The sequence below is a fragment of the Ailuropoda melanoleuca genome, chromosome 5, assembly GCF_002007445.2.
Source record: "Ailuropoda melanoleuca isolate Jingjing chromosome 5, ASM200744v2, whole genome shotgun sequence".
Classification (NCBI taxonomy): domain Eukaryota; kingdom Metazoa; phylum Chordata; class Mammalia; order Carnivora; family Ursidae; genus Ailuropoda; species Ailuropoda melanoleuca.
In genome coordinates, this window is record NC_048222.1 from 79140238 (window position 1) to 79212326 (window position 72089).

The 72089-nt window shown below is 42.1% G+C and overlaps 2 protein-coding genes across 3 annotated transcripts in view; one reads left to right on the forward strand and one right to left on the reverse strand.

Annotated features, from left to right (window-relative positions):
• Positions 1–6000: 6000 nt before the first annotated feature.
• NUGGC (nuclear GTPase, germinal center associated) lies at positions 6001–56711 on the reverse strand. 2 transcript variants are annotated; one of them, XM_034661339.1, is made up of 20 exons: positions 56581–56711; positions 51335–51456; positions 49179–49267; positions 46232–46336; positions 45495–45603; positions 44445–44661; positions 43684–43914; positions 40133–40342; positions 35193–35368; positions 33804–33822; positions 33424–33513; positions 25525–25630; positions 24142–24275; positions 19875–20039; positions 15922–16079; positions 14044–14182; positions 12933–13041; positions 12093–12229; positions 9986–10076; positions 6001–6905 (listed from the first exon to the last, which is right to left on the reverse strand). In XM_034661339.1, the coding sequence occupies exons 3-20, from the start codon at positions 49219–49221 to the stop codon at positions 6766–6768; spliced, it is 2379 nt and encodes a 792-aa protein (XP_034517230.1). In that variant the 5' UTR covers positions 49222–49267; positions 51335–51456; positions 56581–56711; the 3' UTR covers positions 6001–6765. The 2 variants fall into 2 exon arrangements, with proteins under 2 accessions (XP_034517230.1, XP_002914476.1); XM_002914430.4 differs by having other exon boundaries at positions 6002–6905; positions 44445–44667.
• Positions 56712–61635: 4924 nt separating this feature from the next.
• The window catches only part of ELP3 (elongator acetyltransferase complex subunit 3), a 102448-nt gene continuing 91994 nt past the window's right edge, over positions 61636–72089 (forward strand). The window contains exons 1-3 of the mRNA XM_002914410.4: positions 61636–61754; positions 64871–64970; positions 67732–67870. Coding sequence (XP_002914456.1) covers positions 61736–61754; positions 64871–64970; positions 67732–67870 — 258 coding nt within the window. The 5' untranslated portion in view covers positions 61636–61735. The remainder of the gene's footprint in view (positions 61755–64870; positions 64971–67731; positions 67871–72089) is intronic.

A 72089-nucleotide genomic window follows, 5' to 3' on the forward strand; every position in this document is an offset into this window, starting at 1 on the left:
GGACTTTCTTAACATTTCTTGTAGTACTACTCTTCTGGTAATGAACCCTGTCAGCTTTTGTATGTCTGGAAAAAATCGGTATCACCTCACTCTTGAAAAATGTTGACTTCTATAGAATTCTAGGTTAACGGTTTTGTTTTGCTTTGTTTTGTTCAATTCTTTAAAAACATTACTTCCATGTCTTCTGGGTTGCATTGTTTCTGATGAAAGGTCTGCTGTCGTTCTTATCTTTAATCCTCTGTATGTAATATTTCCCCCTCTGCCTGATTTTAAGATTTTTCTCTTCATCACCGGTTTTCAGCAATTTAATTACAATGTGTCTTGGTGTGATTTTCCTATGTTTCTTGTGCATGGAATTCATTGAGCACCTTGGATCTCTCTGTTTATAGTTTTTATCAGGTTTGAAAACTTCTCAGTCAGTATGCTTTCAAATATTTTTTCCATGTCTCCATATCTCTTTTATCCTCTGTGATTACAGTAATATATGTTTTAAGCTGCTTAATGATGTCTTATAGTTCATTGATATTCTCTTCATTTTGTTAAACTTTTTTCCTCTCTGTGTTTCATTTTGGCTATTTTCTATTGCTCTGTCTTCAGGTTCACTAATCTTTTCTTTTTTTTCAGTTTTAATAAAGTGTAATAGACAAATTAAATTGAAAGATAATTGAACTATACAATACAATGTTTTATTTTTTGTTTTTTGTTTTCATTTCAATTTTTTATTTAAATTCCAGTTAGTTGACATATATGGTAACATTGTTTTCAGGTGTAGAATTTAGTGATTCATCACTTATATACAACACCCAGTACTCATCACAACAAGTACCCTCCTTAATACCCACCACCCATCTAGCCTATTCCCCACCCACCTCCCTCCATCACCCCTCAATTTGTTCTCTATAGTTAAGAGTCTCTTATGGTTTACTTCCCCCTCACTCTCTCTCTTTTTTCCCCTTCCCCTATATTCATCTTACAACTTGATGTTTTGATATGATTTCATATATGTATGCATTGTGGAAGAATTTCCCATGAAGTTAATTAACTAATATATTTATTACCTTGAAGGTATCGATTTACCTTTTTTAAATGAATATTTTCTTTTGAAGTATCTATCCTATTGTTAATCCCATCTTAACATTGAATCTTTAATCTCTAGAAGTTCTCTTTGGGTCTTTTTAAATTTTTTCCATTTTTCTCATTATGTTAATGCTTTATTCTACCCTCCTGAGCATTTGGAGTAAATTTGTAATAGCCATTTGAATATCCTTGTCGACCAATTCTGTGTCATATCTGGGTCTCTTCTATTGATTTTTCTCTTCATTATGGGTCATGTTTCCCTGTTTCTTTGCATGCTTGGTAATTTTTGTTTTGATGTTATTTGATTTCCCATAGTTGGATCCTGGAATTTTTTATTCCTTTAACTGTTTTTGTGTTTTGTTCTAGGATGCAGTTCATTGTATAGTGTTTGATCCTCCCAAGGCTTGTTTTTAATCTCTGTTAGGTGGGTGGTCTAGGACTATCTCGGACCCACTACTAAGGCAATATTCTTCTGAAGACTCTACTTGATGCTCCAATAAGAAGGTCTTTCCACCCTAGCTACTCCTAGCTTGATGTGGGATTTGGGGATTTTTCTGCCTGCACCTTTCCAGTGGTTCTTTCTTCACAGTTTCATGCACTAATTAGTACTCAGTTAAAGATTCGAGAGGGTTTTGCTTCATATTTCTGGAGCTTTCTGTCTGTATAGCTCTCTTCTCCACAGTAATCCACCCTATGAATTCTAACCATCTTGGCCTCCCCAAATTCTGAACTCTGTCTCTTCAAGTCAAGACTGCCAGGCTCTGTTTGGATTCCCCTGCCATGTACAGTGGCCTGGAAACTCTATCTGGGCAGCAGGATGGGGCAATTGTAGGGCTTACCCCTTTTGTCTCCCTTCTTTCGGGGATCATTGTCCTGTACTATTTTTCTATACCTGAAAACTGTTGTTTCATAAATTTTGTTTGGTTTTTTAGTAGCTTAACATCAGAGGGTAAATCTGGTCCCTGTGAGTCCATCATGGCTGGAAGTAGAAGTCCTCCACATCCTTCACTTGAAAAATAGAAAGTGAACTACACAAACTGCAATCAACCTGCGTGTTTTGGAAGTTTAAAATGAAAAGGACCTGAGACCCACTGAGACTCACCTACATGGATGAATACTTTTTTATCTTACTTAGGCAAAAAACATTAAAATAAAAGTGGAAGGGTTTAAAATCCTAGAATTTCAAAGTAGCAAGAATTTTTAATCATCCAGTTAACTTCTTTCATTTGGTATATGAGGAAATGAAATCTTAGAGATGTTAAGGGACTGTCAAAGGTCATATTAGTACTGGGCAGAGTTGGGATCAAAACTCAAGTCTCCAGAAAAACAACCATTAAAACATGCCACCCCTATTCTGCCCCCAAATAATCATTTATCAAGTGCCATTAAGTACCATGTATCAATACTTTGTAAGCATGATTTCAAACTTCCTGACAACTCTAACAGTGTCAAGGCAGGTACTGCTATTATTGCCGTGTTACAGATAAATAACCTGAAGCTCAAACAGTTTAAATAATTCGCCCAGTAGTTCTCAAAGTGTGGCCCTTGAAACACTTCTGGGGGTCTTCTTGGTCAGTCTATTTTTATGATAATATTAAGATATTGTTTGTCCTTTTTTTTTTTTTTACCATGTTGACACTTGCACTAAAGATTTAAGAACAAAGGTGCACAAAACCACTTGCACCTTAGCATGAACCAAGGCGGTGGCACCAAACTATGTTGATTTTTCCCCTGTGTACTTTCAGTTTTTACAAAAAAGCAAGTTTCACTTACAAATGTTCCTAATGAAACAGTAGAAGTTATTAGTTCCATTAATTATCGATCCTTGAGTAGATGATATTTTGCTATTTTGTATGACAAAAAGGGCAGTACGCTTAAGGCACGTCTACTACCTCAGGGGAAGCACTTTCATGATTGAGTTGTCAGCTGAACTTGACTTTTTCCCCTCGGAACATTATTTATACTTGAGTTAATAACTGACAGACAAACTATGGTTAGTCATGCTTGGTTATGTGGTGGACATTTTCTCAAAAATAAACAAAATGAACCTACCACTGCAAAGAAAACAATTGGCAATATTTGTTTCCAATCATAAGATAAACTTTTAGAAAAAAATTAGAATTTTATAAAACTTGTATACTCCTCCATGAACTTGACAGCTTCTTGAAGAATAATTCAAGACTTTCCTGATTAAATTGGTAGAGATATTAACAAGTTTGATTTTTTAGCATATTATATAATGAAACATGTCAACATTTGGAAGATCTGCTTAATCCAGTGAACACATGTTTTCAAAATGATCAATGCCACACAATCATGCATTGGTAAAAGATACATTCAAATTGTGAGATAGAAATGTATTTTAATGTAACAGAATACAAAAAAGTTCACCAATATGGTTTCAGATTCTGTACTGCAACTAACATTTAAGAAACTATTTTTTGTTAAGATTATTGTATTAAAGAATATCCAGAAATTATTTTAAAAGTCTATTAAATACTCTTCCACATTCCAACTCTTTACCTGTGTAAATCTGTATTTTCTTCATATACATCAACCAAAAACATACTGTGACAGAATGCAGAAACAGATGAGAAAATCCAGCTGTCTTTTATTAAGCCAGAGTGGGGCGCCTGGGTGGCTCAACTGGTTAAGTGTCAGACTCTTGATCTCAGCTAAGGTCTTTATTAAGCCAGAGAATAAAGAGAATTGCAAAAGTGTAAATAAATGCTCAGAAATCAGTTGCATTTCTATACACGAACAATGAGACTGAAGAAAGAGAAATTAGGAAATCCATCCCGTTTACAATAGCACCAAAAATCATACGTTATCTTGGAATTAACCAGAGACGTAAAGGATCTATATTCTAGAAACTACAAATTCACTCTTGAAAGACATTGAAGAAGACACAAAAAGANGTACACAAGAAACAAATAAACAAACAAACCATAAAATGGGCAGAAGATATGAACAGACAGTTTTCCAATGAAGACATACAAATGGCTAACAGACACATGAAAAAATGTTCAAAATCATTAGCCATCAGGGAAATTCAAATCAAAACCACACTGAGATACCACCTTACGCCAGTTAGAATGGCAAAAATAGACAAGGCAAGAAACAACAATTGTTGGAGAGGATGTGGAGAAAGGGGATCCCTCCTACATTGTTGGTGGGAATGCAAGTTGGTACAGCCACTCTGGAAAACAGTGTGGAGGTCCCTTAAAAAGTTAAAAATTGAACTACCCTATGACCCAGCCATTGCACTACTGGGTGTTTACCCCAAAGATACAGACGTAGTAAAGAGAAGGGNATAGTGAAGTGAAGGACTATATGCACCCCAATGTTCATAGCAGCATTGTCCACAATACTAAATCGTGGAAGGAACCGAGATGCCCTTCAAACAGATGACTGGATTAAGAAGCTGTGGTCCATATATACAATGGAATATTACTCAGCTATCAGAAAGAACGAATTCTCAACATTTGCTGCAACATGGACGGCACTGGAGGAGATAATGCTAAGTGAAATAAGTCAAGCAGAGAAAGACAATTATCATATGATTTCTCTCATCTATGGAACATAAGAACTAGGATGATCGGTAGGGGAAGAAAGGGATAAAGAAAAGGGGGGTAATCAGAAGGGGGAATGAAACATGAGAGACTATGGACTATGAGAAACAAACTGAAGACTTCAGAGGGGAGGGGGTGGGGGAATGGGATAGACTGGTGATGGGTAGTAAGGAGGGCACGTATTGCATGGTGCACTGGGTGTTATACGCAACTAATGAAGCATCAAACTTTACATCNATGTTCATAGCAGCATTGTCCACAATACTAAATCGTGGAAGGAACCGAGATGCCCTTCAACAGATGACTGGATTAAGAAGATGTGGTCCATATATACAATGGAATATTACTCAGATATCAAAAAGAATGATTTCTCAACATTTGCTGCACTGGAGGAGATAATGCTAAGTGAAATAAGTCAAGCAGAGAAAGACAAATATCATATGGTTTCTTGCATCTATGGAACATAAGAACTAGGAAGATCGGTAGGAGAAGAAAGGGATAAAGAAAAGGGGGGTAATCAGAAGGGGGAATGAAACATGNACAAACAAACTGAGGGCTTCAGAGGGGAGGGGGTGGGGAATGAGATAGGCTGGTGATGGGTATTAAGGAGGGCATGTATTGCGTGGTGCACTGGGTGTTATACACAACTAATGAATCATCGAACTTTACATCAAAAACCAGGGATGTACTGTATGGTGACTAACATAATATAATAANACTCACATAATAAAAAATATTATTATAATAAAAAATGTAAATAATGTCACTCTTCTTGCTAAATTTTTTGAAAACAGTTTTTTCATAAAAATATGTTTTTACATTAATATATAATAGGTTTATTTTAAATGAATTAGTAAATAATTGTTTCCAATTTTTGTCCTTTTTAATTTTGAATACAGTAAATATCAACCCACATAAACAAAAGCTCTTTAGAGTTCTCAATAAATTTTCAGAGTGTAGGGTCCTGAGATCAAAATGTTTGAGAAGAAGATGTGGTCCATAGATACAATGGAATATTACTCAGCCATCAGAAAGAATGATCACCCAACATTTGCATCAACATGGATGGAACTTGAGGAGATTATGCTAAGTGAAATAAGTCAAGCAGAGAAAGACAATTATCACATGGTTTCACTTATTTGTGGAACATAAGAACTAGGAGGATCGGTAGGGGAAGAAAGGGATAAAGAAAAGGGGGGTAATCAGAAGGGGGAATGAAACATGAGAGACTATGGACTNTGGATGGAACTTGAGGAGATTATGCTAAGTGAAATAAGTCAAGCAGAGAAAGACAATTATCACATGGTTTCACTTATTTGTGGAACATAAGGAATAGCAGGGAGAACATTAGGAGAAGGAAGGTGAAAATGAAGAGGGAGAGAACAGAGGGGGAGAGGAATGGTGAGAGACTACAGACTCCAGGAAACACACTGAAGGTTTCAGAAGGGTGGGGGGATGGGCTAGCCCGGTGATGGGTAGTAAGGAGGGCACATAGTGCATGGAACACTGGGTGTTATACCAAACAAAGAATCATGGAACATGACATCAAAAACTAATGATATACTATATGGTGACTAACATAATAATAAAAAATATATAATAAGATACAGTTAGTTTTATTACAAAAAAAATGTTTGAAAAGTACTAATCTTAAGTAACACTCCTGGGAAGTGGTAAAGGCAAGTCTCTCGTCCATCTGGCTTTAGACCCACATTGCTTCCATGGCACGGTGTTACCTCCTTACCCAAAAGTCTCATTAATATTAAAATGGAAAATAGAATTGGGTCCTTAAAGCTTTATTTTGCAACTTTTTTCCATAATATTTAGTTTTCAATGTTTAGATATTTTTCTTTGCATGAGTTTCTTGTCCCTAAAACTTTAGAACTCCATTAGGGACTCAAGATGACTCTTTTTGGCTATCGAATAAAAATGAAATGATGTTGCTCAGTGGTCAGCTGATGCCAGAGGTAACAATATTTTGAATTTCATATTGTATATTAAGTCCAAACAGTTGGAAGATGTTCTTTATTAGATTTTTAAAAACAGAAGTGATTCTGGTTATTTGGCACAAGGCTTGTTTTTTCATCTACTTGGTGCTAAGCCCTAAGAATTAAATTTATGCTTTGGGGGGAACAGATTTGCTTGGGGACATTCTCAGAAGGAAATCTTGCATGCCTCTCCGCAGCACCGCATTCTCAGCAACCTCCCTCAGGCTTCTGTGTAGCTTTTCCATCTCCTTGTATTCACTTTTGACATCTACAGAAGAGCAGAAAGCATGCATCAGGAGTTAGTGTGCTTTTCAGAAATGTCCCCAGAAAACAAATCTCCTGGGGATCTCATCACTTGTCCCAGAATGTGATATCTGGAATGAAACTTAGAGATTAGATAGTCCGATCAATTTATTTTATTAAAAATCCTCATCAAACTGGGAGTTCTTGCTCTTACCTTAAGCTTTATCTCAGCATAGGGGTCACCCTCAAAGGAAACACAAACCTACCCACAAAAAGATCCAGATCACTGAGTCCTTACTAAGTCTACACAGAGCTCGGTGGAAGGAGATACAAAGCCCACCACACAATAAACCTCCCCTAAGTCCTCTCCAGGCTTCCCTCTCCTTCCCCTGACCCTTCCGCTCCCAGCAGTTCTCATTCTAAGTGAATTTGCTCTGTTTTGGCCTCTTTGGTTTTTACCTCATGAACGGCAATCAACTTATATCCTTATGATGGTAAATTTTAGGTGTCAACTTGTCTGGGCTATGGTGCCCAGATATTTTGCCAAACATTATTCTGGAAGTTTCCGTGAGCATATTTTTGGATGAGATTTACATTTAAATCAGCAGACCTTGAGTAAAGCACACTGTCCTCCATAATATGGGTGGACCTCATCAAATTAGGGGAAGGCCTGGTCAGATCAAAATTTGGTCTCCCCAGGCAAGAGGGAATTCTCCAGCAGACCACCTTTGGACTTCATCAGTGACATTAGCTCTTCCTTCTTCTACAGCAAACTGCTTTGGACTTGAACTCAACACTTTCCTGTGTCTCCAGCCTGTTGGCATCCCCCATCAGATTTTGGACTCAGCAAACCTTCACATTCATATGAGTCGATTTCTTAAAATAAATCTGTCTATCTACCTATCCACACATATTCATATTTTATTGGTTCTGTTTCTCTAGAGAACTCTGATTAACACAGTCCTCTTTGAAGGCCACACTTCAGACTGACCCTGGGGTTGATTCTGGCATTGCTCCTGAATGTCTTTCTTATCTACCTTTGCTCCACATCCTCCATATCATTATCCAGACTCACCCACCTTGAGCCTGGTCAGCAATGGGACTCATGACCGAGGGGGAATTTGAACCTTGAGTCTGTTTGTCTTGCTCGTGAGTCTGGCAGTTCTCCCTTCTCCTCACTGCTTCATAAATCCAACCTATCCTTTCAGGCTCTACTCCGGGACCCAGATTACATGAAACTTCCCCACCACCCTGGCCCTGAATAACCACTGTCTTCTGAATAATCTGGTGGCCAACTGTGTTCCCTCTGTCAGGTTCTTGTTTGTTTGTTTTTATTTGATGGAGAGAGAGACAGTGAGAGAGGGAACACAGCAGGGGGAGTGGGAGAGGGAGAAACTTCTTGCTGAGCAGGTAGCCCGATGCAGGACTCGATCCCAGCACCCTGGGATCATGACCTGAGCTGAAGGCAGATGCTTAACAAACTGAGCCACCCAGGAGTTCTTTAAAGAAGACATAACTGGATGGCTACAATCTTGAAACAGTTTCCTGTGAAGGCATAGTGGGAAGGTCACGAGAGAATTCACTAAAGCATAGTGTGAGGGAGGTGTGTCACCTTCCTGAGAGACTGGGAGGCACAGGTTAGATGTCCGTCTCACCAACCAGACATGGGGAATAAGTTCCAGAGCAAAAGAGAAGTGTCAGACTGAAGTCTAGGAGCAGCAGCTGTGGCTTTTACCCTGGAACGAGCTCTGACCACTTGCACCGTGACATACTCAATGACACGTAACAATGACCTCAGATACACTTTTTTCCAGCAGGCAACTGTGCCCATAGTTGATCACTTAAACGGCACAAAACAGGGGTGCCGGGGTGGCTCAGTTGGTTAAGCGCCCAACTTGATTTTGGCTCAGGTCATGATCTCAGGGTAGCGTGATAGAGCCTGCATCGGGCTCCGCATTCAGTGTGGAGTCTGCTTGAGATTCTCCTACTCCTACTCATGTTCTGTCTCTCTCTCTCTCTGTCTCAAATAATTAAATAAATCTTAAAAAAAATAAAAATAAAAGGCACAAAACATACAGAGTGCAAAATAAGTTTCCGCCCTCCCTGTCCTCCAGGTTCCTGGTTCCTCTCCTTAGAGACAACCAGTGTCGCCAGTTGCTTGTGTATCTCAGGAGATTTTTACGCATATACATACATGTTTCCTTTTCTTCCCTCACAGATGGCAACACATTACACACAGTTTTTTCACTTTGCCTTTTTTCCCTTCACTTTGGAGATTGTTTTGTATCATTACTCTGCATTAAAAAAGGTCCTTTATTCTTTCTAACAATTGTACGGTCTTCCACTAGTTATGTGCCTGAGTTAATTTAACCAGTGCTCTACTAATGGATATTTGAATTGTTCCAATGTTTGACATCATTAAGCAATGCTGCCCTGAATAACTTCGTCCATGTGCCATTCTGCTCATGTATGAGGCTACCATGGGATAAATTCCCAGAAGTAGGATTGCTGGGCCAAAGGATATGTGAATTTTTAGTTTTGCTAGAAGTTTCCTGATTGCTTTTTACACCAGTTGACGCGCTGCAGTTTACCAGAGGAGGCCTGGTGGAGCCCATGGCATGGAAGAAAGAGGGTTGCATACAAGGCACAGGAGCTGGTAATGCATCCCCAGGCTCCTGGTAGACAAAGAGAAACCTTTCTCCACCACCACAAGAAAATGAGGCTTTTCATGAGAAGGTATGTACTCCAAAGAATGGGTTTATGGACACTGCAGAACGGAGTTATCATTTTGACTTTGCCACTTTGTAGCCATGGATTCTTGGGTACATTATCTAATCTGAGTCTCTGTTTCTGCACGTGCAAAATGGAGCAATACCATCTCCCTCCAAGGGCTAACATGAGAATTCTATGAGATGCTGCATACAAAGCCCGAGTATGATGCGTGGTCTTGGGCAGGTGTTCCACAAAGGGCAGGGCAGTCATAATCATTTCTATTCCATGCCCTGGAAATTCTTCCTAACTTGATTTCTTTAAATCCAGCAACGAGCAACCACAGCTAGGGGTGTCTGCAAGGTCACTGCTTATGCAAAAGTTTTATGTATTTACCTGCAAGCTCCTTGTAGAGACCATCACCCTGGGATGAAGCAAGGGTCAGCATGGTGGCGATACTGCCCTTCACCTTCTCCGTGATTCCATTCTATACAACAAAGCATGGTTATTCTCTTAGGATGGCACAGCTCAAGGGAAAGGTTAGCATATGAAAGGGACCCCACCTAATCCCCCAACCAGAGAGTGTACAGACTGGGGTTGCCAAAAATCCAAGTCAATTCCAAGGGTGGGCCACCTTAGAGTATGGCAAATGGCTCAGGGGTCATCAGGGCAACATTTCTGGGGGGTCCCACTGGTCTCAGCAACTCCTTTCCTGCCTATCAAGACTCACGTGGGATTGGACCTCTGGTGCTGACCAAGTGAGTCAGGAGCTAAGGAGGCTTCATGGAGGGAGGGATGGGGGGAACAGAAATTGCAGGGATGGAAAAAGGGGGAAAGTGCTGGTCACTAACCACCATCTTATTGTTCATTTAGTCACAGGATGAATGTTTACTGAGCCCCTGATTTGTACAGAACACCGTACTTGACGTTCCTCATACTCCGTCCCGGCTGCCTGAGATAGGTCTTCTTTCTTATCTCAGTCCTGTAACCCATGAACACCCTTTTCCCTCTTCTAATCATCTCTTGACTACCTTTGAAAAACACCTGACTCTTCCCTCTAGCCTGACACAGCCTTGTTTTAAGCCTGGATCTCCTGACTCTTGTTTTTTACCCTCAACACACCAGGCCAAGAACCCCAGTCTCAGCTCTAGCTGTGGGCCTTGAGCTAGTAACATGGGCCCTCTGGGCTTCAGCCCCCTTGTCCATAAGATCAGGGAATGGGGATGCTCTGTGGCCTTGCCCAGTTTCAACTTCCTACTTTCTGTCATTTAAGATGCATTTGTATGTGGTCAATGTGCAAATCACTTTTTTTTCCAGTGGAATTGTTTTGGGGGGGGTTCTTTAAGGGCCAATGTCTATATACTCAAGGGGGACTGGGTGCTGTAGGGTTTGGCTAATTTTCTGCAAGTATTTGTAGACTGTGATAATATGTTAAATGACAGAGAGTAAACTGGTACTGGCAAATGAGCTGTCTCTTAGCCTATTCCAAGAGAAATTACAGGCTTTATATTGTGGAGAAAGGTATTCTCCAAAACTGCAGTGGGGGCACAGGGCTGAGCAGAAGCAGGTTGGAAACATTTCAAAAAGTAGGTTGGTTCAGAGGTGAATGGAAAAAACAACTAGCCATTAGTTGCTTAGGAGAGGGTCAACTAAGTCCCGACCGAGGCCGAAGAATTTGGAAATGCACATGGCCGGGAGGGGCCAACAGTAGCTTGGACTAAAACAAAGAACATTTATTGCTTGGGAGGGTGGTGGCATGCAAGGAGACCCTGAACGTAGAAAGATGGCCCAAGGGTACTTGATAGACGCTTTAGGTTCAAGGAAACTGTAAGGAACTGATTTCTGAGATAAACAGAGTCAAACCTAAATCTATGCTAGGTGTCATAACTGACTGGCCTATAATAGTTTATTGGTATTTATTGATTGATTGATATTTTATGAAGACTAGACATTTCCCTCATTTAAAAGAAAATCTGTCTAGAGATTATGCTATTATCGGAGACCCTGGAGCCAGGTTCTCTAGTCTCAAATCCTAGTGCTGCAACTTTGTAGCCATGGGGCCTGTTGCTACACCTCTCTCTTTCTCTGCCTCAGTTTTCGTATCTATAAAATGAGAACAACAACAGCCGTCGCTACCTCACAGGCTTGCTGGGGGTTAAATGAGCTCATGTAGGTCAAGAGCTTCGGACCCCCATCTGGCTATCACAGTGGTTCTACTGAAGACCTGGTAAAGAGGAAAGACGTGAGAGAGAGCTGGGGGGGGCTGCATTGCTGAAGTCACAGCCCCACAGAGACCCCGACACCAGCATGTGGGGGCAGTGAAGGGATAATGCCCAGTGCCAGCTGGCCTCCTCTCCTGGCGTCATGGGCATGGGTCGGAGCCCCTCTGCAGAAGGCATCAGCTTCACATGGACCCAAATAACTACTTCTCCCATCTTCTGTACCCGCTTCTTTGGCTCCCCCAAGGAGCCTGACTGGAATTCAGACTATGGATGTAACATACCTTCAGTTGTTGAAATTGGTGCTGCATCCTTTCCTGAGCCCTTTCAAACATGCCCTCAGCCACCTGCCGGTCCACCCCTCTTCTGATGACATCTTTCATTCTCTCACACGCCTTTTTGCCAGCTATCTGAGCTGCCTCTGGCAAAAATGATAGCCACAGTCACACCACAGCAAGGACTTGCTTAGAAGTCTTCAGCATCAGAAAGAAAGGCAAGCAAACAAAAACATGTATACACACACATAGGTATACATCCACACACACACACACACACACACACACACACACACACACACACACATATCTTCATATACGTAGCACCATTTTCCACGCAGTGGAAACAGTTTAACAATCTCATGACAGAAAAAAATTAACACTCAATATTTAGATAACTATTACTCAGAAAATCCAATGAATGAATTAGACAGAAGTTTACAAAATTCCAGTGCCCCTCCCCTGCCCAGAAAAAACAAAGGGAACGCCAAAATAAGAAGGATCTGGAAAGGGGGGTTATAAATCCTTGAAGGGAGTAAGAATGAGAACTGGATAGAGATTTTATAGTTTAATTAGCTGAACTGCAGCAAGGAGAGGAGAAGCAAGGTGAATAGATAAAGAAAGAGTGGACAGAAAGTACTGGAAACACACAGATAAAAAATGACTCACAGATCACCTCTCCCCACACCCTTGCAATTACTTGGTTTTCAATTTGTGGAGTAAGAGTCCAGAGGGACTTAGGATGCAGGAGGACAAATACTTTGAGGGGAAAGCAGAGGAAAAGGATGCCGAAGGAGCTGACAGAAAGACCCCAGAGGGAGTGGACAGGTTGCCCTCCGGAGCCCCCACCTTCATAGCATGGCTTCAGGTCGTTCTGAACAGAGGTGGTGAGAGACTCATAGATCCTTCTCTTCTTTCTGAGGATGTAGTCCTCCAGGCCTCCCAGGATGGCGCTTATCTGCAAATCCACGTTAACAAAAGGCCATTTGTGCCCATTGCTTCAATAGACCCATGTGTGGTCACCACTTCCCTCTGCCTTATATTAGGCTTAGCTGTTCACATGGTGTTTTCTCAGCTAAGCTGTGAGCTTCTCATAGGCAGGAAATTTGTCTTAAGGGGGAGGCACAAGACCGTTCTCTAGTGTTGCCATGTAATTCGGGCTGGGCCTGTGCTATGGCCTAAATATCTGTGTCCCCCCAAAATTAATACATTAAAATCCTAATCCCAAGGTGTTGGCATTAAGAGGTGGGGCCTCTGGGACGTGATTAGGTCATGGGGGGGCCCCCCATGATTGGGACTACTCCCCTTACAGAAGAGATTCTAGCAAATCCCTTTGCCCCTTCCAAACAGTGAAAAGACAGTCATGTATGAGCGGGGAAGTGGACCCTCACCAGACACCAGATCTGCCTGTACCTTGACCTTGCACCTCCAGCTGCCTATGAGGAGTGAATTTCTGTTGTTTATAAACTACCTACTTTGTGGTATTTTGTTACAACAGCCTGAACAGACTAAGACAGCCTAGAGGAAAATGGGTCACAGACAAGAATCTTGACTACTCAAAATTTAAAAATGATCTGAAAAAAATGACACATCTTTAAGCCTCACTGCTTTGGATAATACTTCATAATATTGGCAAAAATGGTAGAAGGTTAGTGAAAGTGCTACAGCGCATTCAAATGTTTGCACATTTCAGGATTCTTCGAAGATTCTTCCTAGGAACTGAGTCTCCTTTCCAACCTCAGCACTTCCTGCCAGTTGTTTCGCGGCGGCACAGAGACAGGCTGGCATCCCACACCCCATCCCATGCACTTTGTGTCCCACAGCACCTCCTATGAGACATGTCCAGACCTGGACACTCCAGGGGAACAAGGGAGAAGAGACCCATAACACCTCCAAAACCTTGCTGGGAAGAAAGCCTCTGCCCAACCTCACTGCCTTCTCCCCTTTACAAAGATCTTACCTCCTGGATCAGGAAACTCTTTTTGTAGTTATCATATTTCCAGCCATTTCTTACTCCAATTTCCATCATTTTCTCCTGTAGAGAGTGCTTAAAAGCGTCTATGTGAGGCAGCAAAGTGGAATCAGTGGGCTTTCCAGCCCTACAGAAGAAACAAAATAAAATGTTAAGAGACAACAGCAGCTACCGTGGGGCAAAAACAAAGAGAAAACTAGCTGGTCCCCTTTTATTCACTTTTAAGCCAGGTGGATGAGAACGAACAGTTTTCGAATTCCTATCATGTGCCAGGCCCTGTGCTGTGCCAGGTTGGGGACATCAGAACCAATGCAACCAGTGTAGTGATACCCATTTTACAGACGAGAAAACTGAGGTTCAGAGAGGGTTGCTGATGCGTGCCCATCCCACAGCTAGTAAGTGGCAGAGCCAAGCTTTGGACACTGATCTGCTCAACCTCAAAAGTCAGTCTTCCCACTGCCAAGGGATTTCCACTTGAAAGGATGAGACTTGAACTACATCTTAAAAGATGGGGAAGATATGGGGAAATGAAAAACAGGGGGAGCTATTCCCCATGGGGGCAAGATAGGGAACAAAATTTCAGACCATCCCAACAGTAAGAAGCAGCAGGTTCTAGAGGAGAAGACATAGGTTTGAAATCCCGACTCTCTACCCGTGAGCTGAGTGACGCTGGAGAAGCTGCCTCAAGTCTTCTGAATCCCAGCTTGTCCCCTTGTAAACAGACAGAAGCTACTTCAGAGGGCTATTGAGAGGATCTGATGAGATCATGCACGCGCAGTGCTTAGCACAGCTCCCCGCACATCTCAGTCGCTCTCCGCTACCCTCCAGGCCGGCTGGAGCAGGAGGCTGGCACTGAGCAACAGCACAGGGAGAAGGGGGAAAGGCCAGTTGGAGGTAGGTGGAATGTCTTGAATTGCATCTTTTTTTTTTAAGATTTTATTTATTTTGTTTGAGAGAGAGAGCTGGGGAGGGGCAGAGAGAGAGAGAGAGAGAGAGAGAATCCCGAGCAGATTCCCTGCTGAGCATGGAGCCCAAGATGGGGCTCAATCCCATGACCCTGAGATCCCAACCTGAGCTGAAATCAAGAGTCTAGATGCTTAACTGACTGAGCCACCCAGGTGCCCCTTGAATGCCATTCTAAGGAATTTGGAGTTTATGCTATAGACTTGTAAACAGGGGTAGGGTAGATGGAATGGCATGATCCCAAAGGAGTTTAAAAGAAGATGGGGGCAGGGAAGGGGAACACTGAGTAAGAATCCAGCAAAGGTCGAATGGTTCAAACAGCAGCCGGTGGCGAAATGCCAGAGGGGAAAGAGGGGGCCTGAGGTCAGGCTCCCGCACTGAGGGCTTAGGAGAGTCTGCTTCTGTTGATGGAAAAAAGGACCGAAGGTCAAGGCAGGAAGGAGGCACCGTGAGGCTCACACAGCTAGTAAGTGAGGGAGCACGTAGTATGTCAAAAACAAAGAGTCATCGGTCAGCCTCTTTGCCTTTTTGCATTCAAGAAAATTTATAAAGGCCATGTGTTTGCTTAACTCCACACTCTCCAACCAAAATAACCTGTCCTGGGCTCAGATCCACAAGAAAATGTATCCCTTGTTGGATGTAGGAGATATTTGAAAAATACTGGAAATCATAATATTAGTCTGAAAGCAACATCTCCATCTGCACTCCAGGTCACCGTGAGACATTAAGTAAACCAAACCAAGAAGGCTTTTGTGTTTTGCCAGAGACTAAGCTTTCCTCCTCAAGTTGCAAGCTACTCTTTACACTTCCAGATCCCAAGTACAAATTCTTCTAAAGATGACACTCGGGCCCAATGCTCTTCAGATGTTTGTTCACAAAGGAGCAAGAGAAATGATCCTTTACCTAAAAATCACTCCAAAAACGGGATCAATCTGGTCATAGATGGGCTGAGTGATGGCTTCATTCAGATCTATTCTTGCGAGGGTCCTGGAGGCATAGATGCCATTTTTCAGGCAAACAGCTTTCAGAGTCTGGTGAAAGCCCTGGTTTCCTCTACTCCTCTAGGTAATTAAACAACAAGTTAGTAGAGTTAGTACACATTAACTAGAATGTCACAGGATCAGAATCGGATTGCCTTTGGCGAATGTGACCAAGAATCACGGGGAAGAGCAGGGACAACATGATCTTTTAACATATGCTTAAGCTAAACAGAGGGCACTGCAGTCAGGCGTCAAGCGCCAGAGAGCCCTGTGCTTCCCTGATCACAATTCTCCTCATACGGTTTATAATTGGTTACTCATCAGGCTTCTCTACCCAAACAGCAGCTTGCTGGGAGCAGGCACGGTGTCTTACCCATCCCGATGTTCTCAGCATCTGGCAGCAGCGTAAGTAGCACCTGCTGAATAGTTGTTAAAGGAGCAAGTTTTCAATGAAAATGTACTATGACCCTACTGGGGTGTAGGTTTCAGATTTTCCAAGCATAGCCCAAGTTGTTTTTTTTTTTTTTTAAAGATTTTATTTATTTATTTGACAGAGATAGAGACAGCCAGCGAGAGAGGGAACACAAGCAGGGGGAGTGGGAGAGGAAGAAGCAGGCTCACAGCAGAGGAGCCTGACGTGGGGCTCGATCCCATAACGCTGGGACCACGCCCTGAGCCAAAGGCAGACGCTCAACCGCTGTGCCACCCAGGCGCCCCCCAAGTTGTTTTTTAATACTTTTTGTTACATGTCTAATGAGATGTAATTTGATTTGTATATCTTCATAATATTTTTTCCCAGAGAAATAAACTCACAAATCAGAGGCAAAAAAATATGATGAAGCAAGAGCCATAAGAGACATGGATAAATCTTACCCAGATGGTGATCCTTAGTAAAGGGAATAAAAATATATAGGCACTGACCAAAATTTCAGTAGAGGTCCTGGTGATCAATGATATATGCTTTAAGGAACTCTGTTTCAAGCGCAAGGCCGTGTCGCATGATATGACTGGCATCATACCGTATATACTTCATTTAATATTCTGTCCTTTTCACTGAACAGTATAACATGGGCATTTCCTCAATTCATTGCAAATACTTTCAAAAGTTATTTCAATATCCACAAAATATAATATCATGTGGATGTAACCTAATTCATTTTACCACTCTTTTATTATTACACATTTTTGGTTATTTTGCTATGTGACATAATGATATCATGTCAGCATAGAAATGTTTGTCCAAATTTCTGACCATAAACGAAAGTGGCCTATCAAAGACACTTCAGACATGTTTGTAGTCACCAAGAAAAACGCCGTTACAGAACTGACGAGACAGTATAGTTCATGGGATGACATCCTTGTGAAGGCCTGGGGATGGCTGAATTGCTCCTTCCTTTCACGAGCAAACTGTCTCAAAGGAATGGTCTCCACTTTGTGTCTTCACCCTCACAGACACACTTACTCACTTTTGCTGATCTGGGATTTTTTTTAACATCAACAGAAGCCGTTCTCCCCTGGAGCAACATACGTATCTATTGCTATGAAACAAATTACCCTAAACCTAATGGCTTAAAACAACAATAAACATTTATTGAGTATTGCTCACGAGTTTTGTGGGTCAGGAATTCAGATATGGCTTGGCTGCTGTTTCACGGTTCACTTGATAGCCAGGCTGTGCGGCTAAGGTTAAAAGGCAAGTAAAGACCACCCAGAGAAGAGACGAGTGCATGATTCGAGGTCACCGAGAACAGACAATTTGGACAGTAGGCTCAGGTGGTACAGAGTTTACTGACAGCAGGAGGAGAAAACGCTGCACAAGATCCAGCCCTTTGCAATGCATGGGTTCCCTACGGCCAGCGGACCCACTCCACAGCCCCTGTGGGTGACGCTTCTGCACACATCCCACATTGTGTGCAGTGCAAGGACCCAAGCCCTCCTCCACAGGATCCGAAATACAGAAAACTGGAAGCTTGCCTAAGGGCCTTGGCCCCCAATACTAAGCAGAACAAAGAAGCACACACTGAGCATAAAGCAGAGAACAATATTCCAAGCAAGGCTATAAGCCCAGTACAGGCTGGGGGCTCTTTTATCTCTTGGTAAGGAAGTGTTCCAGGCCCAAAGCCCATTCTTATGTGGCCAAGTTGGGGGGCCTGGGCTGCATGCCTGGGCTGACCTTTCCCCAAGGCTGGCCAGCACTGGCTCAGGGCTCCTCCGTGAGGCTCCATCAGGCTTTGGCTGGGATTACAGTCACCTGAACGGGACTGGAGGATCTGCTCCCAAGGAGGCTCACTATGGAGATGGCAAGGTGATGCTGGCTATTTGTGGGCCAGACTTCACTGCTTTTATGGGGATTGACAAATTTTAAACTACATAACCGGTCGGCAATTACAAGTAGCTGTGCAGAGCACAGCTGGGGAGGTGCAACAGGCATGTGGAGGGTTGGGCATCCGGGCTCTAAGACAGACAGGCCTGTGGTAGATGTGGATCCCATATGTGGCCATGGAAGGTTGTTCAGCCTCTGTAAGGCTGTAAATTACAATAATAATAAGAGTGTTTACCACCCAGAATTGTTGTGAGGACTGAATCAGGTAATGTACGGTATCTGGCAGCAGAGTAAGCATTTTGTACATGTTTGCTGAATGCATGAGTGAATGCACCTGTACATACTATATTCATGGACACTCAGCTACACCCCAGCCATGTGGAAGATACTCCACCTCTCATTCTCCTGTGTCGAAATTCTAACAGTCCTCTCCAGTGACCCCAGAATCATTCCCACTTCTGTACTCTTTTAGTTCATGGAAATGTAGAGCTCCATTACACACCACCTTCTCACTGCTAACATTCTAACTTTCCAACTCATATTACAACGGCAAGAACATACAATCTATGCACTACTCGGAGCTCTAGAGACTTCTCTATCATCCTTGTCCCATGAGCAGTGTTGTTCATCACTCCTTACTCTTAACAGGTGTCATGGAGTGACCTATATCCCTCTGACTTGACATGTTGAAGCCCTGAACCCCGGTGTGACTATATCTGGAGATAGGGCCTTTAGGAAGATAATTAGGGTTAAACGAGGGCATAAGGGTAGGTCCTAAGCCTATTGGACTGGTGTCCTTAAAAGAAGAGAGAGAGAGGCCAGGGATGCACATACAGAGAAAAGACCATGGGAGGACACAGCTAGAAGGTGGCCACATACAAGCCAAAAAGAGGGGTCCCAGGAGAAACCAATATTGCACTGCCTTGATCTTGGGCTTCTAACTTTCACAACTGTGAGAATAAATGTCTGCCCTTTAAACCACCTACTCAATGGCATTTTATGTTATAGCAGCCCTAGCAAACTGATACGAGAAGCCTCTTTTTTCACCCCTTAGCCTTAGATAAATACAGCCTGGCACTTACATCTTTATCCTTCAGCTACCTCATATAACTTATTAAAAGATAAAACAACAATTGGCATGCCTAGTGAAAAGTTACAAGATGTTTCCTTATTGTGTAATCTAATTGGCTTTTCTATCAACCCGGTAAGATAGGTAGAGTGAGTATTTAGCTTCCCATTTTACAGAGAAAAAAACCCACAAGCTTAAATTGCAGGGCTACGCAATGCATGATGGGTAGAGCTGGCACTCAAAACAAGACCCTCAACTCCTAAATTCCAACTGTTTCCACTGAAACGTATGCTCTCTCCTGGGTGCTTGCGATGCACAGCCAGACAGTTCCTTCTATGTGCTTTCCTGTACACAATTTTCATTTTCTCCTACTCTCTTTTAGCTCTTTATTTCCTTCAAAAGCCATGGAATAGTGCAAAAAGAACTTGGAGATAAAGCAGATGTCACTGAACATCACAGGTCCTCCCTGGAGAGGGTCACTCACCACCAGGCATGCCCCAAGGATCCGTCGGTAGGAAGTCCTGGCATTTCGGACTCCCTCCTGCAGAGGCTGCTCAATGTGGGCAAAGCACTGGTCAATGGCCTTCTCCAGCAGTTGTATCTTCTCTTCCACAAATCTCCGCAGGCCACTCATGTGCAAGTATTCATTCTAGGGACAAGGGCCATAGAAGCATGAGGCCACCCCCTCCCTAAGGCCACTTTCTCATCAAACTTTGCTTCCTTAATGCTTGTCCACCAACACAAGATTTGGCTTGAGCCAATCACCCTCAGCTGACCTCTTTTGTCCCAGTAAAACAACCCTCGGTGGACAGACCTTAAGCTTTGTGGGCTGGAGAGCACAATATATACGTGCCTCCTGAAACTTACTTTGGGTGTCTAATCCATTAGGCTATTTGAGGGAATAACTAGTCAAATAAAAATCCAGTTGCTGTTAAAATATATTTTTTCAATGACATCTGATTCTACAAACATTTTGTAGGTTTTTGCACAAAACAGTTTTTGAGAATCATGTTTCTCAAATTTTAACATGTGTACAGATCACTGGGAGAGTTTGTTCAAATCTGAGGACCTGAGATTCTACAATTCTAGCAAGCCCTCTGGTGATGCTGATCTTCTGGTCTGGTGGCCCTGGACCACACTTTGAAGAACAAAACTACAGGACATAATAATAAAGATATGGTCCTTTCTTCAAAGGAGAATACAGTCTAGTCGAGGAAGAAAAGATCTATTCAATTAATGGAAGGGAGAGACAGCCTTGACCTCTAGATTTCAAACTGGGAGTTCTGCAGTATTGTTCCCTGTGTGAGAATCTTGGGGACCCCACAATGCCTACAGCAGATGGAAGCCACACTACTTAGCTCAGCACTTAAGGGCCCCTCAGAGCCACAACTCAGCCAACTTCTCCAGCACCACCAGCTGTTTGCCTAAAATGTCATCCCATCCCAGGGTAGCTGCTCCCGAACTTGCTACCATTCTCCAAATGTGTCATCCCTTTTGTACCCCATGCCTTTGCACATGCTTCCCATCCTTCCAGACAAAGCACAAAAGCCACTCCCTGAGTGAAGCTTCGCCTGACCACCCTGGGTTGAATTGGGGCTCCCTTTCCTGAATTTTGTATATCCCTGCACTACAGCCCTCCTCCTGCTGTGCTATGTCTGTCTCATTCCATATCTCTTTCCCTGGACTAGAAACTTGCTGAAGGATCTGCAGACTGTGTTATTCATGTTTGTTTATTCCGAGGCATGGCACAGAGTGCACAGTTGATAAAAGTTTTGGAGTGAATGAAGGCCATGGAGAAACTGCTAGATAAAGTGGTCTTTTAAATTCTGTTCCAGGGGCGCCTGGGTGGCACAGCAGTTAAGCGTCTGCCTTCGGCTCAGGGCGTGATCCCGGCGTTATGGGATGGAGCCCCACATCAGGCTCCTCTGCTATGAGCCTGCTTCTTCCTCTCCCACTCCCCCTGCTTATGTTCCCTCTCTCGCTGGCTGTCTCTATCTCTGTCAAATAAATAAATAAAATCTTTAAAAAAAAATTCTGTTCCAAATTCAGTGACAGAAATCACTCTCAAATGGATGTGTGGCCTTATGCAAATGACTTAGCTTTTCTAGATCTTGATTGCATTGAAGTGAGTGAGGCTGAATGTTCCTGAAAACAGCTTCAAACTCCCATTCTCCTCGAGACTTAGAGTAAATGAGTTTCAGAGTTTATGGAGACTATTCCACAGATTCTCATAGTTTTTCACTAGTAAGAATTCTATAAGCCATACTTTTCTTTCAGAGTGCCCTCTGGATTCTCCTGAGTTTGTGGTGTCACTGGTGATCAAAAGGAAATAAGAAAGATGTCACCAACAGAAACTCTATGGGCAAGATTCTCACAAAGTCTCACACTCAACAAATCATTGTTAAATAAACAAAAGAATGATAAGGAAGGGCAAGTCTTACATCTTCTATTATTATGGAATAAAAGAACAATAAGAAAGGGAAAGGCTTACATCTACTATGAATAAATGCAGGGCCATTTGACATTGAGATGTCATAATCAACTTCCTACTGATTCATAAAAAGAATGACTAGATCCCTGTTCATTTAGAATCACTAACTACCTAGACTCTTTTTTTTTCTGGTTTGAGTCATAATCTTAAAAAATGATCAATCACCACATTTTTTCAGAATGCAAAAGAACTGACAAAACTCTTGCCTTCCAACTTTCCATCAATGAACTCAGACTGTGACCAGTATCTGAGGCCAAAGGATTTTGAGGAAAAATGCTGGCTAACACCCATGTGAAGGGCTACCCCAGAAGTGGTGACCAGCCCCCTCCTCTGTGTTTTCTGTTGCCTACAGCCTGGCCTTGAGGATGGCACTGAGCCTTCCAAGGGCTGCCCCTTCCCCTTAGCCCAGAAGAGCACGGGGCAGGGAGGCAGGCACTTCTTAGTTTGATTGCAAAATGACTTGTCCTTGTGTTTGTAAAACAAACCAACCACACACAGCACCACATCTGATTTGTTTTCCATCAGCACTTCCAAAAGCAATCTTTTACTGGGCAGAGAGGCAATTTTCACCCTGAAGAACACTTTCAGGAAGTTAGAAGGTCAAATGCTTCCCCAGTATTTCAGAGGACAAAGTTAAATTCAAAAATCTGAAGATTCCAGCTTGTTGCTGTTGTTTTTTATTTTTCCCTCACAGAACTAGGCCAAAACAAGGCATAAGAAATAGGATGAAAAAGACAAGGAACCTTGCTCTGTATGTCACTCTTACATGGAATTTTTAAAATGCAGACATTTCACCAAAACTGCAAAGACCATCTACTGTTGGCATTGCTTACTTTTCACATTGAAGTCAGGTCTCCATTATCTGCCTCCCCTGGCCATGCCATAGGGCCAGCCTAGGTGTACCTTCCCACATTCTCAGGACCAGCCCCGTGAACTCTCAGAAAGCCCTACTGGTTCACTTTTTTTGTCCCTTCCTTGTTCAGCATAACAAAAAGTTGGACAATTTGGTGGGGCAAATCTGATGGTTGATAGCAATCGTGGAAATAAACACCAACCAAATGAGAACATGAGAAGGCTACTTATCCAGAGCTTGCTAGAGCAAGAGAGTCGGCCACCATCACTTGTGCTTGGCAGAGATTGAAAGGCAGGCAGAGGAGTGGGAAGGCTTCAAGCACGCCCTCATCAGAGGCCACTGGCACAGAGAAGCTGTGGGTGGGCTAACTAGAAGCGAGGATCCTACGTGATTCATTAGGGTGCAGTTTGGCTTCTCTGGTTGGAAGCAGGGATAAAGATTAGGGAAACCATCAGTTAGTAACCAATCAGCCCATTTGGGTCTGATTGTTACAGACATCATTGCTTAGCTTCTTGGATTGTTACCAGAGATAGCAGTCTGACTCCCTATGAATCTAACTTACAGCAGGCTGCCTTCCTGAGCTGTTTATTATAGATAAGGGGTTGGTTTCCTAGGCAGGTTGCTGCAGGCTGTGCGTCAGGGTTCTGTTTTAACATATAATTGCCCATTTGTATATTCAGTCCCTCACAAAGAAGCAGTACAGCTGGTGATTGATTGCAATGACAGATTTTTTTTCCCCAAAACTCTCCCCTGCATCTAACTTAGCAGCCAATCCATCTTATTTTAGGGTAAAAAACCAAATCATCTATCAAAGAGATAAATTTGTCTGTTTCTATGAGAAGAGTAATTTGGAACTGGTCATTCAGAAGGCCAGCATTCCAGATTGTGAAAATATAGATCTAAACTCTTTGCTGAATGTCCCCACTAGCTCCCTTCCTCCCACGTTATTGTACTAGGCTGCTCTGATTTTGAGATTCTGACAGCACCAGGGCATAAAGGAAATCCATAGACAGATGAAATTTTTTTGGACTGTATGCATAACCATGCCTCTGTAGGTTAACCAAGAATTGTCAGTATTCTACGAGGGCAAAACAAATCACTTCTGTTATCACTTAAACACATTCCATCTTATTCAAGTTCCCAGGAGAGGTGAAAGTAGCTGCTGGTCATTTCTACATTTTCCTCTCAAACCATCTGTCCCAGGCAAAATATTATTCCTTCCTTTTTTACTCAAATGTTACCATTGTAACCCTCGAATTATCTCTTTGTCCTCTTTAGATATTCTGAGCTTAGTAGTTTCCCTTGATATGAAAAGAAAAAATATTGTAAGTTATTTTCCTAACTTGGTAAAAGCGAATGCTTTGCCCAGGCTGGGAGTCAGAGCACACACGTAAGTATCTCCCGTACCGGCAGGTTTTCCGTGCAGTTGAAACTGTCTGTGAGGAGCAATAAACCAAAGGCTTCAGTCACATACTTGGTCACCATCCTCCTCTTCTTGTCCAGGAGACTTTTCCTGATGTAGCCTCTTAACCTGGGGATTTCTGGAATTCACAGGCAGCACAAACAATTTTAAAAGGCCAGAGTTCACAGCAAAGAGAATTCACAAAAATGAACGGATCAGAATGGCAGTCTGAATTAGCTACAGTTGAGGTCCTATGTGGGCGGACTGCCCACTACACCAAGTTTTCTGGGATGTTTTTCCATGTCTAGGATCAACAATAATGAACGGTAGATCAGCAATGATGAATATTAATTTTATTCAGTGGTACAAGTCCAACTAAATAGAAAAGTGCACACTGGTTAAAAACATTAGCACTTCCCTCTGGACCGCTACTTATGAAGAATTGAACCAATGGTGCTCACATTCCCAGAGTCTCAGCTCTTCCGTCCCCCTAGACTTTTCCATCTACATCAAATAACCCATAATAGGAAAATCGCTCATGCTTGCTGTAGGAAGGATGAGAATCTCTGCTGAATGAGATTCTGGATTAGAAATTCATCTTAGTCCTAACCTTTTGTTGGTCAGAAGATAACAGATGTCATCCTACTTTTCTCCCCATTATTCCCATAAGTGGAAATTCTTCTATATCATTGCTTGTGTATGGCATGCTGATTATTTTTTTAATATCCTTGTTCAAGAAGTTCCCCTATTTCTGGAACATTTTACACCTTCTGCCCCTTCACCCCCTCTCCCACGCAGACACGTCAGGTAAAATGCATGCACATCTTCAGCCATTTTAAGCTCAGATCAAAGTCAAGCTCAGATCCTGCCTGCTCACCCACTTTGCACTGAGTGCTCCAGTCACACAGACCTCTGGGTTCTCTGGGCTTCTACTGTACTCACAGCACCATTTAACTAAGCCTGATTTGTACCTTGATTTTTACACATGGCTTAGTATTAGCTCTTCATCTAGATTTTAAGTTCTGTGAAGAAAGGGGGTCATGTCTTCTGCTTTTACCTCCTCAGAGACAAAGCATACAATCGATGCTTGGTAAATACTTTTAATACTTGTGGTAGCTGGGTGAGTGAGGAATTGCAAGCCAAATACTTAGGAAATGACAACCCAACCTCTGACCTATACCAACTCTTGGTAAAATTTGGATGGAAGAGGAACTGTGGTCTCACACACCACAACAATGCAAAGGGAAAAACAAATATGTCTGCTAATAGGTATAGAAACTGAGACAAGCTGGAAATGTGGCACAGAAAGTTCTAGAGAGGGAAATTCGGCATGCCGAGCTTCATCTTGAAAATTCCAGTGATTGAGATAAAAAATATATATAAATTACCAGTTTCCTCCTCAGTGAGGAGAGCCTGCTGCCAGTACTCCTGGGCGCTGACTGTGTATACCAGATCAGAAGCCTCCAGAACCTTGGAGTCAGCGGGCAGCTTTCTCTGAAGTGAGAGAGACACACAGAGAACAGAGTAACTCAAACATGGTGAAGGAAACAACACGCAAGCCTTATAAGAACCTTCAGCAAGCTTCAGCTCACTCACTCTCAATCCTGCAAGGGCCCCTTAAGGAACACAGCACACCTGCCCGTCAGGTGTTCTCATCTGTCCACACCTCACAATGTTGGACGTTGTAAGAAAACTGCTGCATAGAAAATATTTTCTTGGGAGCTAAGAAGAGCAATTCTAGAAGGAAATGTGTAGAGAAAATAGTTCAAAGTGCACTGAAATGTTCAGAGAGGGGGAAAGTACCAGGATGCTTTATGGAAAAAAAAAAAAAAGCCCACCTGGCAAAGGCAGTGACGGGCTACAGCCAGCTGCACCTGCTCCTGAGAGCCGAGTGTATGCAGTTCTCCCCAGCGCCGCCTTTAGTGACATCACCCTGATAGCTTGAACTTGGCAATGGTGGGAGTATTACACCTTGGGAATCAGCAAATGCTAGAAATCAGGGCTTTTTTTGTTGTTGTTGTTTCTTTTCTATTCTTTTAAAACAGAGGGCTGGTTGTTTACCTACACCACATAACACAGGGCAAAGGTGTGTGAAAATGCAAGTTTCTTAGCTGGGCGCTTAGTGAGTAATAAGACACATTTAAAAGCAGAGCGATGTTTAAGGAAATCACGGTTTTAAATATCAAGGAATTAAGAACGTGAGAAAATCTTTTTTATGATTAAGAAAATCATCATCACAGAGAAGTCACAATGGGATTGGACACAAATATTGTTCCATAATCTTTCATTATTCTCACTTAAAAGAAAAGAAGGGGCGCCTGGGTGGCTCAGTTGGTTAAGCATCCGACTCTTGGTTTCAGCTCAGGTCGTGATCTCAGGGTCATGAGATCGAGCCCCGAGTCAGGGTCTGTGCTGAGCCAGAGTCTGCTAAAGTTTCTCTCTTCCTCTCCCTCTGCCCTTCCCTGCCTTGCTCTCTCTCTCTCTCTCTCTCTCAAATAAATAAATAAATCTTTGAAAAAAAGAAAGAAAGAAAGAAAGAAAGAAAGAAAGAAAGAAAGAAAGAAAGAAAAAGAAAGAAAGAAAGAAAAAAAAGAAAAGAGAAAAACCATAAAGGGTTGTGTGTGTGCATGGCTGTTTGGGGGCAGTAGAAAACCGTAGAGAGTTGTCCATCTCTTTCTGATGCAAAGATACAAAAGTGCTGAGTAAGTAGTCCACTGGGAGAGGTGAGAGACCATATGTCTGGCAAGCTGTGAGCCCGTGTAGTCAAGGTGGGAATAGAGTTGCCTGGGTAGACTTCCAGGAGCCCCACACTCTATAGTCAGGGCTGAAATTATACAAAGGATCTGCCAAGATTAACTTTTTCCCCTTCTGATAGAGTTTTGACTCTAGCAAAAAAGTTTAGGGAAAGTTGAAACTATTTTCTACCGTGAGATAAAACTGATGTGGAATTAATTTTAAGTAGGGTTTTAGAACAATTGAAAGAAAGGAGTATGCCTCACTGTGTCTAGGGGCTTACATTATTTAAAATCTTGCTCTAAATTCTGTATACCTCTTGTAAAAGTTATTGATGATTAGTTAACACTTATGCTTGTTATTATAATATGGAGAAATATTTTTTATAGTATCAATGAAATGACTACAGTATGAAGGTTCCATATTATTATAAAAAAGATGTAGAAACAGTTACAGCTGGAAAGTAGGATCCAAGAGGTGAGTGTTAATCAAATTATCAAATCACCCCATGGAAAGATGAGTCACTGTTACAATTTACACACATGGTTTGTTCGGACAATGTACAGCACCACAGATATTAAAGTTTGTAAGAAGATATTATATATGAGAGAGGAGAAAGCCTTTAGCTCAAAATAGAAGCGATACTACATGAAAGCAGAAGCAAAAGGTGAATAGTAAAGCTAGAGTTAGCTTGAGATCAGTACTATAAATCATGACCCCATTGTCAAAAAAATCTATCTTTTCTAGCTTTGTCATTAAAATAACTTTGCAGTGATATCACCCTGCCCACTTCTTTTGCTTGTGTGAAATCATTTGATATGGACCCCTAGCACCCCAACTTTCATTTTTAGCATTATTTTTTACTAAAAGAAACACAAGTTTCTTTGAGAGTAGTAGGTCCACATCTTGGGGCAGGGAAAAATAAAAGGAGTCTAAGTATCTTGTTGTTGCCGAACAGTAAAAATGTTTTTAAAAATGTCTGGGTAAGGCTAAAAGGAACCAGCTTAAGTTACAGGCTCCCAATGGCCAAGAGGTGAACTGGAACATCAAAAAGAACACAGTATTTCTGTGAAAAGCCCTGAGTCCATTATAATCCTCAAACTATGTAAAATAAGTAATAATAATAAGAAAAAATACATATGTATTGGTCCCACCCCTGGTTCCTGACACAGGGCTCCTAAACTCCTTATAAATAGGGATGCTAGCACAATCTTTGTTTCTAACATTAGTCTTTGACCCCAGTACTCAGCACAGAGCTCCTAAAACCATTGTCATTTCCTAAGTGGTAAGAACACTAGATGTATCTCTTGTTCTAATATTTGGTCTTTGACTCTGGTACCTGACACAGATCCTAAATCCCGTGGAATTTCCTAAGTGATAGGAGTGTCTTCTTTTTCTAATGAGGCAATTCTGGGTGAGCTTCTGAATAGGGGCTGGTCACAGAAAGATCAGGTCATTAGAAGTTTGGAATTCTCAGCCCCACTCCACCCCACCCCCCAATCTCCAGAGAGGGTAGAGGGGCTAAACATAGAGTAATTGATGATGCCTATGTGAGGAAGCCTCCATAAAACCCCAACAGTATGGTGTTTAGTGAGTTTCCAGGTGGGCGAACACATCCATATAATGGGAGGGTGACGTACTCCAACTCCATGGGGACAGAAGTTCTTGCATTTGGACTCCTCCCAGGCCTTTCCCTATGTATCTCTTCATCTGGCTGTTCATCCGTATCTTTATACTTTATTATATTTTTAAAAAACTGGTAAAAGTAAGTAATTATTTCACTGCATTCTGCGAGCCGTTCTAGCAAATAATCGAATCCAAGGGGGACGTGGTCACAGGGACCTTCAATTTGTAGCCGAGTCTGATAGAAGTTGTGGATAAACTAGGGACCTACTATTTGCAGTTGGCATCTGAAGTATGGGGCAGTCTTGTGGGACTGAGCCCCTAACCTGTGGGATCTGATGCTATGTCCCAGAAGATATTTTCAGCTTGAGTTAAATTGTAGGACACCCTACTCTATGATCCAGCAATTGCACTACTAGGTATTGATCCAAAGATACAAAAATAGTGATTCAAAGGGGCACATGCACCCCATTGTTTATAGCAGCAATGTCCACAATAGGCAAACTATGGAAAGAGCCCAGATGTCCATCAACAGATGAACAGATAAAGATGTGGCATATACATATATATATTATATATATAATATATATATATTATATATATAATATTTTATATTATATATATATAATATATAATGGAATATTACTCATCCATCAAAAAGGACGAAATCTTGCCACTTGCAACAATATGGATGAAACTAAAGGCTATTATGCTAAGCGAAATAAGCCAGTCAGAGAAAGACAAATACCATATGATTTCACTCATTTGTGGAATTTAAGAAACAAAACGGATGAACATAGGGGAAGGGAAGGAAAAATAGAATAAGATAAAAACAGAGAGGAGGCAAACCATAAGAGACTCCTAATTATAGAAAACAAACAGAGGTTGCTGGAGGGGGGATGAGTGGGGAGATGGGGTAACTGGGTAATGGGCATTAAGGAGGGCACGTGATGTAATGAGCACTGGGTGTTATATGCAACTGATGAATCATTAAATTCTACCCCTGAAACTAACAGTACACTATATGTTAACTAAAAAAATAAATAAATAAAAAATTATAGTGTCACAGAGAATTGCTTAGTGTGGGAAAAAATCCCAACACTGGTGTCAGAAGTGTTGTTAAGTGTGTTAGCATGGATTGGAAGAATTAATATCATTAAAATGTCCATACTGTCCAAAGCAACCTACAGATTCAAGGCAATCCCTCTCAAAATACCAACAGCACTTTTCACAGAACTAAAATAAATAATACTAAAATTTGTATGGAACCACAAAAGACCCCAAATAGCCAAAGCAATGTTGAGAAAGAAAAACAAAGCTGGAGGTATCATGCATCCAGATTTCAAACCATACTACAACACTATAGTCATCAAAACATTATGATACTGGCACAAAAACCAACCCATAGATAATGGAAGAGAATAGGCAGCTCAGAAATAGACCCATGCTTGTATGGTCAATTAATCTACAACAAAAGAGGCAAGAATATACAATGGGGAAAACATAGTCTCTTCAATAAATGATGTTGGGAAAGCTAGTCAGCTACATACAAAAGAATGAAACTAGACTACTTTCTTAAACCATGTACAAAAATAAGCTCAAAATGGATTAAAGACCTAAATATAAGGCCTGAAACCATAAAACTCCTAAAAGAACGGATAGGCAGAAAACTTTTGGACATTGTATTTTTTTGGATCTGTCTCCTCAGGCAAAGACAATGAAAGCAAAAATAAACAATTGGGACTACATCAAACTAAAAAGCTTTTGCCCAGAGAAACTGTCAACAAAACAAAAAGGCGACCTATTGAATGGAAGAAGATATTGGAAATCCTATATGTGATAAGGGGTTAATATCCAAAATATATAAAGAGCACATGTGAGGGCACACCAAAAACAAAAAACAAAAACAAATAATCTGATTAAAAATGGGTAGAGGGACTGGATAGACATCTTTCCAGAGAAGACATATGGATGGTCAACAGACACATGAAAAACGCTCAACATCACTAATCACCATGAAATGCTAATTACAACCACAAGATTTCACCTTGCACCAGTCAGAATGGCTAGTATCAAAAAGATAAGAAATAACAAGTTTTAGTGAGGATGTGGAGAAAAGGGAACCTTCCTTCGTACACTGTTGGTGGGATTGTAAATTGGTGCAGCCACTGTGGAAAACAGTATGGAGGTTCCTGAAAAAATTAAAAATAGAAATACCATACGATCAGCAATTTTCCTTCCGGGTACTTATCTAAAGAAAATGAAAACACTAATTTGAAAAGATCTATGCATCCCCCTGTTCACTGTAGCATTATTCATAAAAGCCAAGATATGGAAGCCACCTAAGTGTCCATCAATGGCTGAATGGATAGAGAGGATATGTTATATATATATATATNGAATCTGGCCATTTGCAACAACACAGATGGACCTACAGGAAGTTACACTAAGTGAAATAAGTCAGCCAGAGGAAGACAAATACCATATGATTTCACTTATGTGGAATGTAAAAAACAAAACAAATGAACAAACAAAACAAAATAGAAACAGACTCACAAATACAGAGAACAGACTGGTGGTTCCCAGAGGGGAGGGGAATGGAAAGATGGGCAAAATAGGTGAAGGGGATTAAGAGGTACAAAATTCCAGTTACAAACTAAACAAGTCATGGGGGTGTAAAGTACAGCAGAGGGACTATAGTCATTAATACTGTAATAACATGGTGACAGATGGTAACTAGACTTAATTTGTGGTGATCATTTTGTGATGGGTAGAACTGTTGAATCACTGGGCTGTACACCAGAAATGAATATAATATTGTGCGTCAACCGTACTTCCATTTAAAAAAAGAAGTGTTGCGAGTGTGTTAATAGCATGAGAGGAAAGGAGAGACACAAGAGGAGTAAGATGGTTTTGTTTACAGGTACCCTAAAGCAAAGGCAAATGCTGTGTGATAACCAGCTCCAAGGACGTACCTGAGAATGTAAACACCCAGCTCTCTTTCACATACAATTCGTCATCCAGACTTGTAGATGTGAACTCCCTAACATCTCTAGAAAGCATCTCCTCTCCGCTAGTCCTATGGTGACTGCCTTGTTCAAGCTCTTAGCACTTCCAGCTGGACTACAGGAAAAGCCTCCCAAAGGGTCTCTGCATCCAGTCTTCACTCGCCCCTCCCCCCATGCATTCTCCTTACTGCTGAGAAAAAAGTCTTTCTAAAATACCTAGTATTTCCAGACTGAGGTCTACAAATGGAGTCTCAGGAGTCTGTCATGTTTCTTACAATATGTTTTCCTAATTTTTATTTTTATAATAAAAAATAAGCATACACATCTATACCAATGACTGCCTTATAATCAACTTTGCCTCACGTTTTCTATGACTAAGATTAAATTTGCTCCAAGTGAAGGCATGCAGTACAAGGGAAGGGTTCACAATAATTCAGACTGAAGTAAAGTGGTTGGGGAATTAAGGTATCACCTGGCCCTCAGAAGTGGAGGTGGTCCCTCAAAAGGACTTGTATGGTAAGAGAACAATAGTCACTGGCAAGCTGACTCACTGTCGTCCAGACCCTATCTCATCCACACCAATGCGCCACATTTATTAGCAATAAATATAGCTGTGAGATGTGTATTGAAGTATTTTGTGTTGTTGTTTCCAGAAACAATATGATGAGGTACTCATTAAATGCATATTTCTTGAGTGCCAATGAGAACCACTGAAGAGAATAAGAGCAGCTTTGCTCGTTATTGCCTCATTAAAACCAGCATTTAAGAATTGGTTGGTCAAAGGTTTTGGCTTAAGTACAAGGTCTGGTTATTCTGAATTAGAGACCAAAGATTTGAAGTTTTCAATCCAGTGTATATCAGACGTTTTCTGCGTCAGTGTAATTGAATTCAACCTACAGAATGCAATTAAATATAGAACTGGACATCAGGCCATATGTTTTTACTATTACCCAGCGCTGAAGATTTAGTTTCAGCAAAACCAAAACATCTATCACATTATACTAACCCTGATATATCACTTCTATGTTTTGTTTAGAGTTTATCTTAAAACTGGTTTCAGTTTTATCGTTGTATAAGACGATTACAGTAAGGAGTTTTACGTCTGTAACTATTTTAGTGGCAGAATAACATAAATAATTTAAGAAAATACCAAGATTCCCACAGAACAATTTTTCAAGCTTGAAAAACACAGCTCAGGGGAGCCCTGGGTGGCTCAATCAGTCAAGGGTCTGATTCTTGATTTTAGCTCAGGTCGTGATCACAGGGTAGTGAGATTGAGCCCTGTGTCGGACTCCATGATTGAGATTCTCTCTCTCTCTCTCCTTCTATCCTTCCTGCCCTCCTACCCCCCACCCAACTGCTCGGGCTCTCTCTCTAAAAAAACAAAACAAAACAAAAAAATAGCTCAGGCCTTATCTCCCAATGCTCCTGCAGAAGGCCCTTTCTCCCACTTCCTTACCTTACCAAAGACTACTGGTTTTTTAAAATTCTGCCCAAGAGTATGAGGAGTTTTCCCTGCACCTCTCTGCAACACCGCCTCCCCGACTGCCAGCATGGTCCGGGCATCCTTCTGGTTCCCACAGCACCCTATGTGTTCCTCCAGCAAATCACCCTCAAACAGTATGGTGATCTCTGATTTTACCTGCTATTTCTCAGTGGACTCTAAGCTCATCCCATCCTTCCGGCAGCCACAAGAGTTAGATGTTATCATTTCCCCATTTTACAGATGAGAGAGTGGAGGCTCAGAGAGAAACAGTAATTTGCTGGAAGTCACAAAGCTATTAACCAGTAGGACTGAATTAACTCCAAACTGTCTTCTCCAAAGCTTTTGCTGTGGCTACTAGGCAAGACCCAATAGACAGTTAAATGTTTCTGAAAATCTTGAAAAGCAGAAAAAATACACAAGGAAATCTGTTAACTCACCTTGAGTTTTTCCTTGAGAATTCTATTCCTTTGTAGTTTTACCATTTCATTTCTTTCTAAAACAGCCTCCCGCTGACTCAAAATAGTTTGCTAGATTGGGAAAAGAAATGAAAATATGGCAAAGAGTCCAGGGTTATCAAGAGTGATATGGTGATAAGCTGCACATTTTTGGGGGGCATCTCTTCATTTGGCCCAGACAAATGTGCACGTCTTCGAATTTTATAATATTAATCATGAAAAGTATTATTAAACATAACTAGTTCACGCATATGTCCAAACTCATTAAGTTGCTACATGAAATGTATGCGATTTTTTGTATATCAATTACATATCAATAAAGCTTTAAAAATAAAAAATAAAAATAACTAGTCCATACTTACATTTCCCACTTTTCTTTCCCTGAAATGAAAATTGTAACAATTACTTAACTCATTTTATGTGTCATAGCAGTCTCTCAACTTTCCCTAAAAGCGGCATATACAGTTGTACCTTGATACCTCCACATAAGCTTTCTTTGGTCCAAATGTCCTCTCTTCTGACCCACCTGCAGTGTCCACTTGACACAAGTGTCTTTGTTTCTCAGTATTTTGTTGGTGGTGGAACTTCCTGTGACCCCGCCCCCTGGCCCAATCAAAATGCAGCCCTGTCTCTCTGGGTCCCCATAGCACTCTGCCTGTCCTCTCTTATAACCTCTAACCTCCTTATAAGACAGCAGTCTGAGTGACTAGGCCCTATGCCCCTCTGAGTGTGCAGCCCTACCACAGTGCTCAATAAAGGTTTCATAAATCCGATTGAATTATGTTCTGTGGCAGAGCTGGCATGGGAAGGGAGAGCTGGAGATACTGTTCTGGGGCAGGGGACGGGGTGAAGGGAGACTGCAGGCAGAAAAAAAAAATGAAGCGGGAAGTTCCAACCTAGCCCATGAAAGCAGGAAGTTGGGGGGAAAGCCTTGGCCTCTTTCTTTACCCGGGAAGTTGTCTCTGCTTAATGAATTCCTGGAGACACAGAGTCAAGTTTCAGTGGGAGAGATGACAGGTGACCGGTAAAGATGCTCTTATTAGAGCAGAGAAGCATTAACGACGTTTTATCTGGTGACCATATGCCCCGTGTACCCAGGACAGACCAGTCAATACTTGCTGTAAGGGTTAAGAACACCCCTTTCCAACGTCAAAGTGTGCCAACAGAGAAGGTAAGTTACGGCTCTCTTGGTTACGGAGGTACAGAGATCCACACGGAAATCAGCATATTTTGACATCTATTAAACTCTAAAATGCTTACCTTCCACTAAAATTTTGTCAGAACATGACTCTGTAAGAATGTTGTTACTTTTGGCCAAAGTTCTGAAACATCAAGAACCTTGCTCCAAATGGGCTTAAACTCTGAAACAGGATCTGACACTTCACAGGTGGGCAGCGCCAGACAGTTACAGAAAGTGCCCACTAGCTGTGGGGGCGTCTACACCTCCCATATCGGTGGGGGGCAGGCACACCTCCAGGCGGTGCTCTTTGCATCCCATACACATGAGTGGCACCCTGGATAGGGGACAGCCTACTGGGTTTTGAGCAACTACTCTGGAAGAGGGACCACAATGTTCAGATTCCCAAGACAATCTACCCAAGGGTCCTAATGTCCTAGGAAGTCACCCAGACTTCTCTCATCCCCAGCAGTCACTTCCCTGGGTCTGAAATGCCCAGGAGTCAAAGCTCTGTTGTTGCAGAAGCTGGGACCCACGGGGAAAAGCCCAGAGGTCCGACACCCCAGCCCGGTACCTTAGATATTCCGGCAGGTGGAGTTTGTCGGTCTTGGTGACCACCAGCGCAACGTCCCTGCAGAAGCCCCTTTGGCAGGCTTTAATGCTCTCATTCAGAAGGTCTTCATGGGCTCTCCCTCCAGAAACTCTTTCAATGTCACTGATCACCCAGATCACTGAGCATTTATCAATGGTCTATGAAATGTAACCACAGGTTTAAAAACATAAGTGGTGTCTCAGTTATAGAGGACATGACCCCTTGATGTATCATTTATGTCCTTTGTGCTCTGCCCCATCTCTCTTCCAGTCCCCCCTCTCAGCTTTCCCTGCCATACTTTCCATGTAGCAGCCAGGCTGAGCTTCTTGAATTTTCTCAGATGTAACTTGCTTTTATCCCTCGGGAACTTTACACTTGCCACGACCTCTGATGACCTCCGTTTGCCCTTTGAGACTCTGCTAATGGCTACATGAGGGTGGATTGGCCACCCCTCCTCTGCAGCCTACAGCACCTGGACTTACCTGCCATGGTACCTCTCAGAGTTATTGTATAGGATCGGCTCTCTGTACCACCCCACCCCACCCCTAGATTGTGAGGTACTTGATGGGAAGAGGCTGCACTCTTCAGCTTGGAATTCACATCACCTTAGGCACAGTGCTCAGCCCCTCCTAGAGGCTTCATAGATATCTGTGGCATTAGTGATTGACAGAATTCAAGAAATCAGACCTCCAGTTCCGGATCCATCAATGGCTTGCATTACTTCAGTAGTCTTCTAGGGAAAATTATTGTTTTTCCAGAACTAGTTCTGGTCATGCATCGACTCCAAAGTCATCAGCACAGGGCATCATTTCCATGTTCTACCGCCCCTGCATATTCAGCACACTGCCACCATGTGGGGGCAAGGAGCCAGAAGCCTTAAGATTCAAGTTGCAAAGGGCAATGGACACGAAATTACAGTTGATTAAAATCATAAATATTGCTCTATTAGATATGCAACTTTTATGTGACAAGTAATAGTGTGTTGCCTTGTGACATTTCTCTGACTGTAGTCCTTCACTTGTCTCGCCTCTTCATATAAATGAAAAGCTGGTCCAGCTCAGGGATTGAGTTTTTTCGAGGTTCCTCAGGACAGCACTTTGCACATAGAGGTGTAACAAGTTTGTGACTTGCTAATTAAACCATTATTTTTCTTTATGCCAATGGTTCCTAATTTGGAGCAATTCTGTACCCCAGAGGACATTTGGCAGTCTCTGGAGACATTTTAATATATTTTTTAAAAGAATTTATTTATTTATTTATTTATTTATTTATTTGAGAGAGAGAGAGTGCATGCAGGGGAAAGAGAAGGAGAGAGAGAGAGAGAGCAGGAAAATAAAACAACTCCTCCCTCCCACTTTCCAAGCTATAATCTATTTAGGGAAGCTTCTAGCTATTCACTCAGGTTGTGGAAGATCGTAGGATACCAGGCTGCAAATTCCCAGGGTCCTGGGAAACCGCAGCTGCTTCCTAAATGTTTATTAGCATGAGAAGAGGACTGCAATTTCAGGCCCTACACAAGGCTGTGACTGCCAGGATTTGGTCAAGTTAGAGTCCCAGAAGACACGGAAAAGCTTACCTAGAGCAACTGGATTTAGGAGTGGGTGGGATGGCACCCCCCCCCCCCCCCCCCCCANAGCTGCTTCCTAAATGTTTATTAGCATGAGAAGAGGACTGCAATTTCAGGCCCTACACAAGGCTGTGACTGCCAGGATTTGGTCAAGTTAGAGTCCCAGAAGACACGGAAAAGCTTACCTAGAGCAACTGGATTTAGGAGTGGGTGGGGGGGCCCCCCCCCCCCCCCCGCCAACAACTTACTCCCATGACGAGAATGGGCCTCAGAGAGCTCGGTGACACGCCCAAAGTGTCATGAATTCAAGGTGGCAGGCAGAGACATGTGAACTCATTATAGTCTTAGCTTAGGGAAGGCAAGGCTGGCAGCTAGAGAGACGGGGGAGGGGGCACTGGGCTCGGTTCTCCCTAAAAAGAGGAGAGTCTTTACTTACTCCTTGTGGGAGAATCTCACAAAACCACAGGAATGCAGGGGAGCTGAGGCCAAGCGGAGCAGGCTGGGAACCATCCCCTCTGTAGCCCGACCTCCTCAGAGTGGGAGTTTTGAGCCAGATCTGCTGGCTCCTCTGTTCTGAGTGGCCTTTGACAGGCTGCCCAGCGTATCATAACTGGCAGCAACCATGGCTCCATCCAGGGAGAGAGGCTGGCTGGCTCCCTAGGCTGTTGCTCTCTGGGCCTAGCCTAGAACCAGCCAAGGCTGACTATTCCACTCCCAGAGCTGAGACCCTGCAGAAACAAAAGCTCTCACATCAGGACCTGAGCAGACTACCAAGGGGAAGGACGTTGGGATGGCCTTTATCTGAAAGTACTGTTAGGGGAGGTTATGTGGGGAGAGAGAGAGCCTCAGCTGGGAAGGTGGAAACCTGCTCTCTGGTTCAAATTCTGCCATTCAGTAGCTGTGTGGTCTTGAGCAAATTACTTCCCCTCTCTGAGCCTTTATTTCCTCATCTGTAAAATCAGGGCATTGGCCGATTATCTGTAAGCTGTCATCCTGATCCTATCATCCTGATCTTGACTGCACACCAGTCTCAAAGCTCCCCTGGCCCACAGTCAGGATCTGCAGAATTTAAAGTTTGCATAGAGCAGAGAGTCAATGGCTCTCCGATGGAGCTTCTGTAGCGTTGGGCTGATCTTGACTCACTGATCCCAGCCCTCCCTCCCAGTCCCCTTCCAGCTCCAGTCCTATGCCTCATCCTGTGTTCCCACCCAGTGCTCCTGAGCTCCTCTGGCTAAAGACGACCTTTCTCTCTCTATCACATGCCCCAGTCCCCCTTGTCCTTCAAGCTTCCCCAGGAAGGGTAGTATTCTAGCACAACCCCCAAGTTTTCCAGGCTTGCCTTCTGTGCCCCTGTCCTCTACACCCCATACCCCTTCCTTCCAGCCACCCCAGAGTACTCATCCTTCCCCCCAACACTTCGCTCTTCATTCCTCTGGGTCTTTGCTGCTCTCTGGCCTAGAACAGTACCCAGGGGTCCCATTCTCAACAATCGTCTCTGGTGGCAGCTGAGCTTAAGTGCCCTCTCCGATGCTTCCCTCACATGCAAAAAGAATTCATCACTTTGTGCTCTCATTGTTAAGTAACGTGGTTTGTTAATTAATATGACTAATTAGATTCCCTTCCAGACTACAAGACTGCCAAGGACAAGGACTTTGTCTCTGGCCATCCAAAACCTAATGCAAAATTGAGGAGAGGCTCAGTGAGTGTTTGCTGAAGGAATGAGGTCTCTTGTTGATGGTAATGTCTATTTTTGAGTGTTCCTTTCGCCTTGGACTTCTCGTACACCGCGTTCTGCTGGAGATTTAGTCATTTGTAGGTGTCTTCTCTCCTGTTAGACTCTAAGCCCCTCGCAGGAAAGCTCTGCTTCTCATTCAACATTGGTTTATTTTGCTTTCGGCTTTCTAGTTATAAAGGCAGTACGTGTTCATGCAAAAGATACAAACAATGCACAGGCGTGTGTAGTAAAGAGTAAAGAGTAAGCACCGAAACCCTTGTTAACAGTTGGGAGTGTATCCTTCCAAAAGGCAAGATTCTACTTTTGCTGTTCATCTACAAACACTGCACACAAATACACACACACACATGCTTCTTAACATTAAAGCTCATACTCCGCCTCTTTTCATTTAGCTTTGCTTCCCCACGGAGGTTTATAGCAGGGTTTAAGAGCAGAGAGTCTCTCGAGCCATCCTGCCTGGGCTAAAATCCCCAGGGTGATAATGGGCCACTTACTTCACTGAGAGCAGTACCTAGCCCAAAGGAAATGCTTGGTAAACGCCTGCTATTCTTGTTACTAGCTATAATCTGTGCATCCTCAGGGCTAAGTACATTGTCTTACATATTGTATGTGTTTGATGACTGAAAAGCAAATGAATAAAGAGATAAATTCTTAGAAGTATTTCAACCTCTAATCATTAGGTACAGGTCTAACTACCCCAAGGCTTAACTCTCTGGCTATAGACATATCTGGGGGTGCCCGGTCAGCTCCAACTTCATTTGCTGTGAATTGAAACCCTACCCAAGATTTTGGCTGAAGGGGGAACTCTCAGCCACCATCTTCAGCCACAGCTGATTACACTAAGGGCAGATACTTAATCTAGAGAGGGTTAATCATTAGCTGGGCAGTAACTGGTCCCATTTTCCTTCTTAGGACTTTGAACTAAAGCACGTAAACTAAAGTCAGACAGTCGTAGGCGTATGAACTACAATGTCATTAGAGACAGGGCTTGGGTGGTCATCTTCCACAACGTAGATCTGAAGGGCTAAGTAGAGAAAGCTAAGTGAAAAGCTGGACTCTGCAGAGAAATGCACAAAGAGAATAGTCACAAGAGCCAGGCAGAGGCTGGGAGAGAAAATGGCAGCGTCTGTCCTGATAGGTGGCCCTGAGGTCTGGCTTTCTCAGGAGAGGCTTGGATACTCTTTTGATGAATCCCTCTTAGCTTGGGATTGCTTCAGGGGGCCTCTGTGCCTTACAACTAAACACCTTAGCAGCCTCCTGGTTTCTTGGTGCTTGGCTCTCAGCTTCTCCACTTTGTACCCACCCCTTGGCCTCCCTCTCCCCCTCTGTCTGCATTTCCTCTGCTTACTCCTAGACCACTCTGCTCGGTTGCTGACCTTTCCCCTGTACCACATACTCTTGTTCTAGCTTCCAGGCCTACCTCATGATTCCTCCCTCCCCAGTTTCTCCAGCCACCCCTCTCTTGTCATTGCCCTGAGGCTTAGAACCTAGAAAGTAGAAACATTTAACCGTCCTGAACTTATACAATCCCTGCAGCGGAACCGAGAGCATTCTTTGTTGCTTTAGAAAGGGTGGAGGAGTTGAGGGAGGACCAAACGAAGTCACACGAAAGAGAATCACCTTTTTCCACATCTCATCCCTCTTGCTGTTGAAGTCGCCAGTGCCTGGAATGTCCACCAGTACAACGCCTTCTGGAATCAGCTCTGATTTGGGAAGAGTCACTTCCACATGTTTGATCAAGGGCCAGATTTGTGTCTCAGCTGATTCTCCAACCAAGACTCTCCTCTGAGTCCGGATGTATGGGTCCAGCTTGACAGACAGCTCTCCTGCCTGGAGAAGAAGGACAAAGTGACACACACCAGACATCCTCCCAGTTCCTCGGTCCTGGATCAGCTGTGAATGAAGTTTAGCGAAGGTACACTGAGTAGTGGTAAGAAACAGCACTGGCAATGCGCGCTGGGCGGCCTGTGATCCCATCTGCAAGGGCCTATGCTCTGAGAGCCAGAAGGGACCCTGCGATCAGAAAGTACAAGCTCCTTAATGTACAGATGAAAAAGCCAGACCAGTTAGAATGCGGCTTCAGCAAAGTTCTAGCTTCACTGGATAATGATTTCATCCTCAAAATTCCATTTCAATTCTAAAATTAATGTTATTAATATGCAACTGCTACATTTTGGAGAGAGGGCATTCTTCCCCCATGGCTAATGTAAACATTTGGATTACTAGAAAGCCCTGACTATAGAAAATTGATGGTGATATGGTGACCATATTTTCCACATGGAAAATTGGTCTGAAATTGATCTTTAAAAAAAGTTTTTAAAATTTCTCTTCCAAGTACAAAAAATATCTTGATGTGTAGGTGTTTCCAGAATGTTTTAATGACAGGGGGATGGGGAAATGTTCTCAGCCCTTTGTTCCTAAGCTAAACATGTCTTCAGACAATGACACATTCATGCCATCAACTATGTGTGGGGGCAAATCTCTACTGGGACACTACTTCAAAGGACAGAAGATTTGGGATGTATGGTGATCGCCTTTTAAAAAAGATTTATTTATTTTAGAGAGAGAGAGAGCACTGGGGGGTGAGCAGGGGAGAAGGGCGGCAGGGGGGGGTGGGGAGAGAATATCCTGCAGACTCCCTGCTGAGCGTGGGGCTCGATCCCAATGCCCTGAGACGAAATCAGGAGTTGGGTGCTTAACCAACTGAGCCACCCAGGTGCCCCTTTTTTGGTCATTGTTAATAAACATCTACAGAATAATCCTGAAAGAAAGAACAGAAATTCTAAAGAGAGTTGAGATTAAATCAGGGGATTTGTTGCAATCTGAGTAAGGAGTCACAGAATTCATCAGTTCTTATCAAATAACAAGAAATTGTGAAAGAAAAGATGGTAAAAGTTCTTTAAGATATTTAACTGAAAAATAAAACAGGTATTGGGGTGCCTGGGTGGCTCAGTTGGTTGGGTGCCCGACTCTTGGTTTCAATTCAGATCATGACCTCATGGTCATGAGATTGACCCCATGTCGGGCTTCTGGCTCAGTGGGGAGTCTGCTCAGGATTCTCTCTCTCCTTCTGCCCCTCCCATTCGTGCTCTTTCTCTGAAATAAATAAATAAATCTTTTTTTTAAAGGTTTTATTTATTTATTTGATAGAGAGACAGTCAGCGAGAGAGGGAACACAAGCAGGGGGAGTGGGAGAGGAAGAAGCAGGCTCCCAGCGGAGGAGCCCGATATGGGGCTCAATCCCAGAACACCGGGATTACGCCCTGAGCTGAAGGCAGACGCTTAATGACTGAGCCACCCAGGCACCCCTAAATAAATAAATCTTTAAAAAAATAAATAAAGCAGATACATTAAGGGCAATGTGAAAGAAAAAGCATGGCCTTGAAAAGTCCCTTTGTATAAGAAGTTTCAACCCAATAAACTGGCTCAGGACGAACCATTCTGGGAGGCAAACTCAACTTCCCTCATTGCAGTCTAGAATCCTAGACTAAAACTTCGACTCTGTGCCCTCACTCATTGAGATGTAATTTGTGTTTCTTTTTTTTTTTTTTTTAAGATTTTATTTATTTATTTTTGAGAGAGGGAGAGCACAAGGCGGGAGGGGCAGAGGGAGAAGCAGACTCCCTGCTGAGCAGGGAACCAGCGCTCAATCCCAGGGCCCCGAGATCATGACCTGAGCCAGGCAAACGCTTAACGGACTGAGCCACCCAAGCACCCCTGTACTTGTGTTTCGAAGAGTATTTCAATTCCTAGCTTCAAGGGGTAAATTTGTAACATTGGGAAGGAATATTTCTAAATGTAGAGTAGTAAAGAAATGGATACTATGTTGGTATCTTGGTGTAACTTATTTGGTGTAAGTCGTGTGTGCCCACGGATAAAGTAACCAGTTTTGTAATCATTGTGTTTCTTTGGGCATGTTCAGTCTGTATTTTAGACATTAGGAGTGTAATTATTTTGAACAGTAATACCCATTTAAATGTAAGAAGTGACTATTAGATTTGTCAGATTTCCTAGATATACAAGAGCTAAGTGCCTTGAAAGATTTAATTTATTTGACCTCTAATTGTGCCTGGTCAAGTATTTAAAAATTTTTGAGAGAACAGAATATATTAAATATGAACTATAACACAAAAAGTCTAAGGGAACTCGATTAATTATGTAAGTAAGCATTAGCTATTTAAGGAGGACTTGCTATGTTAACCTTAGGAGATAATTGAACATTAAAATTTAAAACAAGTGTAAGTAATTGTTCTTATTTCATACAAAAAAAATGCTAGATTTATAAGTAGAATAACAATATTTTAAACATGAATTTTAAGAGGCAAGAAACACTATGTTTTAAATGTATAATTGTAATAAATTACATATTCTACAAATGTTTTACTTTAATTTAAAATGAAATTTTAATTTAATAAAACGAATATTGATTATAGAAGTGAGGAGAGCGTTGTTTTACTAGCTGCATATCCAGTATCCACCCTGTCCTTCATCCGTGCTAGCACAATAGTGTTTGTTTGTTTGTTTGGGCAGTGGATTGAGATTGGTCCCAGCCAGTCACAACACATTTGCTTCTTGCTTTAGACTCCCTTTCAGCTAGGAAAGGCCGTGTGATGGAACCAGAGACCAGTTCTGTTGGGTGTGTTTCTGAGAAAGCTTTTACTTTCCCAGGAAGGGGGGGATGTGGTTGGTGCCAACTGTTTATCCATTTCTTTCTTTCATGAAACCAACTGTGAAGTCTAGCACTTCGGTAGCCATCTTGCGAGTATGAGACAACACCGGGAGGTGTTGATCTTGACATTGCAGAGCCACTGAACAAACCCACAAACCCAACTGCTTCCAGACTTCTTATGTGAGAAAATGAATAAATCCCTATTCATTTAAGCCATTATAAATTGGGTGGTTTTGTTTTTAAGTATTCATAGCCCCAAGCATCCTTAATTAATCCTTAAGTAATTGTAAATAGTCTTCCCTGTGCACAAAAGACCCCCCAGTCAGACACTAACATTTCTCACTTGATGCCATAAATAATGAAAGAGAACTCAGGCAGCGATACTTCTGATTTGGGTATCAACTCATTTCCAATACAAACACTGTGCCTTGAGCAAATCTCCTAAATGGATTTAATTATTATACTTGTGACTCATGATAAAATAAAGAAATCTCAAAGCTACCTCTTCTGCCTTGAGGGTGATGATTCTGGAGGTGGGAATCTTTCCTTTGGGCTTTGCCCTTAGTAACTCTTCATAGTTCTTTCTTTCCGCTCCATTTCCATAAAACATTTGTAGCTTCCAGATGGCTTCCTCCACGGCATCATCCCTGTCCCACGCGTCTGCCTCTTCTCTGTCCAGTTCCTCTGTCCTGTGCAGGAGTTTAGTCAAGTTCTTCAGCTCTTCCTTCCACTCCTGCCAAGGGAGAGTAGGGCCAAGCCCCTCATGACACAGATATGGAAAACAACAAAAAAGGGAGGAGTCCAATGTTCCTATGGGGGTTGCTGCATAATCAGAAACTGAAATCATCTGATTCAGCAAGGGATCATCTAATCAAAACCCCTTGTTTTGTCATTAAGGAAACCGGGACCCAAGGAGGGAAATGGCTCGCCCAAAGTCCCATAATAACAGTGACAGGATTCAGGCTAAAACCCCCATCTCACTCTACAGAACTTTCTCATTCTGTACTATGTTCTTTTCATTTGACAAAGGCATAAACTATATTTACAAAGAATATAATGTTAAACTCTAAGAGAGGGAAAAGGAAAGAAAGAAAAGGAAGGAAAGAAGAGAGGGAAGGAGGAAAGAAAGGAGGGATAGAGGGAGGAAAACAGGGAGGGGAGGAGGAAGAAAGGAAGGAAGGGAGGGAGGAAGAGAGGGAGGGAGGGAAAGAGGGAGGGAGGAAGGGAGGGAGGGAGGGAGAGAGGGAGGGAGGGGACACTTACCTGGTCAGAGAGAAGGTGGATTTTGGCCTCATACTGCTCACAGCATCCAGAGCTCACTTGTACAATACAAGATGTACATATACTTTCTCCAGATACTGGTAGAAACATTGCTTGCTGGATGATGGCATTGATTAGGGAGCTCTTCCCAGCCCCCGTGCTTCCAAATAATCCAATATAGATCGGGTCCAATGATGGTTTTTCAATCAAGGCAAGAAGTCTGTTTCTGGATTGATTTTTAAATGCATGTGGTCAGGGTCAAAGCATAGTGGGAAGAATATCAAAATAGAACATGAAGGAACTGAGTTCCAACCCTAGACAAGTCAAACATCTTTTTGAATCTCTGCTACTTTCTTGATCAGAAGGGAATATTAGTCCCTGTTTCCTACATAGAGTTGTCATGAGGATCAAAGGGGATGATGCAAAAATACTGGGTAATGATAATTCTATACAAACTCCATAATCCCTACACAGATGTGAAGCATCCTGGTTTGTGTTCTATGGAAATTACATAGTCTTGATCCTAGAAATAAATTTTAGGCAGAAGTAAAGTAGGGAGCAACCCAGAGGCTTACTGAGCAGGAGATTCAGCCCTGGCACCAATCAAGTCCTTCAAGTCAGCTCAGCCCAGGGGTTGAGGCCACAGGCTAGAGTTTCACAAAGCCTGGGTTGGATTCAGGCCCTTTCGTTTATCAACAGTGTGACTGGTCAGTGTCTTGGCTTCTCTAAGCCACAATTTCAGTAAAATTGGAAATGATAATAATAGTTCCTACTTTACAGGAGTATTGGGACAATTAAACGAAATTTGATATATGTAAAGTATTTAGCAGTTTACCTAGCAAGAGTGGCAACCCAATGAATAGCATAAATAAATAAATAAATAAATAAATAAATAAATAAATAAATAAAAATAGCCCATAGCTACATAAATGTTCAGCCTTCTTTGCTTAGCTTCTAATTGAAAATTCCCTTTCATTGTTGGAGAAAAGCATCTACAATCATCTAAGGAAAGAATGGATGGAAGATCTGACGGGTAGCTGATATCAGACTCACATGAGATACTTGACTCCATTAGGAATGCTGTCATCCAGGAAGACAGACTGAATAAGTTTCTGATAAGTGTTGCTCAAAACCCTTCTGGTCCGTGACTCCAACTTTTCATCTGGAATCAATAGGGACATATTACCTGGTATGTAGCTGGCAGAGATCAAGTACAATTATCTGCAAACGAGGAATGTGCTCAGTATCACAGAGAAAGGAAAAAAAAAAAGAAAAAAGAAAAACAGAAATGAAATGAAAAGCCAGTTAAAAATGATAGCAAATTATCTGACACTAGTGATAATTGCTCATAGAAGATAGCAATGACTGATTGTGAGAGCCTCCCAAGGGGCCAGCCTGCTCCGAAACTCCTTGTAACAGAAGTCAGCATATGCTTTGCCGTGGGCTATCGCCCTTCTAGATTCTTCTCTCCTGTGGCCATAGAAAGAAAAATTGCCAGGGCATCATAGAAAATCTCACCAAGGCACCAAACCAACCATTTTCACGGTCTTTCTTCTAATCAGGAAGAGGTTATTTTGATAACAACCCTCCTATCCAAAGACTTCTAGAGATGAACTACCAAATTATAGCTCTCTGCAGACTCTGAGACCTTCTTTTCTGGATCATGATCATTTGAAAATATTGCATCCTTCTTTCCAATTTAACCTTATCCTCCTTTGAGCATTTTCACACGTTTGGAAAAGAACAGAGCCACATTAAAACAAGCCATGCAGCAGTGTCATGACACTCACATTCTTTAAGAGCACTTTGTTCCACGGAGGGAAATGCTCGGAACCGCTGGTCTCTATCCGAACGTCTTCTTTTTCTCGTTGGTTCTTTAAATACATCATCATCAACTAGAGATAAACAGAGGTCATATAAAATTAAAGGTCTTGGGGCATAGCATACTTGCCTGACCTCTATCACTACACAAACCCAAAGAATCTAAAAAGGCTCCCGCCAGTTCTGTATGCCTGTAAACTCGTAGCAGAAGCAGGCACTGTTGGACCATTCCAGTCCCATTCTTACCTCCCAGAGTCATAGGACTTTGCATCTAGCTCCAAAATGCAGTCTAACGTATCTCCCCAGAGTGTATGTTGAAATGAAATGAAAAGTTTGGAAATCTAGAGAAGCCAAAATGGCTGGATATTCTTCACTAAACGCCAACTACGTACAGAGAAGCCCAAGATGGGACTAAGTGTGGGGTGAACAAAGGCCTCTGGGAGGTCTTTTCAATCTGGGAAAGAAATTGATCAGGAGCAGAGTGCAGAGGAAAGAACGGGCCACATGACCAGGGCAAATCTCTTCTCCTTGACCATCTGGAAGATGAGAGGGCCGACACAAACACACATAATGTAATAGTGTGGGAGGGCATTCTACCAGTGGATGCCCTTCAGAGGTTAAATTTGGAAGAATTTCCCCCCTTCCTCAGTGAAAGTCGTGAGCAGCTGCTTCCTTACACAAAAAAAGAAGAGAAATCCCCAAGAAGCAAATCTTTGTAGTTCTCTGGAGATTTATTCACTTTCATGATTTCCCTCGGTTATGAAGTGAAGGGCTGGTAGGGTCCATAATCCTCGGGAAAGGGTATACCAAAACATTGTGTTTTGGATGACTTTTAGAAAATACCCCCTGGCGGTCTCCACCTGGCTAGAAAAGGGCCATGTGGGTCTGTGGGGTCAAGTTTACTGGAAATGATCCTAACCAAGTGCTTTATGGATTGGGAAATGGCCATAAAATGAACCCGAAGAGCTGCTCCCCAAGAATCATGGCCCTCTAAGCTCATACGGGGGCGTGAGGCCCCAGAACTGAGCACGACTTTGGGAGGTCATCTTCCCTGAAGAACCACAGAGGAGAAGTTTCACTTTGGGCCCAGAAGGCCCAGCCTCCACCACCGGGCTCCAGACGGTAGGACTTCCAGACCTTCCAGCCGGCCTTCCCCCCTTGGTTCAGCCTTACGGCTTCCAGCACGAATTCTGCCATGTCCTGGAGCCAGCTCACCCCCCAGAAAGTACTGCAGTGTGGTGGGATGCTGTTTGCCAAAGCCCGACTCTCTGCCACCTCATGTTCCCGCAGAGACAGGGAGCTGAAAGAGCTTGTATTCCAGACCCTTCTGTCTCAGACATTCTAATTTCTTTTATTGCGCTCAACTCTAAGAATTCATCATGGCTTAGTTGAAGGACTGCAGAGAATTAAATACCAAGTTGCGGGCTCAGTGGTTGGAACTGGAGAAGCAGAAGCAGGGAAGAAAAGAATCTGCCACTCAGGCCACCCTACGCCAGCTACAGGTCAAAGAATAATTTAGTCCATGTTATAAAAGCTTTCTCAGGATTCCAGGATGTTTCTATAACCTGCATGTGGAAAGTGAAGGATGTTGGGCCTTGAACTCGACTTTATAACTCAGGAACTCTTTTTTTCAAACAATATGTGTGTAGTATCTTAGCCGCATGTATAAAACAAGGGATGGGTCCATGTATCCATGGTCTTTATTTCAATTTTATAAGCACTGGCAATTAATCTGATAAAAGATCGGAAGCTTATTTCTCAAAAGCTAAGAAGTCAGATAAAACAGCAGGGTTTTAAACTTTTTCTTTAATTTCTAAAATGAAAAGCCACTTGTAAAGGAGAAAGAATTCTATCTGGGATTTAGACAATTTAAGGGTAGTCTTTCTATATAGATTGTAACTGGAATGAACTGGTGTGAACTGGCCACATCTCTTCTCATTCCCTGTAACTGCTCAAGCACTCCCTCCCCTTTTCCAGTATTTTATTTATTTTTTATTATAATATTTTTTTTATCATATTATATTAGTCACCATCCAGTATTTTAAACGGAATCACCCAAGAAAAAGAGCAGTAGTGTGGGTGGGGAAAGTCCAAAGCTAGTCTACTACTGCTGTTGCTTCTTGCTGCCACAAGGTGTCGCTTTTGAAAACTGATCCCTAAAAGCCCGACACAGGGTACAGGCTCCTTGACGCCGAGGGTTGTAAGAGAGTGCCATGGATCTTCCAAGCAACCTATTTCAGGGATAAGCTCAACCAAGGGTGCCCCAATGTTGTTGTTCTTTCAGTTTACGTGCCCAGCCACGCCTCGGATGCTAGCCACCACCCCACTGACCCAGAAACCTGTGTATCCCTTGACCCTACGGGATTTTATCCCCTGTGAGTGAGGAATTTTTCCTCTCAATTCTCAAAACACAAAGGATGTGATCTCCCTATTTTCTGCACAAAGGGGTTACTTTTCTGCATCCTCCTAGGGAAGGCTCCCTCCTTGGCTCCAGGGGCCCTACATCAGCCTTCTAGAGAGGGAGGCCACCCTCGCTGGCTCCAAAGGCATTCATGCTATATCTCTCCTTCTAAGGAAAGCAGCTGATATGATTCCAGGGGCCTTACCTTGCCCATTCCAAGAGAGACTACCCTCAGAAAATCCAGAAAATCCAAAGGAACCTCCTTTTAAAAGAGGGGGGGGGTGTATATAAATATAATTGCTAGTCAGACAGTCCACTACATTATGAATAGGCTATTTTGGTTGTTGAAATAATTTATATTCATTCACTATTAAACAGTGTCATAAGAAAGCAGCTTTTGAATAAAGAGGAAGCAACACTGACTATAATTAAATACAGTCTCAACCCATCAGCCTTCGTTATATAACGATAAATTGGAACTATTTACTCCATCAGGAATCTTGCAGGGATGTTACCTGGATGTGGTCCCTGACCCACAAAATCCTCAGTGTCTTCCATCACCTGTTATGCAAACGCCTGCTTTTGTCCACTTAGGAGAACCAGCCTGAAAAATTATACAAAGTACAAGGGTGGGGGCGGGGGTGGCAGAAATTGTAAATGCAAAAAGCAAAACAATAACAACAACAACAATGTGTAAATCTGCTTGTTCTGTTTCCCCAACTAGATTCCAAGCTCCTAAAGGGCAATGGCCATTCTAACTTATCTTGGAACTCCTCACAAAACCTCGTATACTACATTTCGAGCTGAACATGACAAAAATCCATGTTTGACCGTTGGTTTTCAGTAGTAGTTACATCTATAAGAACTTTAAACTGATATTATCTGAGATCTTTAAGACAACCCACTCTGAAATAACCATAAACCTCGGGTGACCAGAACCATGAAGGTGAGATTATATGGCTTTGCTCCTTTGGGTGACATCAGCGCCCCAATCAGATAAGCCTCGGGTTCAGTTATATTTAGTTCCAGCAGGTCTCAGCAAGAATCTGGAAGATGGATGGAACATTTGATATTCCTAGGGTTCCCTGCAGTGGCTTTGGGAGCTCCTGAGTGGGCCAGGAGAGATGCGATAACTAGGTTCTACAGGTCTTCCTTGCCACCCCATTCCACTTCAACAAGGGAGACACCCTCTCCTCGGCTCTACAGGCAGCATCACGGCTGGGGGCATCTGCAGGGGTAGGGGGTGGGGGGGAGAGAGAGACATCCAAAAGAAGTGTCAGATCCCACCTGTCTGCAGTCCATAGACTGACAGAGCTTGGGCATGGAGGGAGAACGGGGCCCAGAGAGGCCCAGAACAGAGTGTGCTGTTAGGGTAGGGTAGGGTATGCTACCCTGCAGCTTCTTTGCCTCCACACATAGAGGAGAATTTGAGCAACACAGGCGGGAGCACCCGAAGGGCTTCCTCTCTTTATCTGACGTTGCTATGTGGATCACTCAGCCATGTACTTCAAAAGCAGAGAGTCGCCGGCCCTTCTGAAACATGCAAAATCCCACCTGATCTGGCAACTGCCACTGGACTCCTGGGCCGTTAGAGTCAAAACAGCCTCTCCTTCTTAGCCTGGCTGGTGTTGGCTGGATGTAGTGGGGATCCCTACTATGTGCAAGGTCCTGAGCTTTAGGTGGAGTTCCTCATCTCTCTATTCCTTATTTTGAGGCTCCCTCTCAGACCACCCCGAACTCCTTACGGTTCTCCAAGGCAGGTATCCTAATTCATGCAGTGTAGCATAGGCGGTTCTCTCTGTGTGCAGTACCCTTCCCCTCTTCTTCCCGGTGAATTCCTACTCTTTCTTCAAGATCCTGTTTTAGCATTTCCTCTGTGAAGCTGTCCTGATTCCCAGTCATTCCCCTCCTGTGTCACCACTGCTCCAAGCACACCTCTATTATAATCCTTTCTTGCCCCTTCCTCCTTTCTGAACCAAGAGCTATTCGAGGTCATATCTATGTTTGTTTCAGTGTTGTGTTTCCATCATGAAGTGTAATGACTGACGGTAAGTGCGGAAGGAAGGAAGGAAGGAGGGAAGGAAGGAAGGAAGGAAGGAAGGAAGGAAGGAAGGAAGGAAGGAAAGAAATAATGGATGGGAAGCTTCTAATGAGATTCTACACCATAGGATGTTTAAAGCCAATTAGTTTTTTTAAGTTTTTATTTAAACCAAATTAGTTTTTGATACAATTAGAGTCCTGGCTTAAAAAGCAAAGCGAAGAGTAGGAACAAGAGGACACGTATGCAAATGGAGCAGCATCAACCATGAAGAGTGTTGGGAATACTGAGCCTGAAAGGGATGACACTGCAAAGGCAGAAGATGTGCAGAGGACTTCACAGTGGTCTGCAAATGCATGACCGTAGAGTTGCATATATGAGAGGTATATGATACAAGTTTTCTCTGGTCCCAAGAAAGGACCATGAGGGCTCTTAGCTTCCATAGAAGGGCCATTTTTGGCCTCACATTTTCCAGTAGTTAGAGTTGTCCAAAACGCAATGAGCTCCCTTCGAAAGGAAGGAATTTTCTGCCCCTAAAGGTATCTGAACCCATGCTGGGATGACCACTTAACAATGGCATCGGACTAGATGAATTTTAAGGCCTCTTCAAATCCCAAGATTCTATGTTCTTACTTGAAGTGTTCACCAGTGAAGCTAGTGGTAGAAGTCCTCTATGAGGTCACAAGAATTCACAAGACACATAAGCAGCTCCTGGTTTCTAATGCTGAGTTGGAAATGTTAAATCACATCGAAACCTAGGTAGGATAGGAAAACAAAAGGGTAGGTGAGCTATAACATGTGCAAGTACATGGCAATGCCTATCAATAGCTCGCTTTTTTTTTTAAGTAGGCTCTATGCCCAACGTGAGGCTTGAACTAGAGATGAAGACTCGTGCTCCACCAACCGAACCAGCCAGGGGCCACCCATCAATACCTTTAGATACAGAACTAGGAATTACCCCAAGAAAGAAAGCAAGCTGTTGTTGTCTGAAGACAGCAGCTCAAGGAGCCACAATCACACAATCACACAAAGTGTTAGGCACCACATCATAGGGAGCGCTGGGAACAAAACAAAATATATGGTCCTATCAACAGACAAATCGACTGCAGACCTCCAGGATAACTTGTGTTCTGGTAGCCACAATCCAGGAAGAAATAGAGAAGTCAGATGAAGTCCAAAAGAACTAACAAGTTGGTAAGTGTTGCCACCATATAAACACTGAGATGAAGGCCCTTCAGTCTGAGAGAGAAGGAGATTTAGAGGAGACATGTTCGCCAAATCCTGGGCATTGGTTTTTGACTTCCGTTAGGGTCATAGGAACTTCAGTTCATCTAACTTCATTTATGAAATCAACAGTACACAATGGCCAGCAAGGGCTGTTAGTATGCAGCTATTCGGGTTTGGGCTGGGCTTAGCTGCTGCATGCAGTGGAGACACCGAACCATGAGCCTCCCAATGCAGGGGCATCTATGGTACCAGTACATGAGTAATTTGTGATCCCTAACCGAAACGTGGAGAAATGGGAAATGATCTGAGTTGTGGTTGTGGCAAATGGGGCTTCCAATTCCTTCTGCTAGTGTTCAAAGACTGGCAGGAAGGGACCATTTGATCGGCAAACTAAGACACTGGAAAGTGGGAAGGGATCACCAACAAAAAGGCTGAGAAAGCAGAATGAAAGAAACACCAGGCACTTCAAAGGAAAACTTACAAACAAAAAAAAAAAAAAAAAAAAAAAAAAAAAAAAAAAAGGGGCGCCTGGGTGGCACAGCGGTTAAGCGTCTGCCTTCGGCTGAGGGCGTGATCCCGGCGTTATGGGATCGAGTCCCACATCAGGCTCCTTTGCCATGAGCCTGCTTCTTCCTTTCCCACTCCCCTGCTTGTGTTCCCTCTCTCGCTGGCTGTCTCTATCTCTGTCGAATAAATAAAAAAAATCTTTAAAAAAAAAAAAAAAAAAAAAAGAAAACTTATAAACAAATGTATCAATAGGGAGGGTAGTATGGTGCAGACATTCAGTACATAGTCACTGAGCTGAACTAGGTGATGGCAGGAAGGGCGGTAAGCTGCCTATCAGGTGTGAAACGTAGAGTTCTGGCTTTGCCACCAAAGTAGCTGGTAGGACTTCAGACAAGTCATCTTATCACCCTGGGTCTTAGTTTCCCCATCTATGAGAGATGGAACTAGTCTTTAAAATGTGAATATTCTCTGATGTAGTTGGATGCCAAAAAGATTAAAAGCCTTAATTTGAAATGTCACCTGCCGCTGAAACCAAGACATTACCAATTATTAGGGCTCCTGTGTAATCAAAAGCAACACAACGGAGATTCCTGTAATTTCAAGTTCATTTCGCTTTCAGGAGCAAATGACCCATGGGTGCACAGTCCTTCCTCAAATTATGTGCAGATCAACTTTACCCTCAAGGAGAGGCAGTAATGGTGGTTGCGTTTTGTGCAAGTTTGGCTGCTGTGGACAAGCAACTGAAAAGAGTTCAAATTTATTGCTCAAACAGACAAGGTTTTCACGTGTGGTTTATTTCACTTGTATATCAACGATGCGGTTAGCACTTAAGTTTTGATTTTAGTACTTATTTACATTCATGTGCACAGAGGCTAAGAATAGCATCTTTTAAATGAGACTCTCTGCATATTTGGCTAGATATGGGAAGGTTGCACAGAACGCATTTCCTGTTAAATAATTGTGACTTTTGACAGTTATTCTTGCTTCTCCCATTCTCCGTTTCTTGTTTGTGTTTACTTGACGTCTTTTTTTTTTCATCAAATGCACAAATGCAATAGTTATTCCTTGACTAGAACAACTTCATATAGTTTAATTAAATAAAGAATGCTCTTGAGCCCCTTCTTTTACAGATATGGACACTGAAGCCCAGAGAGGGGAAAGAACTTGTCCAAGGTCAGAGTGACTCCAAGTTCAGTGTTCTCTCCATTCCAGCCTCTCACAGGTACTATATAAATAAAGCCTCTGGAGCTTAAGTGCAGGAGAATGGAGGGAACAGCGTTCACAAATGAGGGGTTCCTTCAAATACATGACAAAGTCATTTTGGGGATGAAGGCTGTTGAGTAGGACTGAGAGTAGCTACTAGATAAAATTGTACTTGGGACTCAAACTGAAGCTTTTGATTGAACATTAATTCTTCAGTGCCCTCAGAAGTAAAATAACCCAGTGTGTGTGTGTGTGTGTGTGTGTGTGTGTGTGTGTGTGTGTGTGTGAGAGAGAGAGAGAGAGAGAGAGAGAGAGAGGTGGGGGGAGAGACTGAGTAGAACACTTTCACTGCATTCCTTCTGTGTCTGTTACAGAATCGAATGTGTTTAAGAATTGTAAACATCCTGTTCTCTTCCCCTAGCTGTTCTCCTTCAGCCAGAATCTCATCTCATCCTACCTTGCTTCTCATCATTAACCCTTCCTAACATGATTTTTGTTATCCTTGCATTTCTTTCTCCTAACTTAGCAAACTTCCTTTAAGGGGTATTCTGATCATTAACTGGTTTACTCCCCACTTTTATTGAATGTGGGAAGGGTTTGGTCCATAGTAAGCACTGAACAAATATTTGTGGAAGGAATGAGGTGTATCTTTTAAATGTATCTTAGATGTAAGATTAATAATGGCAGGAACTATGTTCATTCATTCATTTATTCAAGTATTTGTTGAGTATCTCTTATGTGCCGGGCACTGTTCCTAGGTGCTGGGGCTACATTGGGGAAGGTGTCTACACACACAGGGCTTACATGGCAAAATGTGAACAGTGTAGTGGAAGTTACTCAGGATTTGGCGTCAGAATGTCTGGATTTGGGGATCATGTTCCAGAACTCCAATGTAACACTGAACAAATCACCTAAACTCTGTAAGCCTCAGTTTATCCACATATAAAATGGGAATATAAAGAGACCTATATCAGGAGTTCATTGTGATGATTAAATGTGATATTGCATGCACAGTTGGTCTGCAGGCACTTAAGCATCTGTACAAATGGTATTTATTTTTAGAATATTTGGTGAAGACAATTAAATTAGAAATTAGTACAAGTATTCACCAGGGTCAAGTCTATTTAGTTTTGAGAGCACATATGCCGCCTTCTCTGATAAACTGACTCCATTCTTGTCCACTTTGATCAGTCAATCACCTTGAGAGTTCTATCTCTTTGTCCTTCAAGAGTCCTTGGTGAAGTCTTCACCTCCTCCCATAGAGAGGTGGCTGGAGTATGAAATAAGGAGAAGGAGATTCTTAATAAACTTATGGAATGCTGGTGACGTTTAGGATTTATTTCCTTTCTTTTTAAGTTTTAATACCTTTGGTATTGGCAACATGTCTTAACCATTTTATTGGACATCATCGCACTGTTCTTCCAAGCTAGGTATGTGCCAAAAAAGCAATTTAAACACATTAGCTCCAATGCAAAAATGAAACAAGAGCTTTCGAATCCCCAAAGGATAGGATTTATATTTTCAACATTAACACATGGGCTAGTATGTGCAACCTGAGACGTGCAGTCCCCAGTGGTGGATATAGTAAAGGAGTTACTAGAATAACATGATTTTCTCCTTCCTTCCCACCCCCTCAAGAAGAGGTAAGAAAAATAAGCAGATATTTTCATAATGTACATTATCAGAGTCCAACAAAATGAATTCCAATCCTCTCATACTGCTCCCCCAAGCTTACCAAAGCTAATGAGGCATAAGATGACATTTATAGGGGCACCTGGGTGGCTCAGTCCATTAAGCATCTGCCTTTGGCTCAGGTCATGATCTCAGGGTCCTGGGATCAAGCCCCGTGTCAGGCTCCCTGCTTAGCGGGGAGTCTGCTTCCCCCTCTCCCTCTGTCCCTCCCCTGCCCCCGCTTGTGCTCCCTCTCTCTCTATCTTCCTCAAATAAATAAATAAATAAATAACTGTGACATTAATACTATCCCTAACGATGACTGAACTTGCTGTTTTTTTGGAAGGAAGGAATGATTAGTAACTTGCCTAAGATCACACTCTTATGTAAAATTCAAGCAAAAACCTGATTCTCCAGATTCTAGTTCATTGGTGTTTGCATAGCCTTAAAATTCACTTAAACCAATCAGAAAGTGAAACCCACTTTCCTTCATTAAAAAACTTACTGTAAGACAATTATGAGAGGGAGAAGAAACAAGTCTTCCATATAGAAAAATTCCAAATAATTTATGTAGGTACTCCAACCTCAAGAAGAGGGAGCATAACCCCCCACTCCTTCAGTGAGGGCTTTGCAGAGTGACTCCCTTCCAAAGAGGGCAACATGGAAAGGAGGGGAGAAAAGTAACTTTACAGTAGAGAGACCTGATGCATTGCCTCAGCCAGGTGATGAAGGTCAACAACAGTCAGAGGTCAAATCGTCTGTATGTACCCTTGACGTGATATGATGAGAGCTGCACTTTAACTCTGTGATCTTCCTCCCCTAAACCCATCACTCCAGTCTAATCATGAGAAAAACAGATTCATTCCAATAGGGGTTAAGCCTACAGAATATCTGACCTGTACTCCTCCAAACTGTCAATATCATCAAAAACAAATTCTGAAAAACTGTCACAGCCAAGAGGAGCCTAATGAGACATGACAATGAAATGTAATATGGTGTCCTGGATGGGATCCTACAACACCAAAAGGACAGTAGAAAGAAAACTAAGACAATCTGAATAAAGTATAGCCCTTAGTTGTTAATAATGATACAAATATGGTTTCATTAATTGTGACAAATGAACCATTCTGTTGTAAGATAAGAGAGGAACTTGGATATGGGTTACATGGGGACTCTTAGTACTATCTTCTCAATGTTTCTATAAATCTGAAGTCTATTTCTTTAAACCAATCATACATTACAGCAAAAATTACATAAGAGATACAACTTACCAGATGTCACTTTTTCTGCTTCAGCTCTAGGAGTCCACAGAGGAGATGGTGGCAGTTTCTTTGCCTTGGTATAGATATGTGGAACCAGCTGGGGTATATAGCCCTTTGTGGCCACAGTCACAAGCCACATTCAAACAAGCAGAAGTGAAACTGACTTGCCATCCGAGAGCTATTTATGACGATCTCCCCCTTCAGAAATTGATTCATGCTATTTCCCCCTCTCATTTAAACTTCAGTTGTGTGTGATTGGGGATCTTACATCCTTCTCTGCCGTATTCCTACAAGCAGGCAGGTATTAGTATTTTTTTCTTTCCAAATAAATTGCAACATTCATCCTGCAGCATCCTTTCTTTGAGGGGGAAATTTATTCTGATGGATCTTTATTTTAAGACATTATTTATTTGAGATCACAAGCAAGGGGGAAGGATTGAGGGAGAAGAAGACTCCCCACTGAGCAGGAAGTCTGACTTGGGCCTAGATCCCAGGACCCTGGGATCCTGACCTGGGATCCAGACGCTTAACCAACTGAGTTACCCAGGCACCCTATTCAGATGGATCTTACTTGAGCAGATAGGAAAAATGCCCCAGCCCCAAGAGAGACAACGTACTGGTTCCTGCACCCTGAAATACAAGATCACTGTTCGAGATAGATATCATGAGGTGGTAAAGATTAACTAACTCTTGGTAACAAAGTCTTGAACCTCACCAAAAACCAAACAACACTGGATTGTTTGTAGAAATGAGGGTCATATAGTTTTAAAGATCTCTATGGAACTTAAATTTTACATCCATATTTAAAAAAAAAAAAAAGACAGAAAAACAGGGGCACCTGGCTCAGTTGGTTAGGCATCCTACTCTTAATTTCAGCTCAGATCATGAACTCAGGGTCCTGAGATCGATTGAGCCCTGCTGATGTCAGGCTCTGTGCTCAGTGGGAGTCTGCTTGAGATTCTCTCCCTTCCTCTCCCTCTGCCCCCCCATACTTGCGCATACTCTCTCTCTGTGTAAAAATAAATAAGTAAATAAATAAATAAATAAATCTTTTTTAAAACCCAGAAAAACAAATATTTTTAAAATGCTGTCTAATGGAGAAGAAAGTAGAACTTTATTTCGCTGTGTTTGGCAACCTAAACAATCACATCACATACAGGGAAAAAACCATTTTTTTGACCTTCAGCTTCAGGTTGTGTTTGACCTTCAAAGGCAGACTCAGTCTTTACTAGGACAACTCTCGGTAACTGTAGGTATTTTTTAGTACAAAGTGGGGATTCAGAAAGCAAAGAGCTTAAAAAGAATTAAAGATAAATATTTAGAGGGGCGCCTGGGTGGCTTAGTCATTAAGCGTCTGCCTTTGGCTCAAGGCGTGATCCCGGCATTGTGGGATCAAGCCCCGCATCAGGCTCCTCCACTGTGAGCCTGCTTCTTCCTCTCCCACTCCCCCTGCTTGTGTTCCCTCTCTCACTGGCTGTCTCTCTCTCTGTCAAATAAATAAATAAAATATTTTTTTAAAAAAAGAGAAATATTTAGAACTTTTAGCAAGATGGTATGCCTCATCCACAAGAAAATCATAGAAATACCAGTATAAAGTTCAAAGCAAAGAATATCAACGTGAATACCATCATTAGATTTGGATCTTCTGTTTCTGGGCAAAATCACACCTTACGCTTACGTTCATGTCACCCATGCTTAGGTCTCCCCCTACTGGCTGTTTCTTTGCTTCAATAGTTAATTAACTGTATTCTAAATCAGAGGTACTACTAAAGCACCTAATAACTAAAATTAATTTTGATCATTTTTAAAGATGCCTGGGTCATTTATGATTGTCTTTCATACCTGCTGAATTCTAGGTCTGTTAAAAGTTTGGGAAATCTACCAGGCTGCATTTTCACTGAATTCACTTGAAATACTGAAGCAATTGAAAGAAAACTTCGCAGAGCTCCATCATCACAACAACCATCTAACAGAATCTGCACTCATGTGCTCTGCCTTCCAGCCTGTTACTAGAGGGACTATCCACGCACCCATTAAAAGCAAATATCTTCTCCTGTGCACCTCTCTCCAACTGCAGGACTAGGAAAAGTACCTTCCTCTTATAATTCATCAGATTTTCACTCTCCATTGGATTATTCCCACTGGCATAAAAACTGGCTGTTATTTATTATTATGTTTTATTTTATTTTTAAAAATTTTATTTATTTATCTGAGAGAGAGAGAGAGAGAGAGCAAACATGAGTGGGGGGGGGAGCAGAGGGAGAGGGGCAAGCAGACTCCATGCTGAGCACAGAGCCCAATGCAAGACTTGATCCCAGGACCCTGAAGTCATGACCTGAGCCGAAGTTAGATGCTTAACTGACTGACTTACCCAGTCGCCCCTGTTATTTATTATTTTAATAAACACTTTCTTTGACACCGTTTACCCTGCCAGCTACTACCCCATTTCTCTGTATTTCTTGAGGGCAAAATCCCTCAAGAGCTGTCTATACTCACTTTCTCAAATTCCTCTCCTCTCGATCTATCAAAAACATTCTCTAGTCAAGCTTACACATCTACACTTTCATAAAACTGTTGTTGTCAAAGTCCCAGATGATCTTAGTTTTCCGCCCTCATCTGACTTGACCTTTCAGCAGCAGCAGCATTTGACCCAGTGGATCACTCCCTCCTCCTTAACACACTTTCACTTGTTTCCCAGGTAACCACCACTCTCCTAGTTTTCTGGGGGCACCTCCTCAGCTTCCCTTGTTGGTTATTCCTCTTCTCCTCCACCTGCCAAGAATACAATGCCCCCAAAACTTGGTCTTCGGCCTTCTCTTTCTTTTCCACATTTACCCTGTTTCATAGCTTTGAATTTCACCTATGTACCTGTAACTCTCATTTGGTATCTCCAGCCTGAAACTTTTTCATGGCTTACTGCTCACTAGGCATCCCAAACATGACATGTCTGGATTGACCTCCTCACATCCCCCCCAAACCCCACTCTGCCTACAAGCTTCTCCATTCCAGCTAATGGCAACTACGTGGTTCTAGTCCCTTTGTCCAAAAGCTTCAGTGTCACCCTTGATGTTGATGTCTTTCTTTCTCTCATATTCCACATCTCGTCCATCAGGAAAGCTTGTTGAAATCTTCAAGATATTTTCCAAATCTGAACGCCTCTCATCACCTCCACAACCTACTACCCTGACTCAAGTTATAATCATTTCTGGGCTTGGTCAGTAGTTCTCAAACTTCGTTGCACATTGGAATCACCTGAGGATCTTTAAAACATGACTGGCTCCCACCCCTTGATATTTTTATTTAATTGGTATGGGATGTGATTGGTGTTGAGATTTTTCACTACTCTCTAGGTGATTCTAATGTACAGCCAAGTTTAGGAATCTGCAGCATAGGTATGATAACAGTCACCTAACTGATCTCCCTTCTTCTGCCTGTCCCTACCTCCAAGTCTATTCCCAACACAGCAAATAGAGATAATTTTTAAAATTATAAATCAGATCACATCTCTGCTAAAAATTCTCCAACAGTTCCCCATGTCATTTAGAGTAAAAGCCAAAGGCCTACAAGATCTTATATAAACTGCTCTGTTCCCCACCGCACCCCACCCCACCCCATCACTTCTCTGATCTCTATTACACACCCCTCACTCAGTGTTCCATTGACACTGGCCTCCTTACTTTCCATGAACATACCAGGCATCCTCTCACCCCAGGACCTTTGCACTAACTGTTCCCTTTACCTAAAATACGCTCCCCCCTGATATCTGCATATCAAATATTAGCTCAAATATCATATTCTCAATAAGTCCTACTCTAATCTCTCTTTAAAATTTACCACTGTACTATTCACCTCACTTGTTCTCTTTTGTGAGGCAAGAGAGTAATAAGGTGGACGCTGGTGACTTCAGATAAGGAAGAGTGGGAAAAGAGCAGATCTGGAGTAAAAATAGAGTTCTGTTTTGGACATGTTGTTTGAGATGTCTGAATCTAGACACCCAGATCTAACCAGATGTCAAATGGGGAAGAAGTTGGGGCTGGACTATAAAAATGGGAGCAGATAGATGGTGTTTAAAGCTTTGGTACTCTGGAGATTACCTTGGGAGAGACAAGGCTGAGAAATGAACCCTGTGGTACGCCAATATTTTGAAGTGAGGTAGAGGAGGAGTCCACCAAATAGATGAGAAAAAATAGAAGAAAAATGAAGAGTGTGGAGGGTCCTATCATAAAAGACTTTCAAGGAAGATAACATGTCCATTGGTACCAGGATAACAATAAGGACAGACAAATACTACTGAATTTGGTCTGATGGGAAGTCACAAAACTTGACCAGGACGGTTTCAGCGTCATGGTGGGGTCAAAGACTTGGTGTTGCCTCAATTCTAGTGGGAAGAAAGGGGACTGGAAACAGCACCAATTCCTGTCTTTATGTTAATGAGAGGAGCTCTGAATTTCTGGCCCATGAACAAAGATCATGGATGGGTTTCAGGAAAACGTTTTCCCAAGTCCTCCCTCCAAACTCTGCAAAACTTCGTGCTTGTGCTAGCTTTTCTGGAGAGATTTCCACGGCTTCTACGATGTTTACTGATAATTTGTGTCACTCATCTGAGACCAAGGTGATTAACTGGCGTCAAATCCTGCACCTCAGATTGTTACTTGATTCCTCCATGGACTGTTCCAGGCTCTGATTTGGTTTCCAACACACTAGATGGCTCGTCCTCAGACTATCTCCCACTGGGGTGTCAGCCCAGCCTCCTTGGACTTGGCGCGCCCTGGGCTCCTTATTTAGAGACCACCCACATCCACACTCCGATTTAGGCTTGCCGTTGTAGCCCCTATTCATAAACATTGTCCGGTCGCTCTACCATCCAGGTCGAGCTCCCTAACGCCTAAGCTGTCCTTTGCGTGCAGACAGTCCCATCTTACAGCCCTTAAACCGCAGGCAGAAACCTCCTCGGCTGCACGTCTGCCCCGCCTCCTGCAGCTTCGCTAGCCACCGCTGGGAGGCGGGGCGGGCCTGTGCGCGCGCCGTCTTCTGGGAACAGCTTTACGATACGTTGACCGTCATTTTACGACAGGCTGGGGTTGCTTTGTGGCTGTCAACTTTCCCCAGGATCCGAGTTGGTAGCTACGTTGTGTGTGGTCGCGGATACTACCGCCGCGGAGAAATGAAGCAGAAGCGGAAAGGTACGGAAGCGTGGAAGAGGCAGAGGGGGCAAGCGGGGTGATAGGGAAGGGGTGAACACTTGAGCGGGAAGGGGCGAACACTTGAGCGGTCAGGTGCTGAACGCAGTTTTTCCCGCGGGAATTCTCTGCCTGAGCCAGTCGCCCTGCCACCCAAGGGTCAGTCCATGTGTCGGCTCCAGCCCCTTGTCTTCTCGTTTTACCTGTTGTGCTTTTTAAACCAGCCGACCTCTACCTTCTTCCTTTTTTGGCAGTCAGTTGCTGTCTTTTGCATAGATGGCAGGAAAAGCTTTATTCCAAAGTATGATCTCCAAGGAGTTAACGCGGTCGGTCGATTTAACGTGCTTTTCGGTCTCTTAATTTGCTAAAATTTGTTTTATGGTACGTTTCACCTATTTTTTAAAATTTTTTTAAAGATCTGGGTTAAAAAAAAAAGACAAACTCTTGAGTTCTTGGTTTTCTGTAGGACAGTTATGTAGTTATTTTCGTTTATACTACCTCGTGAATTAGCATGGAGCAATTCTATCTTTCGTTTTCAACAGGATGGAATCAAATTTTCAAGTATTTTCTCACAAGTGCTAGACTTACCTCTGTACTCTCATGTGAGCAGTCGGGCTAATCATGATTGATGGCTATGATAATAATAGCTACTGTTTATTGAGCCTTTGCTAATAATTTTGAAGTCGACATCATTTCCACTGTGATGGAAAGTGGAATCTTTCCCGTAGGAGATTCAAAGTGTTAAGTAACTTTCCCAGCCCAAAATTATGGAACTGATGGTCAGGCTGTGTGCACCCAAAAAACCACAATTTTTTCTTTTAAATCTGTCTTTAATCACTATGCCTCTGGGCATCCACTACGATTTCCTGGAACAACAGCTCCAGATGTCCAGGTTACTTTCATTTTTCTTGTGGAATCAAACTACATGCCCCCAGTTAGTCATCTTCTCCCTCTGCCTTGCTCTTCCTCAGACTGTCAGGCCAGACAGCTTCACAGTCTTCACTTCAGCTATCGTTAAGCCCTGCCTAATTTATTACTCCTCATTTTGGCCACCATCCTCCTAAGCCACCTTCATCAGTAACTAATATTTGAATAGTACATTGGCTTTCCTGTATGTTATTTCAGTTAATTCTTACAATAGTCTTGTCAAATGTGTATGTTTTATCCCAATTGGGCAGGCAGGGAAACGGGAGCACAGAAGTCTTTGATCTTCCCATTATCACACAGCCAGTAGGGGTTGGAAGCTAGGGATGGGAGCCTAATGTCCAAATTTTTACTTTAAATCTTGTGGGTTTGTTTTTGTTTTTGTTTTTTTTTACATTGTTGCCTTTCAAAAGGCTTTTGTTTAGTATAAAATAATATGTATTCTTTTCACTTTCTGAATCATTTTTATATCATTTTCTTTATTTTATATACTTTTTTGAAAACATGACTTTCGTCTTACTCCCAACCTTGAGAATATATAATTCTACACTCCATTTAAATGCCTTTGCCTAGTAGTCAGTGTACCCTGTAATCTGTTTTTTTATTGAACCTTGTCAGAAAACCTATATTCTTGTTAGACAACACTCCTTCACACAAGGATAGGAAATTCCTGTACCTGACATTGTTCCTTCTGGATTGCCCTCTGTTTTGCTTGTCCATTCCTTTCCTTTCTTTAAAGACCCCTGTGCCATTTTCTCCGTGAAGCCTTTTCTTACTAATTTGCTTCTCTAGTTAATTTTTTATATACTCAAGAGCTATACATGTGGTTTTCAAATCTTTTATCTATCACCTGAATCCTCTTTTCCTCTCCAAATTATTACATAGAGCTTCAATATATTAAAGATGCAAAAGCCAAGCTGCTTTGGTTTAATTGGTTTAATGAACAAAGAGACCCTCCTTTTCCTTCCTTTCCTCCCTCTCCAGCACCACCACCAACCCTACCTCTGTTATGTGATCCTTGAAGTGCCTTTTTGGAACTCTGGAGTGCTGAATTACGTGGTTTCGAAAGCATTTAGCTTTCGATTATAGATGGACTACTTTTCTCTCAACATCGTATGTGTTAACTTTGATTCATTAAGTTAGAGACAGCTTAGTATAGTGAAAAAAGTGTGGAAGTTGTGGCGAAAACACCTGGATTTAAGTCTTAACTATACCATTTACAATGGCATCTTAATTTTTAACATCTATAAAAGGGGCTGACAATATCAACCTTACGGTGTTGTGAGGTTTCAAATGAGATAAAGTAAATGAAGGGGCTCCATAACTGGCAGGGCTCTCTCATCTATACTTCTCTCTGATGACTCCATCGTCTCTGCACACTAGCTTTCTCTGCAGGCTGGAAGTATGCTTGGTAGCAGTTCCCAAGCTATAGTCTCACAGCTATTATCACTGGCGGGAGACTGGCATTTTTTACCTTGAGGAAAGAGCTCAGATTGGCCTTACTTGGGTAGGTGCCCAACCTTGAACCAGTCTACTGTAATTGGGATGGGGTCATTTAAGAACATGTCAGCTTCCGCTTGTCATGTCAGCTTCAGTTGTCAGAAGCCCATGATGGTGGACGGACTATATCAGAGATGCATTAAGATCCCTAGGCAAGTATAGAACCAGATTCCTTTGTATTACAAAGTAGTACTGCATTGCTTTGTAATATTACTTCTGTTGATACCTGAATTTGAGTTTCAGCTTTACCCCTTGGTGGCATTTTTGTGGGACAAGCAGATATTCCTGTTCTATCTACTGCGTTCTGTTCTGAGAGTCAGATGAAATAATGCATCTAAATGTTGTTATAATTCTGGAGATAAAAGGAAGCTATTTTAATGACTTTGGCACTTTCTTGTGCAGTTAGGTTCTTTCTCCTCGTGTTTGTCTCTATTCTTTTCTGTATCTGTCATTCTTACAGTGTTTGTACTTCTAAAGTCACTTCTTTCCTTATATAGGTGAAGCAGGTTTGTTTAATTAAAGATACAAAAAATGTGATCAAAAAAACTGTGAACAGTGGAAGTTTGGTGTCTTAAAAGTTTGGCGTCTTGAGCTATTCATCTGGGATGATTGGAATAATTTTGGAAGAAAAAATAAATACAAAAAAATTTACTGGATAATACGATTTTTTACATTGTTAAATATTATTTTTCCAGGAGATCTCAGCCCTGCCGAGCTGATGATGCTGACTATAGGAGATGTTATTAAACAACTGATTGAAGCCCACGAACAGGGGAAAGACATCGACCTGAATAAGTAAGTGGATTTATAAAAAAAGAAAGCAATCCTGTTCTTAGGTGGTAGGTCTTTTTACTGAAATTATCAAATACTACTTGTTTTCTGTCTCACATTTTATGTTTTAATTGAGAACTTAGCATTCTGCTCTGTCCTGTCACTCATTTATGGCAAAATTCTCTCATAGCCCAATAATACTAATAGCTTCCACTATTTATTGGGTGCTCACTATGTCCTAATCACTGTTAGTAGTGTGTTGTGTTAGTTCAGTTGGTCCTCTCAAAAACTGTGTTATGTACTTACATCACCCTCATTTGACAGGTGAGTAATCTGAGACAGAGAAAGATTAAATAATTTGTCTAAGAGGAAAGAACTAGTAATTGGCAGAACTGGGATTTGGAATTAAATCGTTGGTTCTGTCCCAGAGCCCATGTTGTCTTCTGTGCTACATCACTTCACATCCTTGCTCCCTTCCTACTGTCTCCAAAGAAGCAGTAGTTCTCTCAGGAAAACACTGCCTTTGGGATCCTTGATCTAATCCAGCCCTTTCCTACTTTATAGCCTCTTTGACCTGTTCATCTGTTTCTTTTCAACAGTCACGTTCAGTTTTGACTTTGCTACATCCTCAGTTAAGAGTAGTCTTTCATCTCTGTATCTTTTGTTTTCATTACATGTTCACTGTGTAGATCTGCTCTAATGAAAGGGTTTTCTCCCCTTTCCTAGGTAGGTTGTCAGTGATCTAGTCACCACAGCATGGCCTTTTTAAGACTGTTTCCTGTTGCTTGAAATACTGCAGTGTTTCATCACTTCCTTGGAATATTGTGCTTAATAAACTTTTGCTAAAGGAATAAATAAGTAACTATCGTTTCTTGACTGTGGAGTTATATTTTGCTGATTTTTCTACCCTGTCTTTAGAAGTTGCTTTTCTGTCATTGTTGGCTATACCCCTAATTATACAAGTATTTTATTTCTAGTGAACATTTCTACTTCTTCTATATTTTTCTTAGTCTCTTTAATTTAGCACATCTAAAGTTTATGCTAACATCTTCCTTAAAACCAGCCTGTATGCATATGTCCTCATTGCTTAATTGTGTTAATCTTCACCCAGGCTTGAAACTCTAGTGTCCTCTTCAGATTGTTTTTGTTAGGTCAAATTAGTATTTAAATTTTGCCTACTTTCCCTTCGTTATGATCCTCACTTTCATTTCCACTTTTAACTCCCTATTCCTTCCCTTTTTGAACTTAATTCTAGAGTACTGCAATAGCTTATGCTTTCAGTCTCTCTCTCTTGCTGGGTTCCTTGTTCCTTGTCTCCTCTTTTATCATGTCATTTCCCTGTACAGGAATTTTCAGTATGTCCCCAGTATTTATGAAATTAAATGCAAATTCCTCAGCCCGTAATGTAAGGCCTCTCGGTCTGGCTTCAGTTTTCCCATCTTTTTAAACTTTTGTAGCTTTACACTGAAAGTCTCTTGCTTTCTATCAAGTCTACCCATATATCTTAAAATATGTGCATTCCTGTTTTTGTGTCTTCACATAAGCCAGCCTGTTTGCTCTCAGTGGCATCTCCATGTCTTCACTGCCTGTCTAAAGCCAACTCTTTTCTGGGCCTGTTTTTCATGACTGTCTCCCCAGCTCACACTGAGTTCCTCTCTTGAACTCTGGACACATTTATTATCATATGTGTGTTTCATCACATATATTTTTATCACTTACACATTAATTTTTGTGAATGCCTATCTGAAAATATGCAAACATGCAAACATAGAGCGTGCAACAACTATGCCTTATACCTTCTGGTATACCAAGTACTTAGGTAGTCTCTTTACAAATCAGGTACTGAGTTAACTTATTTTGAAAATGATGCAAATACCTCACAATATTTTTAGATGGATTAAAATGAGAAATTAAGGTGACTGTTAGGGTTTGCTAGCATGCAAGAAACGAGAAAGCAATAAAATTGTAGAGAAAAGCAAGAGATTTTTAGTTGGGCTGAAGGTTATTTCAAGGGATTAGGGCTAGAATTATAATCAGGAAGGGGTAAATGGTTCTTCTGAAGCATTGAGCATATTCTGTGCCTCAGTGTAGTAAAAGAAGTGTTTGCTTCTTAAATGTTTACATATGTTTTTATGTTTTATGTTCTGTTTTTTATGTATGTACTATTTTATATTAGAAAAAGTTTTAAAACACTTTTAAAAATATATACTTTTTTTACTGTTTGGTTCTTCACACCTTTCCTTTAAGTTATTTTTTGTTTGTTGGTCTGATCCAAGACCATGGCTTACAACCAGGCATGATACCCCCTCTGCCACCCGCCCAGGAGACATTTCACAATGTCAGGAGACATTTTTAGTTGTTAACAATGGGAAGTGGGGTGCTAGTGGGTAGAAGCCGATGAATCTGATAAACATAGTATGATAATAAACAGTCCCTTACAGCAGAATTAATCCCAGATGCTGTAGTGTTGAGGTTGAGAAAAGGGTAGAACCCTGTGAAGCTAGAGCACTTTGTTGAATGAGACCTATGTTGTGTCACTCTCCTGGGACCCTTCCCTGTAGTCATCTTGTTTTCTTTCTGGTACTCCAGGTTAAGAAGAAGTCATTGATATGTTTTCCTGATTTTCTTCTATTTTTCTGATACTCAGAAATGTTAAAGCCACTATAGTCATTGGATGAAAGGATAGGGGAGTGACAGGAGTTGATGATGTTATTTATAGGTCATTCTTTTGGTAGTATGCCTTGAAATATTACGATCTTGATAATGCTAGATACTTTACTTCCAGGGTAAAAACCAGGACAGCTGCCAAATATGGCCTTTCAGCACAGCCCCGCCTGGTGGATATCATCGCTGCAGTCCCACCTCAGTATCGAAAGGTCTTAGTCCCCAAATTAAAGGCAAAACCCATCAGAACTGCCAGTGGGGTGAGTAATTTGATTCATGAAATGTTGATTGCATATCTGTTCTGCCAGAAATCCTTGCCTCTATGTAACACCCAGGTAGCGAGGTGGAAAAGGGGGATTCAGTTTAATAAAATCCATATATTATGATACATGCTGCAATAGAGACATGTGCAGAATGTTATGAGGTCATAGTGAGGAAAAACATTCAGTGTGCTTAAAGGAGTAGATGATGTTTTGATGTCCTTAAAGGTATAAATGGAGGCTTGGTGATTATCTTGATATGATAAAATATTGTCGGCCATTTTAAGCTCATGGCTTTCAATACAATTGACACTTATAAAAAGTACTTTTATTTTTAAAATATTTTGTTTGTTTGAGAGAGATAGTGAGAGAGTACATGAGCAGCAGAAGGGGACGAGGGAGAAGGAGAGAATCTCAGGCAGACTCTGCTGAGTGCAGAGCCTGATGCTAAACCCAATCTCACAATCATGACCTGAGCTGAAATCAAGAGTAGGACACTCAACTGACTGAGCCATTCACGTACTTTTAAAAGGTAGTTAATGGTACAGAGTCATTCTGTATATGGTATTTGTGAAGCGACTGACATAATGGGAAGCACTATGGAAGTCCAGAGGACAAAGATGTCCCTGCAGTAAAAGAGACTAGGGAAAGCCTAAGAGAAAGCATGGCACTCACTTGACATATAAATGGAGCCCATATAAGCAGAGAAGAGCAGGCTTGAAGAGTAATGGGAACAAGGGCACAAGGAACTAAGGCACAAAGGTAGAGGTGTTATAAGAGGTGTGATGTGTGCAGGGAACAGTGAGTGCCTCAGACTGACTGGAGTTGATAATTCATTTGAGAAAGCAGCAGGACATTAGGTTAAAGAGTTAGTTTGGGGTCCATCTTGTAAAAGATCTTAAATGTCCTGCAAAGAAGCTGGGTTATAGGAAACTGTTAAAAGATATTTGAGGAGAGTGATATGAACAAAAAAAATTTTCAGAAAATTAATTTGGATATAAGATGTAGAGTAGCTTGAAGCCAAAAAGACCAGTTAGGATACTCTTGGTTTGGTCCAGGTGTGAAATGTGTTAAGAGTTAAGGTAGGGGCTTTAGGATAAAAATGGAGTTAAGGTAGGGGCTTTAGGATAAAAATGTTAAGTGTGAAAGATAGGATTTGGACCCTCTTAAAACATAATACCCAGAATTGAATTGTGTGTTTCTGATATGATCATAGAAATTCAATCTATTATTTGGTTGGGAGTATTATACTTGTGGTAATTACAGTTTGTGTTGACTTGTTTGGTGGCCGTATCTCTTGGATCATATTGCATTTGTGGCTAATTAAACCCTAAAACTTTTATACACAATGTATCAGCAATCCTGGTCTCTTCTCCCTTGTACTTGCAAGTGTTTTTGTTTTAATTATTTGTACCTAGTGTAAAGGGTTAAGAGAAATTAATACAGTTGAACAACATGGGTTTGAACTGCATGGTTCCATTTACAGGCAGATTTTTTCTGATAAGTACAGTATTATAGATGTATTTTCTTTATGATTGTCCTGATATTTCCTTTTTGTCTAGCTTACCTTATTGTAAGAATACAGTATATAATACCTATAACATACAAAATGTGTATTAATGGATGGTTTCAGTTACCAGTAAAGCTTCTGATCAACAGTAGGCTATGAAAGTAATTAAGTTTCTGGGGAGTCGAAAGTTATATGCAGATATTCAACTGAGTTGAGGGATTGTCACTCCTAACCCCTGCTTTGTTCAACTATAGTTTCAAACCCCTCACCTCCCATTTTTCCCCTCAGGGCAAGCACTTTTAACTCTTCGCTGATTTCTTGACATTTGCTTCCATATTCCCAAGTAACATGATCTATAGAAAAGTCTTGAATTTTTAGTTTTCAGCATTATGAATGAGCTTGCTGCTGTGGAAGACAAAGATTTTTCAACCTTTCAACCTCATAATAACCCTGGCTTCCATGACACCATTCTCTCTCCTTCTCCTTCTACCTCTAATTACTTCTTTTCTTTCTTTGAGGTTTCTTATTGTTCTGCTTGCCTCTAAAAATTGATGTTTTCTGTGGTCCTGGGTCCACTGTTCTAAGTACCATACGTGCCTTTGGTGATCTCATCCATTGACATTTCTAAGTATTCTTATATGCTGACTTCCAGCTCTGACCACTCAAGTTTCAGGCTTTTGTCAGAGTGCCTGTTAAACATCTCTCCTTTGAGTGTCTATATGCCCTCAAGTGTAACATAACCAAAACTAACCTCAGACTTGCTCATTCATCTTTCTTCTCCATCCTAGTTCATGGTACCTCTAGCCACTCAGTTTCTAAAATATGTGAAATGCATTGTCCATTCCTACCACCGTTGGTAGGAATATTTTGGCCTTCATCATTTCTTGTTTAGACTATTTCAGTCTAACTTTCAGTCTAACTTGTTTACTTTTTCTTACCTGTACCAGATCTATTATTGACAATATCACCAGAGTGAACTATTAAAAATATCAGAAATACAGGGAGAGGATGGAAGATGGCAGAGTAGGAGGACTCTAGGCTCACCTCATCCCACAAATACTAGATAACTATCAAATTATCCTAAATACCCCAGAAATTGACCTGAAGAATTGCAGAACAAACTACACAACTAAAGGTAGAGAAGAGGCCACATTGAAGAAGGTGGTAAGTGCAGAGATGCGGTTTGGGAGAAAAAGGATGATGGCCGTTGTGGTGGAGAGAGAGCCACAGTCGCAGAGAAGGGTGAGAGACAGCCTAACACTGTCCCGCCAGGGAACCCACAAGGAAAATGAATCCCCGTAGCATTTGGCTTGGTAAGTGAGAGGGGCTGAATTTGGGGAGTTCTTGCAACTAGTGGGGCTTAAAGACTGGAATTTTAAAGGTCATGGGGCTGGCTGGTATAGAGCCCAGAGGGCATTGCACTGGTCTTAGAAGTCAGGCAAACAACCCATGACATACAGTGTGGAAACAGTGATCTGAAGAGCACCTGGGGCACACAGTGCAGAGGTTATTTGCTCATCTCAGAGCACATCCCAGAGAAGCAGAGTTCAAGGAGAGACCCCTCCAGGAGCAAGGAACTGACTAACACCATTTCCCTCCCCCGTCCCTCAGCATAAGCACAGGGCCACCTCTGGGAATCAATGCAGCACCCACACTCACTACCTAACTTGCTTATACCAAGCTCCACTTCCCTTTACTCCTGTGGAACTGCCCTTCCCAGTCACACTTGCCTCAGTCCCAATTTGGCCAGTCCCCTCCCCTAAAAGATGGGCCCAAATTCCTACTTACACTGTCTCCTGACTCAGGAGTTTTGTGGAGCCCCTGTTCAGACAGTTGTGGTAATAGGTCTCATTCACAAGCAGACCAGAACACACCTATTTAAAATGCACTACGTTCAGGTCAGGGGCCAAGCACCACTCACAAAAGGCAAAGATAGCCTCTGAAGATGACTGGCCTGAAGGATAGAACAGCCAGGATAAAACAACACAGCACACGGAGCACACATTGGTGACAGTCCCAGAAGCGCCAGGCCCTTTGGAACTGGGGATATAACACAGCAGGGCAGTACAGGACTTCTTCTTCATCAAGCCATTACCCTAAGAACAGGAGATGTAGCTGACTCTCCTAACATACAGAAACAGGCACAGAGACTTAGACAAAAAGAAAAGAAAGAAAGAAGACAAGGCCATGGCCAGATATCTAAGCAAAGTAGATATAAGTAACATGCCTGATGGGGTACTTAAAGCAAGGATATTCACAGGACTTGAGAAAAGAGTAGAAGACGTGAGTAAGGTGCTTAACACAGAGATAAGGAATAACATAGCAGAGATAAAGGGCTCAATAAATGAAATGAGAAACACACTTGATGGACTGAATAGCAGGATGGAAGAAGCAGGAGTGAATTAATGACCTACAAGACAAAGTAATAGAAAAAAGCTGAACAAAAGACAGAAAAAAGAATTATGCAAAATTAGAATAGATTTCAGGAACTCAGTGACTCCATCAAATGTAATAACATTCATATTATAGGTATCCCAGAAGCGGAAGAGAGATTAAAGGGGGCAGAGAATTTATTTGAGGAAATAATAGCTGAAAACTTACCTAATTTGGGGAAGGAAACAGATATCCACATCCAGGAGGCACAGTGAACGCCCACTAAAAGCAACAAAAGCAGATCCACACCAAGACATAATGTAATTAACATGGCAA

What these genes read in the sequence shown, in the direction of transcription:
- NUGGC (XM_002914430.4), bottom strand. Translation starts at nt 49,221, where the DNA reads ATGGAAGACACTGAGGATTTTGTGGGTCAGGGACCACATCCAG. An exon ending in TCCACCTTCTCTCTGACCAG is followed by an intron (nt 43,915 to 44,444) that starts GTAAGTGTCCCC and finishes CTCCCTTGGCAG; the next exon opens with GAGTGGAAGGAAGAGCTGAA. An exon ending in TTCTCAAGGAAAAACTCAAG is followed by an intron (nt 25,631 to 33,423) that starts GTGAGTTAACAG and finishes CTCTCACTTCAG; the next exon opens with AGAAAGCTGCCCGCTGACTC.